Source organism: Cajanus cajan, chromosome 11 (genome assembly GCF_000230855.2).
Source record: "Cajanus cajan strain Asha chromosome 11, NIPB_CcT2T_4, whole genome shotgun sequence".
In the NCBI taxonomy this organism is placed as follows: Eukaryota; Viridiplantae; Streptophyta; class Magnoliopsida; order Fabales; family Fabaceae; genus Cajanus; species Cajanus cajan.
In genome coordinates this window covers 3,290,856-3,362,944 of record NC_138527.1, presented here as the reverse complement: position 1 = coordinate 3,362,944, position 72,089 = coordinate 3,290,856, and the positions used below count along the sequence as shown (strand labels likewise).

The window sequence follows — 72,089 nt, the reverse complement described above, 5'->3', positions numbered from 1 at the left end:
TTGAATTAGTTGATATTATTAGATAAGGTGAATTAGAAGATAATAATGGTCATTGACTGCCAGGTAGGTTCTTGAATTATTACGACAATTTCATAGCCTTAATTAATTTATTTAATTTTATTGAGATGGGAACGTGGCATGAGCAGAGCAACTAAAGGAGACAAGGGAATTTCAAAAAGAATCAAAAGATATGGTGTCTCGAGTTTCGACTTAGTAGGCCGGTGATATGCCTCTTCACTGAAAATGAAAATAAAGTAAATGAAATTTTCTTTTTCATCGATAATTTCCCATCTTTGATATTTAAAAGTTTAGATTAGTGTGAGAAATATCTCATATAAGATCAAATGGTTATTTAATTATTTTATTTTATATTTTATCATCTATTATGATATAAATAAGATCTCACGTTGATAAAATAAGAGAAATGATAATAGTTTATAAAACATATTGATAGAATCATGCTAAAGAGGACAAGAAGTAACATATTGAAAGATCCAAGAGGAATGAATTAGTCATGAAAATTTGGCTTGTTCAAAGTCCGGTGGGCTTGATGAGCCCAAGTTACTCTTCACATAAACTATACTCAAAGATCTTGATTATCCACCATGTAGTATGTATCATATTAGTATAGGTTACATACATTTGCTCTTGTATTTTGGGCCACATAGATTAGGGTTTTTAGGCCTTAAGTTTATTGGACCTATTTTTGGGTTTAATGGGCCTTAGGTATATTGGTACCAATATTGGACTCATTTTTGCTTCTTTTATTATTTCTTAATATTCAGGATAGTTTGGTCATTATATTTAGGCCATTAGAGTAGGTTTTGAGAGGAAAAATTTAATTAAGCAAAGTTAGCTAAATTAAGTCACATTCAAGTGTAATTTGAGATGCATTTGATGCACATGTGCTAGCATGAGGTTGGTTGTACATGATTAGCCCCAAGTAACCTCAAATTAACCCTAAATGCAACTTAAATTAAACTGGATCTGCACATGAGATAAGTATATGGCAGCCAAAGGAAATTTGAATTTCAAATTCCCTTGGAAATTCAAATTTTTGGTGCCAAAATGTTTGTATCATGTGTGGGGCTAATTTGAAGCTTCCTTGACCTATAATTGAGCTCTCCTCACTCACTTGTACACACTTTGAGTATATGATACAAAGCATTCTGCATTTGCAAAATTCTCTCTCACTTGAAGTCCATTTTAGACGCCTAGGATCTAGGGTTCTTACAAAAGCTTCTAGGTTTGGCACCTTGTGAACAATCATTTGTTCCATTAGTTTAGGTGCTTCCAATTTCAAAAATTCTAGCATCTTCAGCTCTTCTTCTTCTCCTTTCATGTCCAAGATTCGCTCAAGGAAGATCCAAGGAGCTTGGACTAAGTCAATTGGAGAAAATATTTATCATTCTCCAAGATTTGTCATCACACACATACTCTAATACTCTAATGATTAAGGGATTTTTTTGGATGATAATAAAAAATAAAACCATGAAGATTTAGATTTGAAACAGACAAGACTTAGGTTCAAAATGCTTATGGAGAGACTATTAGTAGACATATCCATAAGGTATTAAATGCTTGCCTTAAGTTATGTGTAGAATATATTAGGCCACAAGATCCTCTATTTCATGATAGTCAAGCCAAAATAGAAAATGATACACGAAACTGGCCATTTTTTAAGTATGCAATAGGGGCAATTGATGAAACTCATGATCCATGTGTGGTTACTCCTAGTGACCAAGCAAGATTTATTAGGAGAAAGGGTACTCCAACACAAAATATAATGGCAGTTTGTGATTGGAACATGTGTTTTACTTTTGTACTAGCTGGATGGGAAGGTATTGTGCATGATGCTCGAATCTTCGATCATACTCTCACAACTGCCGACTTGAGTTTTCCACATCCTCCTCAAGGTATTATTTATTTATATCAATACAATTGAATTCCAATTTTAATTAAATTATATTAACTTTTTTTACTTTTTTAATAGGTAAATATTATTTGGTAGATGTTGGTTATCCAACACCAGTGGGATATCTTGGTCCCTATAGATGTGAATGTTATCATTTACCGGATTTTAGACGTAAGAATGGGTTTGAAAATAATAATGAAGTTTTCAATTATTACCACTCAAGTTTAAGGTGTACAATTGAGAGAACCTTTGGGATATGGAAGAATAGATTTGCAATCTTGCGACACATGCCTCAGTATAAACTGGAAACCCAAGTGCAAATTGTATGTGCAACAATGGCTATACACAATTTTATTAGAAGGAATGTAGAAAGTGATGTTAATTTTAGTCATTATGAAGATGAGAACATAACCCTTGAATTAAATGATAATTATCATGGTACAGTCAACTTAGAGCAAAATCAAGTTCTAAATGTTATTTCTTCATCCAAAATGGATCAAGTTCGAGATTCAATACGAGATGAAATTGTACAATTGAAGAACAAACATTAGTATTGATGTTGTAGGTTATTTTATTGCATTAAAAAGTATTTTCCTTTTTTCCTATGTTGTAGTGTTGCTTCTTTATATATTGTTAATTTACTTTAACTTTTTTACTTGTTTTTATAGACATCCATTTATATAATAAGGTAATATATTAATTATTATTTTTAACATGTTATAAATTTAATAATATACATGTCAATATACAATTAAAAAATAATACATTACAATACAAAAAAAATCAACAATTAGCTAAGGTTCATTTTGGTAATTATACACTTAAAGATAACTATTTTTCAAACATCATTTAATATGAAAATTAATTTTCTAATAAATGTATTCAAACAAAAATCACGTTACTTTAAAATTACGTTTACTTAAAATTAATTATATAAAATCTCGTTAATCTCAAATCAATTCTCCAAACTCAAATTCAAACACGCACTAAAAAATACTGCAATCGATTAAACTACTTTTTATACGCGAAATTAATTATAAATATTTTCTTCATTTAATCGATCAAGCCATTTATTCAATCGATTGTTTGGGCTATTTTAGCTGAATATGTTTCAGCATATTCAACGCAATCGATTGAATATGTTTTCGTAAATAATTGCGACAACATTTTAAATCTTTTAATTTAATATTAGAATAAAATAATTAATTAAAATTAATTTTAAAATATTTTTTAATTTTTTTCTTTCTTTTTTACTTACTTTAAATTTATTTTTATTTTATCTATTTTTACATAATATTATTTTTTTTCTCTATTTCTTTTTCATTTCTCTAAAATCAAACAATTAAATTTTTACTTTATTTATTTCTTATTTTCATTTATCTATTTCTCAGTTATTTCTTTTCTCTCCATCAAACACACCATTTAATAGATTGTGAAAAATTGGAAAAAATATGCTATAGTTATTTGTCATGGAAGTTTGGTTGGTTATCACTGACATCCACATTTCTTATTCAGAAAGAAAAAAAAATCCACATTTCCCTTTTACTTCTTTCCTTTCTTTTTCATTTTATACTGGTATGGTATTTTACTATTTTTGTTTTTATTTGACATGACATTTTTTTCTCCAGCTATAAAAAATTGAGCTGACACAGCAATATATCTGGCATAGATTCACAATCAAGCGAAGATTACAAGCAGAAAACTAGACACAAAAAAAGAGAGAGAAAGTAAAAAAAAGCCACAAAGCCATGAGCTTGAATATTCAAAATAAATATGCACATAAAATTTTGCACTTGAGAAAGAGCACTTGCACATATGACTGAAAGCAATAATTTCTTTCCAATGATCAAGTTACCAGAAAGACAATGGATACTCTACAGCAGAGAAGAGTTACTGAGAGGGAAACTAGTCTTCTAACTTTTTCTTTAGTGAGCCCTTTTTAGACTTCTTTAACTCCCATGGGGGTAAGCAACCTTTATAGTGAGAGTGCATAAATAATGAAGACATTGATACTTCCTTCTGAGGCATTGAGATTGATGACAAGCAACTGAAGGCGGTTCTCAGTCTTCTTTTCTCACTCTCACACCCTTGAACGTTGGGATCATGCTGAACAGTGGAAGTTTTAAGAGCTTCAGGGAGTATGCAGTTGCAAAAGGAACCTACAAGGAGGACAAGAAATGATAAGTCAGAGAAGCATCACCAAGAATTTTGACTGCGAGAATGAATTCCACCCCAGATGGCTCTTTCTTGAAAAGGTGAAACTTGCTTCTTCTATGAAATGATTATAATAGTTTAAGCACAAATTGTTTTAAGTCAACTATGGTAAGGGTTTAGATAGACTTCTCCATAAGTATTATTAGGAGAAGAATATAAGAAAGAAAATGAAATTAGCTTTTCTATAAGCTAAAATGAGCTTATACAAAAATTAAAAATAAGTTTTTGAATAAACTAATATGAGAGAAATTTTACAAATTAACTTATGTATAAGCTAATTTTAACCGGAGAAATTTCATTTTTTCTTCTACTATAAGTATTCATATAGAAGTTCATTCAAACAGATCCTAAAATTATGCTCCCAACAAGTAGGTAGGGAGTAGGGTGAAGTGAAAAGTAAAATGGGATGGAAGGGTTTTGATTCATCCATTGTTATTTGGTAGAGAGGATGGGAAATCATGGTCAAAATTTTGTGGGGTGGTGTGCAAATGCATGTAAAGTAATTCTCACTCCAATATTTCCACCTAATCAAACAATCATGGCCTAAATAGTGAGCCTGCAAATGTCAGATATTGCCTTTTTAGCAGATGCCCCGCGTAACCCGAAAAGGGGGAGCAAAGGTTCCCTACGTTACATTTGCCATGAAAGACTATCTACAATGCATGAAATAATTTAACCAAAGCTTCCACCGAGATGTGGAACCAAAATTTAAAAGCATTTTTAGGTTTCAATTGTTCATTACTTGCCCATACATTCAAGGAAGAATGGTGTTCTGATGCAACTGCTTTACCAATATCAAAGTGATACAACTCAAAAGTTTAAAAGATGTCATTTACCTATTCTTGCAAGACGATTGACCCATTTTGGTATAGAATTGCCTGTTAGCTTGTAACAAATATCCTCACAGAAATGGTTGCAATTCTTCACAATCAAGTGATAGGTATCACCATTGAAATTTGCAGACTGGCGCTCCATGAACTCTCTAATCTGGAAAGGATCTAAGCTAGTAGTTCCCATGAATATTGACTTCCTAAACTTAAATCCAGGACACTGCCTAGGTTCAACCTCAAAGACACCACTTGTTGGATAGTCATGAGCTCCAAATGCATATTCTACTCCATAAACTATCAGCATAATAACCCAATTTTAGAAAATTTTCAGGGAATCCAGAACTATCTTTCTCCAAATAAAGCAAAAGTAATAAATATTCACAGATATAAGTGATATGTACATGCATTGATACATAGTCTTTCTCCAAAATATGAAATGTCAGTTTACTACTTTGCCTATGTATGCATGTGATCAAACATTCATCTAATCTAAATCTTTAAAGTGAGAGTTAAATGATCTTTCAGTAGGTATATTAGAGGTTTTTCTGTCTCCATGATAATTATAGAAATATTTTCATTCCCTTAGAACTGCGTACTCCCTCCATTCAAATCATAACACCTGGTAAAAAAAATTTTCCTTCTAATTTTATTTTCTTAAAATAAGAAACCATTGAAGTGATAACTAAACAAGGAGTAGCTAGGTAGTGCAGGAGTACTGAAATTTTGCTAAATAATTAGAGATACAGAAAAGATATTATAAATTTGACTACTTGGATATTAGCAGTACAAGAGCAACAGCATACAACAATAACTAAGCTTTATCCCACAGGTGGAGTGGACTACTTGGATCAAAAAATAGCATTAAATGGCCATATGATCAAACACTATCAAAAATCAAATCTTGTGAAATATAGGATGTAAGCTCCATGGAAAGGTGTCATAATGTTAAAATATTAAAAACCAGGTCCGATTCCCAAAGTGTTAAAAGTTAAAATAATGTTTGGTTAGCAAAAGTTATCCCATGTGAGTGCAAATTAGTCCTTAGTTATCAACTTACTATGTGTACTATGTCCATGGAGCAAAAAAAAAAGATAGAAATACCTTTGAATCAAAACTCTAGGCACATATTTTTTGCATAAAAAGAAGAAACATTTTTGGAGATATTTGAAAAGGTTTTAACTGTCAGCTGACCTTCAACCCCTGAGTGGAAAATACCAAGGCCTGCCCAAAACATATAGCCATTTACTGTTGTCAAGTCATAGACATTGAGATAGACAGGAGTATTCCCAGGTATGTTGCCAGCTGATTTCACTTTAGAGAATATGCAAAAGGGGGTGACTGATTTGTCTCTGAGTCGAAGACGCACGACAGAGGGCCAACCATTTTTAAAACTTGATTTCATTGTATGAGTGATCCCAGAAAGCAGTCAATATCTATTTCCTACCTGCATATACACAAGGACAAAAAAAATCATTTTAAGAATCACAAAATACCATGTATTTGACAAAACATCAAAATTGAAAGCACATGATTTTGCTTAGAGCATGTTTGGATACTTGCTTATAAAGGCTATTAAGAGTTTCTCAATTGGAAAAATACACTTTATTTCCTATAAAAAAAACTCTCAAAAGTCCTTATAGACCGTATCCATGTTGGGATAAGGTCTCACATTAATAAAACAAGAGAAGAAATAACAACATATAAAGTATACACATACTCCAATGATTGAGAGGCCTTTTGGGTGAGAACTTGTTCAAAACGGACAATAGCTCATCATTGTAGAGTTGTGTGTGAAATAACCTTATAAAACTAACAAAGTTATAACCCTTATAAAATATCTCCTTTCTGCCTTAAGAGGTTAGGTCCCTTGTTTGTAGGGAGGGGGGAGGATTGTTGGGATACAAACAAAGTCTCACATTGATTGAGAGACCATTTAGGTGATGATTATAAGCCAAATCATGAGGACTTACGTCAAAAAACGGATAATATCTCATCATTGTGCAGTTGTGTGTGGAATAACCTTAAAATAACAAAGTTATAACCCTTATAAAATATTCCTTTCTACTGTAAGAGGTTAGGTCCCTTGTTTATGGAGAGAAAGGAGGATTGTTGGGATGCAAATAAAATCCCACGTTGATAAAATAAGAGGAGAAATATAACTTATAAAACATACACGTACTCCAATAATTGAAAGGCCTTTTGGATAATGACCAAATGCAAAACCGTGAGGACTTAAGTCCAAAACAGACAATATCTCATCGTTGTGGAATTGTGTGTGAAATAGTCTTATAAATAACCCCATCAATCCAAACAAACTCTTAGATAGACTAACATAATCTAACATTGAGAGACCTACCTAGGTGACAGATAGTTATGTATTACAATACAAAAGAAAAAATAATGGATGAAACTTGTTTTTCTTGAACATGTTAACTGTGAAAGAAAATGAATCTCTTCAGCCATATAGTTTTCTCCAGATAACATCATTACCAATCTTTTGTATCCCAATATGAAACCACATGAAATGCATAGAAACCACACATTTGTTGCATTCCACATACAGCCTTCCATTCACGACTAGTATTCTCAACACTTTCAGGTATGTTTACGCATGACTATTACTTTTAAGCATATATCTTGTTTCAATTTTGGAAGGCAACATATGCAGTAGTGTCTTGAATCAATTGATGACAGACTAGACTCAATTTTCTTCCAGAACCAGACTGGGTTTTAAAGCTTTAAAAGAAAAGGCATAAGTAGGATCAATCATCAATGGTCTTTTATCCATGTTTTGTCATCATTTAATTAAACCAATCAGAGTGCATGTTCTATTTACTTACCATAAAAGAAACTACAACTCTGTTTTCATTCATTGAAGTCTGTATAAGACATAGATGAAGAAAATAATTGTTTTCTTTAGATTGCCTACTTTAATGTTTGTTGTGCTGTTCTGCATATATCACTTTTAAGCTATGATGTGAGGAGGAAATTACAGTGCAAGAGACCCAATACAGCTTTTAAACATTGAGACATGGATTACAATGGATAGAAAATGCAAATCACTTGTATCTGGAATTTGTGGTATATTCTAGGATCAAGTAACCATAAAATTTATATCTGTTTCTGTTTACAAATAATATATATATATATATATATATATATATATATATATATATATATATATATATATACTCACATACACACACATATCAGGTTACAGGTAACAATTTACAGGATATTTTCAACAATAACCAAGTGGGGTCAACTACATGAATTAAAACAACACCCTAATGTTCTATTATGAATCATGTCTACAAAAATGATTGACCTTCATAATATCCTTCTTAATGGTTTTTCACCTATACGTTTTCTTGGTCTCTCTACATCTAGAAATAGAACTACTTTTCCTCTAACTTTGCACCGGAGCTTTAATAGGTCATCTCCACGTGTGTCCAAACCATCTAAGAGGAGATTATATAATTTTTTATTTCTACAATAGGTGCTACCTCAACTTTTTCTCTGACTTTAATGCATTCATTCTTAATCCTATTTTGTCTAATATGTTCACTCATCCAACACAATTTTCTCATCTCTGCTACATTAGCTTATTCTCTTGGTGGCTTCCCTTTTGATCCTCAAGTTTTATTTGTCCCAAAAAGGTAGGCTTAAGGGAAAACTGGAGGTAGAAAATAGATAATCTTCCTGAATAAATAATTTGAGGCTTTCGTTGTCCACAAGGTGGTGAATCATCTCCTTATTTTCATTTAGGAAGTGGTATCTCTGGGCATGCTTTTAACAAATGGTAATATTGAGACTAATAACACCAGCAAGAAAGTTTATTTTAAGCTTAGTTGAATGGGAATAAAAGAGGATCTATGAAGTGATGATTTATTTTATTTTATTTTGTAAATAAATATTTTTCAAAAGAAGAGGAGCTATATTAATATATTATGCAGAGAAATTTATCAAACTTTTATTTTTTGGCTCTATACATAGAGCTAAACTGTAATTCAAAAATTCAAATATTAATAGCATCCAATTATTAAAAGAGAAAACAAATTCTAAAATAATCAAAAACGAATTGATAATATCTTTAAATCTAAATAACATCATAAAGATTTGAAACATAAATAACAAATTCCTAAAAAAATATAAATTAATTCTTTGTTTTTAAACTAAAGATATGTAGCATATTCTTCACATAAAGTATAAACTAAAATATGAGAACAAGTATGAGTCTGGTGACTCTGGTCAATATTGATGGAAAAGACACCCAAAGTGAGCAATTTCACCATTTTGGTTAATAAATTAAAATGAAGTTGAGGGATATGTAAAAGAAAATTCATTCTAGAAATTTAAAATAGAGCAAATTGAATTATGTGGGTTAACAATAACAAATGTGCCTGAATCTACAAGGTTTGTTTAATAGATCTGCTGTGTATTGTATGTTTTATGAATATTATAAGGACATTTAATGTACCTCTATGATGAACTGCATGGAATTCTGTTATATAACCAACACATTTAGTATTAATTCAGAAGAGTTATCAGCTCGAGAGATCTTACACTAGAATCACCATAGCAGCTCTTACTCATCTTTGAAATCCTCCACAAGAAATTTCTTAAAAAATATTAATAATAAAACACTGGCATATTCACTAGAGAAATATTTCTAACACCAGTATTTGTGCATTGCTCACAATACATCACATTTCACATTATTCAGGGCTCAAATCACTAGTTCATAAATTCACTTTTTAATGTAGCCCATAGTATACCACCTACACCTTAATTTGTTATCATCTTTTGACTCACTGCACTGTATGAACCCCAGTTTATCTAATAACAAACTTCACAATAGGCATTACAAGGGGAGACTCATAAAAGACTTTACAAGGGGGATATACAGAGAGGTTTTTAGGATGCTTCAACCAAAACCATAACATTTGAATTTACCTATGCTTTTTTGGATACCCTAATAACAACAACAATATCAATTATATATGTAGTAATTACTAAGAGCATGGATGCCACATCTAGAATCTTGAAATTATAGAATACAAACAATAAGCAAAATGTTCAACCTTGGAAGTTCCATAAGGTTCAAAATGAAATTGGAGCAAATACTATATGAAAAAAAAAAAAGAGTAGTAATTTTAAAATCCACTCCAATTTCACAACTCATGCAACAAATACCGACAAACAAACAATCTCATTAAACCATCCCAGATTCCACAGCAAAATGCCCCTGACCATTTTTTTCCTTTTAAATGAAGCCAAAATCTAATTAGTTAAGAGATGGATTCATAAATCATAACATGTTAACTTCCAAATTCCAAGCAGAAAAAGGAGTAAAACTGAGTAAAATTTACATCTGGGATATTAACATCATAACTGAAGATCTAACTGATATCTGAGGTAAACTTCAGTGACATGAAATTGATGGGAGTAAAATAAAAGAAAGGGAGAAGCAAACCATTATAGGCCATAGATCAAATTCCAAAGATAACAAGGCAAAAATAAAAATAAATAAAAAAAGCAAAAAAATGGAGTAGCTGATCTTTCACAAAGAAAAGCAAAAGATAAGAAAAATTAAGCTTACACAAGAAAGGAGTGAAGCAATGCAAGGAGCATGGAAAGAAGAGAGGCACAAACCTTTTATATTGCAACAAAGGGTAGCCGGAAGAAGAGAGGGTGAAGTGAAAGAGTCCTCCAAAGTTTGAAAGAGCCATTGCTTTTGTTTGTCTAAGACAGAGAAAGAGAATGGAACAATGTGTGTGCCTGAAACTCACACATTGTCTTAGCTCTGACAGAAGTGAAAGGTGTGTATGCAATGTAGTGTAGTAAGAGTGCACACAGAAACTGGTTTGTCTCTTTTTGGTGCCTAATAAGGAAAGATAATCATAAATAAGCTTAAGCCATTGGTTATGGAAAATGGAGAAAATAAATAAGTAAAGTGCAAAAAGTAACAAACACAAAAAATTTTGCAACTAAAAAGTGAAAATCGTGAAAGAAATTCTGTCCGGATTTGACACTTTGACATTGACTGACATCATGGCATTGCGTTGAACGATGGCTTACTCAGTTTCTCTCTCTCTCTCTCCCTTTATTGAACTCATTTTTTTATGTGTGCTTACCAAAAAACCACGCTGGAGTGTGTGTTTTTATTCATTATGCATTACTCAATGCTCATTGATAATACAAAATTATTTTATTTTTTATTTTTTTATATCAAATGGTCATAGTTTTTGTTATTTTTTTATTTATTTTTTAAAATTCATAATGGAAACAATTTGTTTCAATCAAAGATTGAGCAGCTTCTAGTCTTCAAAACCCGAGGATAAATCATTGCAACTTTCAAAAGCCCAGCATAGGCTTGTTGCGCTAATAAATGTTTAAAGAATATTAATTATGAAATATTTAGTGTAGTACTTTAAATAACTTTGTGTTTAAAAAGTTAATGTTAAATAACTTTTGAACATTTAATAAATAACTAATGAGTTCTTAAAATATTAGTTAAGAAATAAATATAAAAGATATTTGCATAGTAAGATATATAAAAAATTTATTTTTTATCTTTAAATTAATACCTTTTTTTATAAGAAACAAATTAGGGTATAAAATAAACTACCACTTATTTCTTATATAAAGAACCAATAGTATTAAATGAGATTGGACTTAATCATTTTAAATATAGTTTCAAGTTTGAGTAAAACATGATTGGAAGAGAGATCATGGTAAAATTGGCTGAGTGGATATTTTTAAAACATTCATTAATAGAATTTCTTTTCTTTCATTGAGTTAACTTATACTTCTGTTTCATTAACAAGTGCAATAAAAATAAATATTATTATTATTATTTATCTTATTGATAAAGGAGTTCAATTATAAAAAAATTAATGATAATCATATGTTTAAAATGATAATTGAATTACTATTTTATTTTATTTTATTTTACAAGGAATTACTAATCTATTAAAAAGTTAATAAAATATACATTTGTAAATAACAAAAACTAAATATTTTATTTAAAAATAGTATAAATATAATTCTACATCACTGAATTTTCAAGAATTTATAATAAAAATTAGTATTTACATTGATCATAATTTTATTAAATATAGTTTAAAAATTTACTAAATCAAAATAGAATATACTATGCATTACATTACATTTTAGAGTAAATACTCACTTTGGCTCCTAAATTTGGAAGACATTATTATATTAATCTTTGAAATTAAGAAAATATTAAACAAGTCCTTAAAAAATCAAATAAGTCTTTAAATTTAAATACCTATTATCATTTTGATTCATGAATATATATATATATATATATATATATATATATATATATATATATATATATCAGTATTATCACTTAGTCATACATTGTTTTTAATTTTAAATTAATATAATTGTGAATTTACACTTTCAAGAACACATTTAATATTTTTTTTAGTTTTATAAACTAATTTGATAGCGCCTTCCAAGGTTCATAACCAAATTGAATGTTTCCTTTATATTTTATGACAACAACACAAATTTACCGGTGCACTAAGTGTAACAAAAAATGAAAATATATGAAGAATAGTCTTAAGAAGAAAAAATAAACATTTAATGGTGTGACTAAAAACTCAAGTTATCAATCTCCTATATAGTACTCAAGTTATCAAATAAATATTAACTTTTAAAATAGCAATAAAAAATATAAAAGAAAAATTATTAAAAAATGTTATACTTGAATATTTTGTTTAAAAAAGAAAATATTGTAATTTTCACAATTAAAATTATAAAATAAATAAAAGTTTGTCCAAAAGTTAAAACAAAAATAACACTTAACTATCATTATATTTATAACCAGACATTCTAAATAAAAAATTCATAATATTAAAATACCATAAATTTTAAAATTAAAAAGGTTGGGGATTCGAGAACTCGATTCCTTATGTAAGTTCATATAAGTTATAATTAATAAATAAAAAATTCTGAAAGCAAACAACCCCTTAAAATATTAGTTTTTTTTTTAGCTTTGTGCTTCTTTATAACATTCCATCATAATTTGTCAATTATAAGTAAAACAAATTAAACAGCTAGTATCAAATTATTCAAATATCAATTGGTTGTGTTCATTTAAGAATTCAGTCCTCCAAATATCTCGTATTATGTCGTAGTTGAGAAATTTAAAATAATAATAATAATAATAATAATAATAATACTTTTGTGGTTCTTTGTTTGTATGCACAAGTTGTAACAAAAAGTAAGGATCCCACACGTTGAAGAAACAGCTGGAATATGATTAATGTATAATATATGCAATCGTCCTTTTAATAATATGTTATTCTTCTATCCTCCAGATGTTGCAGGGAATCCTATGATCATAAAACCCACTATTTCATAATGCTATCCACCTTCCCATTTTAAATAAATTTGTTATTCTATTATTTAGAGAAAATCATTTGGTCTTCAACAATGTAAGTAAACAATTTTTGCCAATAAGAAATTTATATATAATATACTTTAATAAAAAATTGTTTAAAATTTACACCCATTCATAAAAATAAATGTTTTGATATCAATGTAAAACAATTTTATATTATCATCCAATTATTATTCACTATAAATGATAAGTTTGATAACTTTTATAATATATCCTAAAAGTCATACAAATTGTAACTTTTTATCAGTTAATTTTGTAAAGTTTTTTTATATTCACTGTGCATGACTATTAAACTCTTAAAATAAAAAAGTTAAAAATTGAAATCAATGATAACAATAAAAAAAAATATTATTAGTGCATGCTCATTAAACACTATAAATAATACCTTATATAATTTTTAATTAATTAATTAATAGTATATTACATAGAAATTAATCCATTAAAGGTTGTTAACTTAAATAATTTGACACTTGTGTTCTTTAACTAAGAGTTAGGATTCTATCTTGACTTGGACATGGAGTTGCGACCAAATTTACTACTTTACTCTTATATAGGAGTGATAAAGAAATCTATTTATCCATCATTCACAAATAAATTCATCCAATTCATCCATACAGTAAAAATAAATAATGAATCGAATTCAATCCATCTATTTAATTTTATGAATGATTAGTGATCCATCCACCACTTTTTAAAGATCCATTGGAATAGAATATGTGATATCTATTATATTCAAATTTTAAAAGACTATTTTGACATAAAAAAAATCTTGTGAATTTTAAAAGATTATATAAAAATGTAATGACTTATAAAAAAAAAGAGATAAATAAAATATTTTAAAAAAATTATTTAATTTTAAATTACTTTTATGGATAGATTGAATATCCATTCATGAAGGAAACCAATATTTACAAAGAAATCTATTAGATTGCATATATATTTCTTCTTTAAGTTCTCCATGAAGGAAAGTAATATTTACATCAAGTTATTCAAGATGTAAATCAAATGCAACACACATAGCCAGAAAATATTCGATTGTGCTCAATCAGGCAACTGACAAGAATATCTTGTTGAAATTAATGCCCTTTTTTTTAGCATACCCTTTAACCACCAATCTTCCACAATAATGCTCCACTTGATCATTATCGTCTCATTTGATCTTGTAGACCCATTTACACCCAATGGTTTTTTGACCTTTTGGAAACTCAACGAGTTCTCATGTCTTGTTTCTATGTAAATCCTTGATTTCTTCTTACATTGTTGTCATCCATACAGAAGCATCTAAACTACTTAAAGCCTCTTGAAAGATTAATGGTTCTCCTTATTTAGTTTGAAGTTGCATCATGGCTTGCCATGACATAATATGAGTGTCAAGATGGTCTCTTTATCTCATGTCTTGTCTATTTAGCTTATCTATCGTTGGTTTCATTTAGTTCTTGTTCTTCGTGTTCTTGTTCTACTTTAAAAGTGTCATCTTCTTTAAACTTATTCTCTATTGCCACTATAGTAGTTTCTTTGGTAGTGTTGTCATTTTTATACTCCATTTGCAGTTCATTCTCTACAAGGACTACATCCCTTCTAACAAAAACCTTATAAGCAATGGGATCCCACAAGCGATACCCCTTAACATTGTCAGCATAACCCAAGAATATGCACTTTCTAAATTTTGGATCTAACTTTGTTCTTTCTTAGGTGTTGTACATCACGGACATAGGACATTCAAACACACATAAGGAAGAATAATCGATTGATTTTCCTTTCCACATCTCCAATGGTGTTTTCAAACCAATTGTTGTTCACGGTGATCGATTTATTACATAACATGTGGTTTTAACTGATTCTGCCTAGAATGATTTGGAAACTCTTGTTGTTCTCAACATAGCTCGTGTTCTATCTAGGAGGATTCTATTCATTTGCTCTACTACACAATTTTGTCGAGGCGTATGTGACATTGTGAATTGCCTTAAAATACCCTATTGCTTGCAAAATGCTAGAAAGTCACCATCTACATACTCTCTTCCATTGCTTTTTCCCCAAGCACTTAATTTTCTTCCCAATTTCAAGTTCCACTTGTGCTTTAAATCCTTTGAATACTGGAAACACATTTGACTTTTTCTTGACTGGGTACACCCACAATCTCTTAGAGTAATCATTAATGAATGATACAAAGTATTTAGTTCCTCCTAAAGATACTTTTAGTGATTCTCATACATTAGAATGGATCAAGTCAAGTATATGTTTGCTTCTTATAGTTACTTTGGCAAACTTCAATCTATGTTGCTTACTTGTCACACAATGCTCACAAAATGGTAAATTTATCATTTTGAGCCTTGATAAAAGATTTCGTTTTGCAAGAATTTTTAAGCCTCGTTCTAACATATGACCAAGTCTAAGATGCCACGTCGTCGTTGCTTTCTCTTGACTTGTTGCAACTTATGCATCTGCTTCTTGCAACATATCTCCCAAAAGCATGTATAGTTTGGTTGTGATCTTCTTTGTTTTCATCACTACCATATTTCCTTTAACTACCTTCAAGATTCCATTTTCAATGTGGATCTTACACTTGAGGTTATCCAATTATCCAATGGACAATAGCTTTTTCTTCAAGATCTTCACATGGCATACCCCTTGAATTGTTCAAACAATACCATCATACATTTTCAATTTGATAGTACTGGCTACAACAATTTCTAGGACATGATCATTTCTTACAAACACTAATCCTCCTAAGATAGCTTCATAAGTGCAAAACTAGTTTAATGTGGAGTCATGTGCTTGCACTTGAACCCATTATCCAAAATCATGGAGTTGTCTTCCATCTTTAGAACTCACTATTGCTTCACTATATAAGGCTTCTACATCATCTAAGGTACTTGCTACACAACCTTGAGAGATTGATGCTTTAGAGCTCTTCCCTCCATTCTTTTTGTGCCAACAATCTTTCTTCACATGCCTTCTCATGTCATAATTGTAGCATTTGAAATTCTTCCTTCTTCGAGATTTCAATCTACCATGATTTTGACTCCCACTAGGACAACACTCCATTGATTTCCTTCGCACCATTGTTAACGCTTCTACTTGTTTAGAATTTTCAGACCTAACTTCCTTATTCTTTTTCCTGGATTCTTCTCCAAGAATAACTCTAACAACATCATCAAAGGATAAACGATCAATGACATTGTTATTTGTTATGTTGATGATGAGTTGATCATATGAATCTAGTAAACTCTGAAGTAGAAGCTCCACACATTCATTTTTTGCTATGTTGAAATTTGACGCTGTGAGTGAATAACGTATTCAAATTGTTGATGCGGTCTACTACTATCGTGGACTCACTCATTCGAAGAGTGTAGAGTTTCCTCTTTAAGAATATTTTGGTATAAAGTGACTTGACCTTGTACAACTTGATTAAAGTGTCCCAAATCTCCTTCTCTACAACACTAGATAAAACTGAATCAACCATTATTAAATGCAAATTGACAATTATATTGTCATCCATTTCTCTCCACCTTTCATCAAATATCTATGGGTCTACCTTTGATTGCATCAAGACAATTGTCTTCCCTCAAAATTGCTCTTATTTTTTACTTCCATAGGGATAAATTACTCCCTTTACATTTCTCTATCTCATGTTTTGCTTCCATGATTTCTCTATGATTTTTTCTCTCAATTAAACTGATTTATGCAACTTCCATTATGAATAGTACTGTCTATTGGAACAATGACGATAGACTATAAACTAGTACTCACCAGGTAAGTTTCCAAGAAAGAGAGATGGGTCACTAATTGACACGCTTAAATTCCTGTTAGCTTTGATACCACTAATAGGTACTAGAGTAAATATATAATAACACAACTAAAATAAGAGATGACAAAATAAGAGCAAAAATAGACAATAGGCACAATAGAAAAAAATTTCTATAAGAGGAAATTATACCACTTCTCCCTCTAAAGTTCACTCTTTAAAATAGGAGAATACTACTATCAAGAGAAAGCTCTCAAAGTAAATAAAGACAGAAGATGAAGATTTGGAATACAAGATAGGGGATTACTAGACTTTATTTATAGCTTTAGTGGGCCCAAATTTGAAGTGCCCACAAATGTGGGAGTTCTACTTCTAACAAAAAGTTCATCATAGAAACGAATGATGGAAGAGGGTTTAAAACATCTGATGATGAAAGTGAAGAATATGAAATTTGGGATCAGGTTGTTTACAGGTGGATTCTTGCATCCATCTCTTCAAAACTTCATACCCGAATGGTGGGATGCCAACATGCGTTTCAAATTTGGAACAGAACAGGGGCTTTTTTTAGAACATGTCACTTGTTAGTTGAAGAATTTCACGAAAATTGGTTCTTTAAATCAGCACTCTCCTTTGATCAAGAAGATTGTGGGTATGCTTCATGACATTTTATTTTTTGGTCATATTGTAGCGTAGATATGTGACACATTGCTTGAACTGCATGTAATCTTTTTTTAACTCAAATTATACAAGACAATTGTATCCCGATTCTCTTGTCATACTACTCTGTGTTCATAGAATCAAAAGGACATACGAGACCTAAGTTGCCTTCTTTGATAATTAATCTCATAGGATATGCTTATACTTTTAACCATAGCAATGAAAAATTGTAGACTTTTGCAGGTCTAATTTTTCTGAAATGTCATTGGAGCAACAAATAACTGTTAGTTTGTTTTTGGCCTTTACATTGCTATTAAAGACTGTCTATTTATATGTCTTAGAATAGTGGATTAAGCTTAACTCAACCCTACAAAACCGACTTGTAAGGTGAAGGTTGTTTTCCACTTATATACTATTCAATTGCTTAATTTCTAGTCGATGTGGGACTTGGGTTTTTCCCAATACACCCCCTCACGTCCAACACTATTGGGCTTGGTACGTGGATAAATGGTGGGTAGCCCTTTTTAATGATCTAGGATAGGTGGGACTTGGGTTTTTCCCAATACACAATCTACTATTCTAAGATGGTATCAGAGCCATTTAAATCCACTTTAAAAATGGGCCACCCACCATTGATGCATGCCTCATAGACATGAGGGAGTGTATTGGGAAAAACCCAAGTCCCACCTATCCTAGATCATTAAAAAGGGCCACCCACCATTTATCCACGTACCAAGCCCAATAGTGCTTGACGTGAGGGGGTGTATTGGGAAAAACCCAAGTCCCACATCGACTAGAGATTAGGCAATTGAATAGTATATATGTGGAAAGCAACCCTCACCTTACAAGCCGATTTTGTAAGGCTGAGTTAGGCTTAATCCACTATTCTAAGAATATGAAAAAAAATGTGATTAGAAAGAGAAACTCCGTTAAAAATGATTAATAAGATTTTCTAATAGAGATTAATTATCAACTAAGCCAATAAATATTTCATTCCAACAAAATGATTACCAAAAAAATAAAAAGACTATATCTTGTAATTCATACACAATTATCATTCAATAATATTATGTATTTCAGTTTTACTAGCTTTCTCTGATAATATGGTCTTAGTTTGCTCAGCTTCCGTATTTTTTTTTCTTCATTGCCAACAATGGCTGATCTTGATCGTATCGGTCCTTACCTTCACAGAGAGAATCCAGGTGCTGTTTTTGACCTTTTGGTTCTACTGTGCAAGTTTGCTGTCACAGATTTATCTTCTCTACATATCAATTCATTTATCTTATTTCCATTTATTTGGCTAATAAATCCTTTTACTTAGAGGCTGTTTAATATAAACTTAAGAGTGTTTTTTTTTATAGTTTCTTTACTAAAAAAACATACTATTTATTTATGATAGAAAAACTCTTAAAAATGTTTCTAACTTATGTTCACATACACTCTGGATAGCATATTGGTTGGTCAAAAGAAAAACAAAATAGATTGACTGGCTAACCCACTAAAAAACTATAATGAAAAATAATAATTATAAAAATATAAATAATAAAAAAAAATAAAGTTGAGACACACAAATGTTATCTAAAGTATTTACGGAACTGGTATTTTTAAATAAATTAATAATTTATTTCTAAAAGGTTAGAGAAATATTAATAAAATCATAACAATGAGCCGATTTAACAAGTAATTTACAGCATAATTGAAAACATATCTAGAAGCAGTTGGATGTGATTTTTCACGTCTAGATTGAAGCACATAGTTCTTGGTTCCACATTTGGCATCCAAACACACACTTAGATGTGGTATATTCAAGAAAAGTGGATAACCCTTATTCCACCATTCACTAAAATTTTCATTCTTATATCCTAAAAAAATGAAACAATATATTGTGATGAGTTGTAAGATGTTTCCTTCCTTAGCTAGAAACAGAGTCAGGCAGGCCTCTCTGGCAATAGATCTGCTACTGATTCTGCTCCATACTTCTCAACCAGCTCTTTCTATAATCACACACTCAAATTACCATAATCTCGAAAACAAATAACAACAACAACAATAACAATAATAATAATAATAACAACAACAACAATAACAACAATAACAACAACAACAACAATAATAATAATAATAATAATAATAATAATAATAATTTCTACAACTTCCTTGTAAATCATCACTAAAGACTAGTGAATAAATAATTGTTATCTAAGAATTGTCACCTTCAATTGTTTATTCATCATACATCCTCTTAATAAATTACTATAATTGAAATTGTTTAAACTATCATCAAAACAAAAGTAGGTAAAATAGAATACAATTAATTAATTAAAACAAAGTACTTGAATTAATGAACATTAAATATAATACCTCTATGGCATCGTTTTCATAGCTGACCTCCAGACACTCCTCAGCAAGATTCTCAAGCCTCTGTGCGAGAATGGAGTTTTCACCTTTCAGAGTTTTCACTTTTTTACTTAGCTCTTCATATTGTTTCTGCCAATAAGAAAAATATGAAAACATCGTATGGAATACAAACTTTAAGGAGGAAACAACAATAAATCTTTTTGATTGAAAGAAAGTATTCATTTAAAAAACCAATTTTCTAGAAATTCTTCAACTAACAAGTGACTTACTTGTTCTAAGAAAGCCTCTATTTTCATCCAAATTTGAAAAGCATGTTCGCATCCTACCATTCCGGCACGAAGTTTTGGAGATATGGATACAAGAAGCCACGTATAAACAACCTGATCCTTCTGCTCCCAATTTTTGTATTCTTCACTGATATTTCCAAGAACTTCATCTTCAGGTGTTTTAAACTTGTGTGGCCTTCCTCCATCATTCGTTTTTGCGATGAACTTTTCAACTTTGCCTGCCTTGATTGCTTCTAAGGCTTCCTTCTTCCAGGTTGAGAAATTGGCATCGTCCAGTTTGATCGACATTGGATTCATTGCAGCAGACTGAGAAGGTGTGGTAGAAAGAATTGAAGAACAGACGATAATAAAGAGATTCAATAACACTAATTGATCATTACTCACAGTAATACTGATGGATAGTTGTATATTTATATGCAACAAAATTTGTAACTAACTAAGACTTTATAACAGAATATAATTACTCCCAACAGATAACTAACTTAACCCTTTACAGGTTTTAATTATTTAATTGTGCTTAGATGATTACAAAGTTTATTAATATGTGTGTTCTACTGTGTCTTTCTGGTGTCGTTTTGCTGTCTGAGCCAGCTTTTTGGTCTCTAGTGTTGCTTCTATTGTTTGGAGCAAGCGTACATCAAACACGGATGCTGCACAGCTTGCAGAAACACTTGCTGTAGCAGAATGCCCCACAAAGGTGTTTTTACTAGCTGATCTGGATTTTGTAATTTTTGACCTCGTATGCCAAAGAGGGGCTGTTTTTAAGGCCTTATATTTGGGGTTACTTTTATGTATTCATAATTAGTTTGTTTAAAATTTATCAAGTTTGATTCCCGTTTACAATTTATTGATTATGATAGTTGGATTCTGCAGGTGGTTGGTATTCCTGTTACACTGAATGGAGATCTTAAAAATCAGTTTGTTGGAAACTAATGTTGGTGTTGATACAATTCGTAAGGTATTTGTCTTGTGATGATTAAAGTTTATAATTTATATATCATTCTTTGCATCAGAATGTAGTGAAGCTCAACATAGATCTCATATAACATTCCTCTATTTTATCAGACAAATACCATGGAGTAATCCTCCTTCCAGAAGGGCTGATAGAGAGTATTCCTGAAGTATATACACTCTTAAAGGTAAAACCCCCATTCGTCAATAGTCAATCCTTACTCGAGCACAGAGCATAATGAAATTTGTCAATCAAGTATACTTGCATCTGTATGTCTTCAATCAAGCCATTGTGGGCTGTTTAAGCTTCAGAAAAGAACAGGTTTCTTTTTGGTCATTCATGTTAGATATTAGCATTATAGTTTTACTCTCCTATAATAGAGGATACAACCTTAATATGTCCCTTCCAATACCTTTCTGTACCTCAGGAAATTCACGGTTTACTCAGACAAGGTGTTGCTGTTGACAATATATCATCTCAGCTTTCACCATGGGCATCTGCTCTATTTGAATTTATGCCATCATTTATTAGGAGACAGGTAAACTAATTTATCATGTCGTTGAACACTGGCTGGCCTTGTGTCAATTTAGTGTGTGACAAAGAAAATCTGACCATGATCATGATATTTAATGCTTCAGCTGCTCCTTTACCCTGAGTCAGATGACTCAGCACAGCTATCACAGGTTAGAATCACGATATCCTTTGCTGTTCATATGAATTGCTAGAGAATTTCAAGGATGTGCCAGTTATGAATGAAAATCTTGAATCACACTTTATAATTAGAATCAAGATTGATTTCTTTTTGTTGTTGATCTGAAAAGCATACTTGAGCTGGCTTTAATCGCTTCTAGTGACTTTAAGGTACATTATCCACTGATGTCTGATCTTGAAAATATCTTCATGTTTCCTTTGACAGAAAGAAGGAACATACTAGGAAAAGAAATTCAATGCCATTTGCCACTTTTTTGGTTATTAAGCTCGTCGTTCCCTGCCATCAAAATTTGACTGTGATTATCAACAATGGTCAAAAAATATTGGTAACCTTGAAAAGAAGTAACATTGGGGGGACCCCAAATATCTACGTGAACCATATCAAAAGGTCTCTGGGATTTACTAATCCTAGTGAGGAAAGGGAGTCTAGTTTGCTTAGCCATATGACAAGAATCACATACAAGACTTTTATAAATTTGATATATGGAAATTGATTACAAAGTTGATTAAGAACAGTAAAAGATGGATGTCCTAGCTTATAGTGCCATATATCAAAGTTTTTATCATTGGCAAAACGTACAGAAGCAGTATTAATAGCAGATATAGAATCTAAAAAAGATCTGTAAGGTTGAATTGATTGAGAATGTATTATCTATTGAAAACTTCAGTTACTCCAATCATCCCAAGTGAAGAGAGCTACTGTATGATACAGTGATCAGGTAGAAAAATGAGTTGACATTGTAAAGAATTAGAAAGACATTGAACAGATATCAAATTAAATCGAAACTCGGGTATGTGCATCACATTATATAATGTGAGGTGATGAGAAATTATTACACTCCCAGAATAATTAGCAATTATTGTGTTACCATTTTCAACGCATTTTTTAAGTGAGTGAATCCGTCCCCCTCTAATTTTTTTAATATAAGGGTCATATCGATGCAAATTGATATGTACTGTTACCCTGATGCAAAATAGACTAGTGTCACAACCACACACCTAGTTGTGTAATATAAGAATTTTGTATTAAATGTTACAATTTAAACTTTTTGAAAATAAATTTTATTTGGTTTATTGAAGTGTTAAGTTTCATTGAATAATTTAAATTCACTCTTTATTTAATAAATTTCACAAAATTTTTCTAATAATAAAATTAAAGGGTGTTTTTCTAACCTTTTTTTTTCTTCTATATAGTGTTCATTTAATAGAAAGGATGAATCACTCCATAGTTTGACTTTGACCTCTTTTGAATTATGTAAGAATGATGTTTTTTGTTTTTTGTTTTTATTTTGCAGTTCACATGGTACACAAATGGGTAAATGTCCTACAGGCATACCAGTAGCACACCAACTCTGCTGTAGAAAGGGGATACCCTTGGAAGGAGAATCTTCTCCTTAGGCTCTTTATCAATAATTTAATAAATGCTGCCAAAACATTCTTTTTCCTTTCCTTTCTCTGTTCTTGTCTCTCTCCCTGAAAAGTCAGAACCGGTTTGTGATCCTAACAAATGATTTCTCACCGTGTGTTATTTCCTACCACATTCATTCCACTCCACCCACTTGCTCCTGCGCCAAACTTGGTGTTCACTGTATCGCAACATGGTCATCTGTTGCATATTGTTGAAAATAGCTATATTTGGAGGCCATTAGTGTACCTCAGAATAAGCTGAAAAATCCCATACTGTTATCCATTTCCCAAGATATCATCCAAGATGCGGATTGGTCCCATATGACCCAATTTGTTAAATAAGCCTCGTACTAACACATTCCAAGTGGCAACATTGGGAAAGATTCCATTATTTAACATTTTATTCAGATACACAACTGCCTCTTCAATGTCTAACCAATTACAGATACCCCACAAAAGGCTAGTATGTGCTATAATGTCTGGACAGAATTCCTTTCTTTCCGTAATTTTATCCAAAAGCTGGATGGCAGTTCTAACCTTACCCAACTTGGAGTACGCATAAATAACTATATTAACCGTAATGTCATCTGGCTTTACTCCATTCACAAACATTCTCCCCAAAACCTGCAAAACCCATTCCTGCATTCCATGGCTAGAAAACCCATACATAACAGTGTTGTAAGTGACAGAATTCATCTCCACCTTCCTCTCTTCCAACTCCCTCATAAGCTCGCAAGCTTCTCTAACCTCATCCACACTAAACAAGCCATCCAGCAGCTCATTATACGTTCTGATATCCGGCAAACACCCAGACTTCTGCATCTGATCAACCACGCGCTTGGCCCACCGCACTCTCCCACCGTGACACAAGCCCTTCACAAAAGTGTTAAACGTAACAACAGTAGGGGGACAACCATCAGCAGCCATACTCTCAATAAGCCTACAAGCCCGATCGAACATAGAATTCCGACAGAGCACATCCACCATGGAGGTGTACGCCACGACATTCGGCCGAACCCCACAATCCACCATCCTGTTCCACACCCCAGAAGCACCCTGCAAGTCCCCAGACCTCGCAAACCCATGAACGAGAGTGCTATACGAGGTCACATTCGGCCGGCAAAAACCATCCCTCTCCATGGAATCACAAAATTCCAGAGCCTCAGCCACATTCCCGCTACAGCACAGCCCATACAAGAGCGTGTTACACGCCACAACATTGGGCCTAACCCCTTCCCTAACCATAACCCTCCACAACCCAACCCCCTCCCTGACCCTCCCTCCCAAGAAACACCCTTTCATCAAGGAACTAAACGTGTGAACATTCGGCCTACACCCTCTCCTAACCATTAAGCCAAAAACCGCAAGCCCCAACTCAACCTCCCCAACATCAGCAAGCGAGTTAATGACACTAGAGTAACTAACAACATTAGGATCAACCCCCTTCCCCACCATCTCCCCCATCAAAGCAAACACCTCCCCAACCCTCCCCTCCCTACACAACCCACAAATCAAAGCATTGTAAACCGACACCACATTCTCCACCCGGAATCTCCCCACCACCTCCTTAGCCTCCTCCACGGAGCCAAACCTACAAACAGCGTTCACCACCGTGGTGTAACTGACCTCATCGGGGACACAGCCTCTCTTGGACATTTCCACAAGCAGCTTGCAGGCAGCATCGACCTTGCCATTCAAACACAGGCCCTTGAGAAGGACGTTGTAAGTAAACACATTGGGCTGCAACCCCTCCCCCTTCATGTTCTCATAGACAGCTCCGAGCATTCGAAACCCTTTCCCCGTTGGGGCGTCGTGGCAGAGCAAAGCGTCGAGCAGGTGGTTGTAAATCTTAACCGTGGGGTGGCAGCCGAACTCTCTGATTCTGTAGAAGGTCTTGAGCGCACGGTCGGGCAGGCCGGCGAGCTTGTGGGAGGCGAGGACGCAGATGAAGGTGTCCTCGGAGCAGGGGATGCGGTGGAGCTTCATGTGGTGGAGGAGGTAGTGGACGGCGTCGTTTTGGGAGGCTCGGGAGAGCTTGTGGATGATAATGGCGTAGGTCAAGGGGGTGTGGGTGAAGTTGAGGGCGTTGGCGACGTGGTGGAAGTGGTGGAGCGCGCGCGTGGCGTCGGGCTCCCGGCGCAGCGCGTGGGCGACGTGGGACTCGCGGAGGGGGGAAGGGTGGTGGGGAGAGGGGGTTGGGCGCGTGGGGAGCAGCAAGGGGGGTGAGGATTTGCGGTGCTTTAACAAGAGGGAGTAACCGTCTTTCAGATACATTTTGTTTTGCAATGGGTGAACTGAAGTGGATTCAAACAGACTGAGGAGTGAGAATCCAGCGCAGGGAACAAAACAGAGACTAGTTTCAGTTTGTTTGACGATAACAAACAACTCACAAGGATCGATCATGGGTGACGACGATAATAATGGGTTGGGTCAAAGGATTCATTAGGAATCGCAATTCGCAAGTTAATGTTTTAATTTAATTTGTAAAGATTTGTGATTCGCATTTGCCAAGTTGAATAAAATAGTTTTTTTTTTTTTTTTTTTTTTTTTACTTTATATTAGAGAAAAGAGGCATTATACCTCTATGTTTTAAAAGAAAAAAAAAAGATAAAATATAAAATTAATATAGATTAGAAAGAAAAAAAAGATACTTCATATTATTTTGAAAAAAATAAAATAAAAATAAAATTATAAAAATTATGTATTAGTGACTAGTTAATCGAAGAGCGTGGATAATTTTTAAAGTGATTTGAAGAATGATTAAAATGGTAAAATTGGAAAGAAAATGTGTACACAAAAAAAAGTCCATTACAATAATTATTGTTATAGAATGGATTGTAGATTAATTTAAGAAAAATGCTAATCAAAGATTTATCTTCCACTTCAAATCCTTGATGTTGCTTTATGTAAATAGTTTCAAATAGAAGATCATCCAAGAATGCATTATTTACATCTAACTGTTGCAGGGTCCACTTGTGTGATAAAGTCAAAGTGAGAATAATTTGTATTGTGATTGGCTTAATAATCAGAGAGAATCTTAGTGAAATCAAACTTGAGTAGTTGATGAAAACCCTTGGCAACAAGACAACCTTTATACTAGTCCACGGAACCATTTAGATTTTTCGTAATGCGAAAAACCCACTTGCAACCAATAGCTTGTCTGTTAAAGGCATGCATGACACTCTTAGGTTCAACATGTGGTAATAAGAGTGAATGATGTATCCAACATTGGATAATGCCATATTTGGATCTAGTTTGCGTAAGCTATATGTGGTGTATAGTAGAGGATACATTTGGTAGAGATGATTTAGATGAGGAGATGTGATTAGACAAACTATTTAGGCTTGTGTTTTAGGAGGATAAAGGGAAATTCAAACTAGGTACATTGATAGTAGGAGGATTAACCAAATGAAAAAATGCTCGAGGTAAGATAAAAGTGGAAGTAGGAGATTCACAAGTTTTTTAGGAAAATAGATCAACATAGGAAAATCTCTGTTCATTATGGACAACATCTTTGGATATGAAAAGCTTACCCGTGGGAGACAAACATTTATAACCCTTGTGAAAAGTTGAGTATCCTAAGAAAAGACACTAATAGGAGCAAAAATCCAATTTATAAGAGTTATACGATCTTAGGAAAGGAAAACATGCACACCCAAAATTTTTAAGAAACTTATAATTAAAAAGAACAATATATGGAATAGAGAAATTGAGTGAAGTTGTGGGCAAGCCATAATTAAAATATATAATAGTAGTAAATGCATAATCCCAATATTGAAAAGGAATAGAGGCATGACTCAACAAAACTAAGCCCAATTCAACAATATGATGATGTTTCCTTTCCACTACACCATTTTGCTGATGAATATAAGGACACATAACGATGAATAACCCCAAGATCAACAAGGTATTTGGATAGGGATCTAAATTCACCACCTCAATCTGCTTGTAGAGCCTTAAGGTTGGTACCAAACTACGATTCAACCATGGATTTCAAATGCTTAAAAGCAATAAGAGCATCAAATTTTTGTTTAAGTAAATAGATCCATGTAAAATGAGAATATACACCCACAAAACTAATGAAATATGAGAAATCATTAATGGATTGCATAGGTGAAGTGCCCCACAAATAAATGTACACTAGTTCTAAAGGAGTATGATATACAATTTGTGAGATAGGAGCATATATGCAATGAGATTTAGCCACACAACACATAAAACATAATGAATTACCACTTTTATTAGAATGAGGTATATTACATTGATTAAGTATAAGTTTGAGTGTATAATCATTAGGATGTCCTAGCCTAGTATGCCACGACATACTAAAACTACATGATACAGTGGTAAAATGAATAGAATTTGAAACTAAATAGTTTGTATCACTAGAGGAAGATTGCAACAACATTCTTGGAAATTGATATAGGCCATAAGAACCAACTTGACCATGAAGCAGGACCTCATTAGTTGCTTGAGAGTTGACAAGACAAAAGTCATCATGAAACTCAAAAAAGACAAAATTATCTCTTGCAAATTTACTAACACTTATTGAATTCTTTTTTATAAAAGGAACGTGAAGTAATTGATTAAGATGAAGATAGATATGAGGATTAAAAGGTGAAGGAAATTTAGATAAACTCGGAGAGTGTATAGTCAAACCTTGGTTGTTTCCAACAAAAATATGATCAGGTCCTTCAAATGGACCAAGCTGCTATATATTCTATGAATCACTTGTTACATGGAATGAATCTCTAGAGCCTAGGTGCCACATGATACAAGAATTTGGATTAGTATTCATGACCATAGCACTAGGTTGTTGTTGGACTTGAGGTGTCAAGTAAGTTTGAGATCTATTCCAAGTGTTCAAAGCAAAGTTGTTTTAATTATGTGAGTTGTTGAAGTTTGGATTGAATGATTGAGAAGTAGTAAATCCTCGATATCCTTGGGGAACATTGAAATTCTGAAATCCTTGAAAATACTAAGACATAGGTTGATACATTTAATCATATATATGGAAACAATAAGCATCAATGAGACCAAATTTAAAAGCAAACTTAGCATTAAGTATCGAAAAAGTGGCCACCGCAACCTCAACCACAACCACGACTATAGCCAAAACCTAAACCACAAGGACTTTAACCTTGATTTTCAACTTCAAAATTTTGTGTAATATGAACTTGTACAGAGGTTGAGTTCAATTGATTTTGTGCTATTGTACTTCTAGGTGATGTTTCAATGAGATTAATAGTCGCAAAATCAGAAAAGAGTTTCTTGAGAAACTTCTTGAGACACATCTTGTGTGTAAGAAGAAGTGTTTCAACTTCTTTGATCGAAAGTGGATCAAGCTTACTTTTAATCACTAAGATTACCGAGCTGTAATCTTTAGGTAATCCTTCAAGAATTACATCAATATGCTCTTGAAGAGAAACTGAATCTCCAATGGATGTTAGCAAGTAAACAAGAGCTTTCATCCACAGAAGAAACTCTAACATTGATTTATTATCTAAGGTTGTGGATCACAATTTCGTGCATAATTGATGAGACTTCGCATGAGTCTGTTTCTAGAAGTAATCATGAATCTTCTCCCATAGTTGATAAAAAAATGGACGCTTCCAAGAACTCATGATAAGATTAAACTTGAAAGAGGTGATTAAAGCCACAATAGGAGCATTTGATATTGTTGTTCCCAAGCGGAATATGCATGATTCACAGTACCTACATCGCGATTTGATTTACTAGCAAATTGCAACGGAATATTCAGACAAACAAAAAATTGTTGAAGTTTATGCGCCTTAATTACTAGTTCTACTTGTTGGTGCCATAAGAGGAAGTTCTTATCATCAAGTTTCTCAAAGATTGTATGAGAAAACATAATTGGGGTAGAGGAAGGGGATGGAGGAGGTTCATCAGCCTTACTTGGATCGGTCAAGCTCTGGATACCATGTTAGAGTAGAGAGAGAACAAGAGAATTGCAAACAAAATTTTGAGAAAATGATCCTTATTTATTCACTTAATATTCATGTGACACCCTATGTATATATAGGAATATTATTTCAACTAACAAACTATTCTAATAGAATGCTAACCCAACTAATTAAAAATAACAGTAAACTAAACCATTTGGTTACAAGTAACAAAAAAATAATCCAAGAAATCAATTGTTTTAATTGATATATTCATAATTACTTATTAAAATTCATCAAAATTTGCAAAATTATATAGTTGCTCTTACTTTTATAATTTTGAATAAATTTCAACTAATAATATAAACTTTGTGTCCAAGAGTATTTTGTTAGCATAAACCACAAGGGTCGTCTCAGTGATGAGAAAATTAGATTAATCTACACAAAGTCCTAAGTTTAAACATTGTAGCAGTTATTATAAATCATACTGATCAAAACAGAATGTTCTGTTAGCATGCCTCAGCAGACTGATTCTTAAATCATGTAGAAGTTATCATTTGGTATATCTTTTCATTGGCATCACTTTATGTGCCAAGTAGGTCAGATGAAAAGCAATCAATCATCATGTTAAGTTATATTAAGACTCAGATAATAGTTCTACCAACAAACTAGATGCTAAACAAAAGTATATCTAACAAAATATAAAAAAAATACATCGGTACTCTATTATCTTAGCTTCCTACACATACCGAATGTTTATAAGTCAGTAGTTTCCCGTTATTTACAACATAAACCCAAGTTTTCACGAATAATTAATAACTGAAAAACATAAAATTTCATAAGAAATAGGGACAGGTGAATTCTCCATGAAGCAAAAATTAATGGAAATACCGGTCACATTCAATAAAGACTTAATCTCAACTTCCAGCCGATCAATAAGAACCTGGATGTTGTCCAAGTCCTTTATAGTAACATAGGTGCCAACTTGCACAGACATGGTTACATCCTTATGTCCTTTCATGTCATTTTCATATTTATTCAACAAGGGGTCAATTCACTTTTCTATTGAACCAATTGGGATTGCAGTAACAGACACAACTGAGCATATTAACACAGCAGCAACTGTAGCTCACTACTATTTAGTAACATTTATTTGCCAACATGTAACAAAATGTTACTAATTTCTCTTAATCATATATTTTTGTAACATTTTTAACAATAAATGTGACCAATTAATTTGAATTATACTCTTTAGTAACATTTTTAATCATAAATGTTATTGTTTTATTTAAATTATATATTTCTTTTTGACTTTCTAACATTAAATATTACTAATTTATCCAACATTTTAAAAAAATTTAATAATAGATTTTACTATTATATGCTTAATTACTAATTTTAAATAATAATTAGTTTTTATTTAAAATCTATTTTCTTATTCTAAAAAAAACTTGCTTAATTACATCAGCTTTGGCAGACAGTGCAAGAGCATTTAAAACTCATGATTGAGCCTTTCCACACCAAAAGAGGAAAAAAAAAAGTACAAAGATCCATTTCTCTGAGTCAATATTGGCAATGTTCCATTTCTTTTTCATCTCTCATTCTACTCTCTTATTCTTCACATTCAGAAGACACAAACACTCGTATTGACCAAGTTCTTTTCATCTCTCATTCTACTCTTTTATTCTTCAAAATCGGAAGCCACATACTCATATTGACCTAGTTATCGAAACGTTAAAGTAAGTTTTACGATTTTTAATTTTGAGTAACCAGGATCTTTTGATTCCCTCGTATTGTTCATTGAATTTAGGACGTGAGTGAGATATCTTACTAGTTCAGCTTCCTTTTCCCTATTGTTTGTATTTTCTTTACAGCTTGCAGAAGGCGAGGGTGAAACTGCTACAATTGAAGCAGGTTGTCACTATGTGCTAGAATGGATAATTTTTTGCCTGTGAATTTCGGTACTATTTCTTTTGGATGATATTTTCTTAGTTTACAACTAGTAACTAGAGTTCATCGTACTTTTCATTTGGGTTGGAGAGGAAAGAGTTTTGAAATATATTTTATCCTTACGTTTTTGGATTTTTATTGTGTTATTTTGTGTATTATATTTTTTATTCAAAGCTATGTACGATTCATTACTTTCAATTTTTATAGAAATTAATAATATTGATAGATGGCATCCTAGACTTTTCAAAAGAAGAAAAATTGGGGAATTTTGTATTTTATGTAGATGAAAGAAATTAGGCTTGTGCTTGAGAGTAAAACCTCCGATTGTGATCTCCAATAAAAAATCATAACACTTTAGATTCTCTGTTTCCCTAAACTAGTATGTGTGTCTAAAGACGGCCAAGAGATAAGGTAGAGAGGAGATAGAGGCAAGGTTATAAGTTTCATCTTTTCCCACCATTTCTTCTAATCATTTTTTTAGTTTAAGGTAGAGAGGAGATGAGACTACAATTTTGGATTTGAACGATAAGGAAGGTAGCTAGCAAAATCCCTTTCTAGTTTTACTTCATCAATCATTTTTAATCAAACAGTTGGCATGAATGTTCAGAGTTTCATTCTTAATAAACCGATTTGGAAATCAAAAACACCTAGTTAAGCCTGTGACACTCTACAGACAATTTGTTGTAAGTTAGGTCCCACACTACTCTTTCCCATGATATGTGTGGTTAACAAACAATTGACATATTTTCTTCATTATAAGACAGCTACCATGCTATGCTATGGAATAACTTGTTTGAAGTATTCCATGTTTAGTGAGACAAGAACACACCAAGTCATGAAAAACACATAACAATTGACAACTTGATTCCATAAAGAACAATAGCAGACTATAATGGATTATTTAAGGAATGATATTGGTTTCAAGAGATTAAAAAAAATTATTTGGCTCATCTTTTGAATGTCCATTCCCCTGGTGCTTACAGTAATACAAAATGGGGAACCACCAATATATGTTGGGGGACATCATGGACTTGCCTACCGGCCATGCTGCAGAGTTGAAACACAAAATTATATAAATATCAAAGAGATTTTTGTTTGTAAAAAATAAATTATTCCCAAAACGCTACAACAAAAAAACTTAATTGTACTTTTGATCCTTTAGTTTATAATTTAGACTGTGCAGTTTTTGTCCTGCAAGTTTTTTTTAGCCAATTAAGTTCATCAATTTTTTAAGTTAGGCAAATTTGGTGCCTTTGTTGGTCTTCTTTTACCTGCACACCTCATTCTCATTTCTCTCCAAATATTTTGGCCTTGTGATGGAATTGGGAGATTAAATAGTTATAAACATTTATAATTAAAAGTAGTGACAATTTGATACAATTTCAAGGATTTCATATGATATGTGATTAGGGTTTGAAAAGAGAAAAACTATAGTTTTTTTTGTTGTAAAATTAAAAGCTTTAGTTGTTGAGTTTTGGGCATAAGAAAGTTGAAACCACTTTAGTTGTTTTGATTTGTGAAGATTTAGTTCAAAGTGTGAGAATTTAGGGGATTTAGGTAGAATAAAATTGTTAAAATTGATTTTGGGACCAAATTTGCTTAAATTTAAATTGGCTCAAAAAAAATTTGTGATCAAACATCAAACATAATCCAAAGCACTAAAAGGATTAACCATGCAATTAAGCCAACAACAAAATCATACTAAAAATTGAAGTGAATAAAATAAGGGGATTTACAATCAGCCAAGAAGGGGGGTGAACTTTGGTCTATACAAGAAAGAATATTGCTTGAATGACCAAGTCATTATATTGGTGAAAAGTAAAATATAATTTACTTTGGCAAAGTATAATCAAGAGCTCATTAGAGTTCATTAGGATCCTCTTATGTTACAGATATGAGATAGACATATTATAAGAGAAAAGGACAAAAATAGTAAAATTATTAGACCCTACATAAAAATTAGTTGGTCCTTCAATGAATATTGTCTTCATCTGTCATAATATGATCCTCTCCTCAATGTAATTAATATTAGGGGATCTAGATTTGCCAAGCATGTTCGTGGAGTGGATATACAAAGTGCACTCAAAGATAGCAACAAATGTACTTGTTTTATACTTGTTAATGTTAATTCATTTTTCACATATTGCAATTGAGTATAAATTCAAAATTGATACAATTAAGGAAGTAAAATAACACAAGAGAAAGTTAAGAAGAAATTTTAGAGAGACAAAGAGAGTTAAATGAGTTTTTTTTTTCAGTGTTGATTTTCAATATTAAAAAATGGTTCATTGATTTAATTTGATCCTTTTAATGGAAAACTACTTATTATGTAATGAATTGTAATATATTTGAATTTGGATTTGATGTTTTCAGTAGCTGTAAATAGTTATTGACTAGTGACCTTTTGTTCCAAAATGCTCTCCATGATGTTCTGAGTTCTAGAAAAGAAATAGGTGGAATCATAGTTGATATAGCTTTTCAATGGTAAGTCCTCCGACTCCAATTTATATAGAAGAGTTAGCTAGATACATTTCATCTAACCTGTTAGGATTCATTTGTTTGTATTTGGCACTTGACTCCTTATGAATAAGAATTAAGTTGCGAAGTTAAGGGTTAGCCTTTTGTTAGAGTAAATATTAAGCTCAAAATGAACAATGAAATTAAAAATGATAGTCAAAAAGGTTAAACAACCAAACGAGGGGAGGGGAGTCATTAAGAAATGAGATTCTGGAGCAGTTACAACCTCTTTAAAATGATATGCTAGATAAAAGTACCTTGGTAGAAGCAATGTGTAACAAAATGAAAAAGTAAAGAGTAAAGACACATACAAACATGGCCCCAACCACTCCTCTTTTATTTCTAGCTTTTGAACCAAATGCTTATGATTGTGTTGACTTTAAAATATGGACAGAAAACAAAAGAGATAAGTTGTAAATAAAGTTGTAATCAATTCCAACACCACTTAAGCTCCTTCCTTAACTGAAAGGAAGAGAATTTTAAAATGGAAGCACTTTTATACTAAATAACTATAACTCTAAAATCAATCCTTTAAGTTAGACAGGCTTAATTATTAAAATAATTGACTACAAATCAATCCAATGAATCATTAAACTTTTCACTGTGCTTTTTGGAAATAAAGGGCATTTTAACTAGGAGAAAACTTCTTCTTCAACTTGGAAAGCTCTTTAGAACCCAATCCAAAAGCCTTTTCCAAAAGCTCCTCCTTTATGTCAAAACCAAAAACTACATTTGGAATTCTCATTAGGCCAGAATTTTGGCTGTTAAAATTTCCCAATATAGTAGCAGACTCATCCCCAACATTCATCTGAAAGTGCACAAGGCCTTTCGGGAACACCATGACTTCTCCTTTCTCCAACACTTTGGCAAAAACCTTGTTCTTGGTGTCAAACATGTAGAAGAAGATTTACTAAAACCTTACTATATAGAATAAAGATGAGAGAAATTTAAAACATGGCATGGGAAGGAGAGTGAAAATGTAAAATTGGTCATGGCTACACTGTCTTATTTTCAGGCTTGTAATTTGACACATATGTTTACTTTTAAAACTATATATTGGTCTTGAATATAAGTTGGGGCACTGATACTTGTTGTCTTTAATTTTTATTTGGTCATGTGTAGGTACATTTCAGAAAATGACAGACTTTTGAATATTGGACTCTCACATAGTACATTTCTCTTAAAGGGTAAGTTCATTGTGATTTTGATAAGAGAAATAATCAATTTCTTATTGCTTTTCCTGTGCATTTATAACATGTAATAAGTTAAATGAATCTTATTCATATGATGAATTTTACACCATTTTATTAGATTCACGCATCTTCAATTTTTTAAGAATTTCCTTTGTTCTAATAATTGTTGTATTGTACTATATTGAATTTTCTTATTTCTTTTAGGTATATTGATTTTTTCATGAGAGAATAATTATGGATAAGAGTTGGACACAACAACCTAGATCATCTAGTAGGTATTGGATGGATTGAAAAATTTTCTAGACTTTGCATTTCAAAATGTTGCCCAAGGAGATCAAATTTTATGTCCTTGCAAGAATTGCAACAATTGTTCTTGGGGTAATGAGAGGAAGTGCATGAGCATTTATGTCATCGAAAACTGCTAAATTAATGACATGGCATGATGAGGGTCAAACCAAGGATGGAAAACTAAGGCATCTAACAGATTCACTTGCTTGGAAAATCTTTGATTCTTTACATCCTAATTTTGCATCAGATCCTCGAAATGTTAGGCTTAGGTTAGCAAGTGATAGATTTAATGCATATAAGAATATTGGCAATCAACATAGTGTTTGGTCGGTAGTTCTAATGACATATAATTTAGCTTCGTGGGATTGTATGAAGCAACCTTACTTGATGTTGTCTTTACTTATTCCTGGTCCTTCTTCCCCTAAGAGTAGTATTGATGTCTATTTGGAACCTCTTATTGATGAGTTAAAAGAGTTGTGGAAAAATGGGTTTGAAACTTATGATGCTTATAGTAAGCAATTATTTCAAGCACATATTGCACTACTTTGGACAGTTAGTGACTTTCCTGCATATGCTATGTTATCAAGTTGGAGTACAAGTGGAAAATTTGCATGTCCTATATGTAACTACCACACATGCTCTAGGTACTTGAAGAATAGTAAAAAGATGTGTTATATGGGTCATCCAAGATTTTTAAAGTGTGTTTTACTTGTTTCTATTTAAAAAAAATTTCATTTTTTCTATGTCTAATTCATATTGTTCACAAAATCCCTAAGGTGAACATATGTTAATTTAAATATATTTATATTGACAAAATCTCACCTAATTCCCACCATTTGAATGATGCCAAATCCTTTTGCAAATGCCACAATATTGTTTTGATTTTTGTAACTGTAAGGACATAAAAAAATGAAAATCAAATATCTGCTACAAAATTATTTAGTGAAGATTTTGATAGAATTTTAAATGAACCATTCTAAAATCTGTGTAACCTTATCACAATGTTTGCAATAAAATTGGGGTGTACAATTTGAATCCTTAATCATCTTCATGGTTTTGCATGGCAACAACATACCACAGCCAGCACAATACCTTATATCTTGCACAGTATATCCACTAGATTAAATATACATATAACATAATATAAAAATACATTTTTTTATACAATTAACTCTTATCCAAATCTACTTTTCAGAGTAACTATCACTACAGGACAAAACATCAAGTAACATATTAACAATAGCAACTAACAACATGACTACATCAACAATTCACCACAAGATTATTTTCATCTCTCACACAGATGTATAGAAAGGCATTCCCAGAAAAAAAATTGTAAAATATTTATCCAGAGTATGAATTGAGAACACAAGTGAAATCAAACACATAATATAACTAACAAAGTTGATATAAGTAAACCTACAGATAAAAAATAATGATAGACAAATTACTGTTATTGCAATAATGATGTCCACAGAAACCTTTGTTGTTAAATGGCAGTGCCATGGCTACCATGGTAGAATGACATCGACAAATTTCTTGTCAACCACTATAGGAAATTTGTGAAAAGAGGTCTGTAACGGCAGCACCATAGGCTGCAATGGAAAATTCACATGGTAGAATTTTGCCTTCTGCCATTGATAACACATGTAGAATACCAGTATATTTCAAATTATCTATGAGATCATAAAATGAATTCTAAAGTTATATATATCATTGAATATGATACACTAAGGATAAGCTAATGCAAAAAATAAATAAATAAATAAACCAGGAGACCCGATAGAAACAACATCAAGAATTAGAAAAGGAAGAAATACAGAGGCTAGAGCAAGAAGAAAACCCTCAAGCTTTCTTTAAAGGCTTGCAGTTATTGTTTTGCATTTTCTCCTTGAGAGCATAGTTAGAAACTTACATTTGATTATCTACTGTTATGTGATATTTAAAAGTAAATTACATATTCTTTAGTCACAAAATATAAAATTGATTTATTTTACTTTTTTTATTTTGCTTAATTTAGAAATTCAAATTGTGAAAAATCTAGCTGAAGTTGAGAAGTTAGTTAAAAGGTGAATTCACCTCACTTGCTTAAGTCTTTAAATTGTTTATATTTTATATATATTTTTTGTCTATTTTTTTTTTTTATATTATGGTTCATATGTTGTTATTTCTATACAACAAATCAAATGAAGAAAAGGCTAAAGAAATTGCTGTTGAAAAAGATCCTAATATGCATGAGTGTCTACTTAATGCCTTTTCCATTTTCTTGTAATCTTCTTTCTCTAAAGTATTTTTCTATTTTTTTATTGTTTTATATAGTAATAATGTTTATTACAAGAAAAAATTTTAAAAACTTTTCAATGAAGCAAATCTTGATTCGGAAAATGTTGAAAGGGTAAATGAAAGTTATTAAATTGATATAATTAATTTTGATTTTATTTAGCCATAAACCAATTAATATTTATTTTGAAAAATATAGGTTAATAAAATGGTTGTTAAAACATGGAAGTCCATGACTAATGAGGTAAGTCTAAGCCTTATTTTCATTTTAAAGTAATTTGTTGTTGATTGAATCTCTTTTTATGACAATTGAATCAGGAAAAAAAGACTCATTTTGATATAGCAGCTAAACTCAATGCAGAGTCTAAGAAATTGCAGCATATTTCATTAAATGAAAGGTTATTTTTATAATTTATTGTTTTATGATAATTTTTATTCACATAAATTATGATTTATGACATTTTCATTTTGATTTTGTTAATTCTAAATAGGTTGGCTCAGTCTTATCAAATAGGTATGTTGCTAATTTTTAATTTGTATCAAGTTTTTAACAATGAAGTGAGCTAGAATAAGAAATTGCATTAGTATACGTTATAAGAATTAACTACATTTGTTTCTCTTTTTTACCTTATTTATATGGATATATGGTCTAAATAGGTAAATGCACTCCACTTGGCACAAGTAGAACAATCAATGATTTTCAAGTAAAACAAATGGGGAAAAGAGAACATAAGCCCAAAGTTCATTTTGATATGACTAACTTGGGCAAGTCGAAAAAGGGAAAAACTCACAAGAAAAAACACAAGAAGAATACGTTGAAAGAGTTTCATCTTGGTAGTTTCAATTTGTTATATTATTTTGACTTATGAAGAAACTTATTCTCTTTTATTTCATTCTTGTCTTTTTCTTTAAACATTCAGAATAAGAAAAATCTTGCTAAAACCATTCAGGTTAGTATCTTGTACTAATTTTATTTCCTGTTTTGGAATGGAATGTCCTAGGATCTGGTGAGGAAAGAAATGAGATATGAGATTAGTTTAAGGTGTGGGGGAATATGTTTAGCTATATCGCCATATTTAAAGTATCTATAATTTTGTTTTTAATTTTTTATACCTTTATTTTGTTTATGTTTGCAGGTTTTAGAGTGAATCTGGTGATGGTTGTGGCAATTCAGATTGTGTGTATATTGAAGACATCTTACTATTTGATATGCAAGTTACACAACTCAAAATGAGAATTCATAGAAAAATGCAATAGTGACACTTAAATGATTTTGGTTTTATCTTTGACAAAGAAGAAATTATATGTTATTGCAAACTTGACAAATTAGTGTTGCCTTTTGAATGATACCATGATGGACAAAAAGGATTTAAATAATAAATTTATCTTTATTTTAATTCATTAAATGCATAATTTCATGCTTGCAAGTGTTACAATATAGTAAGTTTTCAATTTACTGTTTGAAGTTAATAAGGAAGCAATAGATCCAAAGTTATTATGATTTAGATGTTTAAAAAAATTTTGTAACATTTGATAAATGTGGCAAAAGTTGTCAATTGATAACATTTATAAAATGTTACAAGTGATATGCTAAAATGTTACAAACGATGTCAATTTGTAACATTTATAAAATATTACAATTGGTACGTTAAAATGTTGCTAAAACCTTTTAGCAATATGGATTTTATACTACATTTGTAAAAGTGTTGCTAATTATGATTGGTAACATTTTTCTTAATTTGATAATATTTTTTAAATGTTGTTAAATGTGAAAGATGTTGTAGTGACTACTTTGCTACAAATATCATTCAGGAGATCTTCCTCCAGATATATACTTATTTCAATTTCCTATCACATTGATACCATTGGAGGTACAGTTCACATTGCAAAATTGCCATGTACAAGAGGCCACAGTTTGTTCATTTGGGTTGGGTCCAAGGTTTCATTTGGAATTGCAAGTTAATGTTTTAATTTAATTTGTAAAGATGAATGGGTACGGAAAATAAATTAAGACTGTGATTGTCAAGTTGGATAAAATAGTATTTTTCATTTTAATTAATTTAAGAAAAAAGCTAACTAGTTAAAGAATTAAAATGACACATTGTTTGACATGTGTGATTTTGGCATTTATGTAAAAAAAAATAGTTTTTTTTTAACATTTGTGTTGTTTATCTAATTATAGAAATTCAATCTCTATTTTAAATATTGAGTCGTAATTAAAAATATTATTTTATTTTAAAAAAATATATCTTTTTACTTTTAATATAAGAAAATTCGATAAAAGAGGGTTATCCCTCTTAATTATTAAAAATTACATTTATATATTTTTCTGTATGATTTAATTGTCGTTTTCAATCAAACTACGTGTTGATTCTTTAACCAAATATTATGATGACAGTAACCGACATATAGAAACTTTTGTGGAATGATATGTTTCGGTAAATGATTTTAAATCAATACATTGAATCTAATGTTAAAGTAAAGGAAAAGTTTTGGGTATCAAACTTTATCATGCATCTCTTGTATTGAATAAAGTCAAAATGAAAAATATTTTAGATTAGTTTCTCAATTTCTTATTCTTTGTTTGGTGGGATGACTTAAGAGCAAGGAAATGATGTAGAATAGATTTTAAAAAAATATTTGTGTTTGGGAGGATATTTAAAGAGATATGTAAGGAATTAGAAGTGAATCTCATATTATTTTTTATACTCTCTTTATTGAAGGGATTTTTATGAAATTTAGAAGATATATAAAGTCACAACATGTAAAAAAAAAAAAAAAAAATCAAACTATATTATAAAGAGAAGGTAAAATAATAATTATAAATATCAATTTCACTTTATTTCTCACCTAATTTTACTCTATAAAATAATTACAAATTTCACTCTATTCCACTTTATTTTCTACTTACTTCCTATCAAATCAATTTTCACATATTCTCTCTCATTCTCACATATTTCCCCCCTCCCCAAATAAAGCATTAAGAGTGAATACTTTAGTTATATTTGTAACTTAGATAATTTAGTTATATTTGTGGGACTACCTTACCTTTAAATGTTTAAATACTTTAATTTCATGTTTCTTGCATTAATTTTTTATTTATGCTTAAATATTATTTATACTATTTTAATAATAAATTTTTATTTAAATTTTAAAATAAAATATTTTTCATGTTTAAAAAAAATATCTTTTTTTTTTCTTTCTAAAAGAAATCGATTTATCTAAATCAAACCAATTTATTATTTATTGACTTGGTTTGATTCAGATCATAAAATATTTTTTGATAAATCAATTCAAATCAAATCAATCAAAATTGAGTTTAGAATCAAATTAGTTCATAAACATACCAATATTTGATTGGTTTCCCTTTTTTAGTCCGACCAGTTGATTCATGCTAGTTTTCAAAATAGTATTGGATGAATTTTGAATACAATCTGATCCTTTTTTTTTATATACAATCAATCAAATATAATAATTTAATACGTAACATCTAGATATTTAATTAAATAATAAATATGAAATAAGTTAGCGAAATGACATTCACTTCATTGCCTGTGATAGTCATGTGGCTCAGTATGACCCCTACCAAAAGCAAACAATAGAAAACTTTAGTGATGGAACAATTTCGCCAAAAAAAAACTGCAAGAGCATCTTCGAGAGCGACTCAAGTCAGTCACGTGAGAGTGACAATTGTTATTTCCATACAAAGAGCAAGATTTATTTAGTTTCAAATAGTCAAATACCACTTTTAAAAATCTTTTATTAAATATAAATTTAACTACACTTAATAATATTACATTCATGATTATACATATCAAATTTTAAATAATCTAGATTTTTCTAAATGTTAAGATATATACGTATATTTTGAATATTATTTTATACATTAAAATAAAATAATATGATGTGCCAAATTTTTTAAAATTGTATATAACTTTATATGCTTAATCTAATTCATAATATCTTCAAATACAACTATCATTAATTATTTTTTTGGTTAAAATCCTTATTTAGTCCCTTATCATATTTTTTATTTTAATTTAGTCCCACTTTAATTTTTTGTTTCAATTTGGTCCCTAATAATTTAAATTATTGTAAGTTGAGACTTCCGTCCAAATAATTTAAACGAAGTTAACTATTGGCCAGGTGGATGCCACGTAGATACATAGATGGATGCCAAATTTCATGAATATACCTGGAACCAGAACGGTCCATTCTGCTTGCACATGTTATGTATTAATTTTGCAACTGGAACAAACCGTTCCAAATGCAAATTTAACACACAATGAGTGCAGCAGAACGAGCCATTCTAAAACCAGAACGGGTCGTTCCAGGTACAAAATTAACACACCTAGAGTGCAATCAGAAATTTGACATCCACCTACGCATCTACATGACATCCACCTGACATTCACGTAACCAACAGTTAACTCCGTTTAAATCATTTGAACAGAAGTCCCAAATTGTAATAATTTAAATTATTAAGGACCAAATTGAAACCAAAAATTAAAGTGAAACTAAATTTAAAAAAAAATCATAAAGGACCAAATAAGCCTATTTTTTTCTATAAAAAAAAAGTATTGAAATCATTTTACATTCACCACCACCTGATAAAAGCTGTCAAACAGTGAAAAAGAGGTCACCACTATTATTTAAACGTGTAGGATATACTATAAAGCTCATAAAAGAATTCTTTCAGTTATTGAATTGGAATATAAAATTAACCATACTTTCAAGTAATAAAAATGATGGGACAAGTCATAAAGGTTGCTTTATTAGAATTGTCAAAAGTCCAATTTCTTTTTTGTAACAACATTTTATATCCATTCAAATTTTATTATTGTGATTGAGAAGTATATCACGTGATTGAATAGTACAAACCATTTTCCATGATGTTTGAATGCACATGCAAATATAGGTTATATCACGTGCTACTGAATTTTTTAAGGGTTGGAATTTCATTCTAGAATACCAAATAAAGTAACCCTCGGTATAGCTATAAAAAAATTCTAACACAAGTTTGGAATATAAAAGGAGTTGTCCTAAGAAAAAAAATAATAATCTCAAGCACCAAGCTAAAATATCAAACAATGCCACATGGAACATGTCTGAAAAAAAATAATAATAAAGGGACAATAAACAAAAAAGTACCCAGTTGGGAACACAGAACCAAAACTTTGATTGCAGTAATCTCACGTTGACATGCACCATGTCAAATCTAACTCTTATTTCCAATCAACAACTACTTCCATGGCTATAAAATGTAGAAACTAAAACCTTATGCCAGAAAATTTTGAAAAGAATACAACTTCCAACCGTTACCCTTCAAAGGGCTGAGAGGGAATGGGTAGAAGATGATGACATTGCAGCTAGAACTTCGGTAACTGATGCCATGACGCTTAGTGCAGCTTTCAAAACTTCCTGAGGGCATCCTGGCTTTACAATGGTTCGAACCTGAAACAATAAGGAGAAATTCCATGATAAGCCAAATATTGATTGAAGATATGAAACAGATTAAGTGTATGTTCGGATTCAAGTTGGATAATCCAAAATCACATTGAACGTGATTTTAGATAAATGTTCATATATTTGGTCACGTTGAAGAATCAATTCTAGGTCCAGAATTGATTGGGTTGAAGCAATTGTAGATAGCTTATGCATTGGATAGAAACATAAATCATATCAGTTCAGAATCAATTATGCAAAGGACAAAACATGTACAGTACCCTATATCCTGCTAGTGTTATTTACCAATCAGAATTGAAATGGAATTGTTTATTACACATGTTACCGAAGAGAAACTCTAACTCTAATTAAAGACCAACACCACCAATACTGTACATAAGTTTTGTCCTTTTGCAAATATTCACTCAAATACACACTAAACAATGTTATGCCTCCTTCCAACTTTAGATGCAACAAAACATGTGGATCAAGAGCTAACTTAGTTCTCAAGAACTAGGCCTCAACACCATCAAGCCGAAAAAGGAAGAAATGATCAATAAGAAAATGTAAATAACAACTCATTTAGCACACAATGAGGATGAGCAGTCATTAGATTAGTGGTCAAGCACAATACACATTCAATTAAACTTGATTTTTTTCAACTCAACAATGAATGAGAAAATTGTCTTAAAATCTAGTGCTGTTAAAGTAATTGCCAAGACCTGTTCAAGGTACTCCTGAAGTTTCTTAATACGGCCCATGTAGTCCTGATCTTCAACAGAAAGAGTAATAACCTTGGCATCTGCACCAGGACCATCAAACTGAAGTGGACCTGGATTTCTGTAGATATCATCCATAAGAAAACTTGCTGCATTTTGTCTCAACAGCCTGCAACCAACATCATGCATCAGAGAATGCCCTTAATAGACTCGCTCCCAAGAAATGAAACCAAGCAAGCATAGAGAATAATAAAATCAAGCATGTAACATAACTGAACAAGATGAGTTGTAATTAGTAAATAAAATTCTCCGGTTAAATTTTCTTTTTTCCATATACAGGCATATGCACACATGCATCATGCAGTACACATGACAAAATCTTACTCATATGCTTTGCCTCTCAAGTCCACGGTAGCAGGATGAATAGCAGGTTTTCCAATTGATGTGGCTCCTGGATTTGGTGACCAGCGCTTCACAGTCATCATACTCTAATGTTCATCACAGACATGAAAAATACATGAGACAGTCTGTACCATGCAAAGCATTGGCATATGATACAAAACCACCATGAATAGCCATTAATTAAGTAGGTAATACAATAAAAATAATGAAAAGAACAAAGACATACTGAGATTGGAGCAGCCCCACATTTCCACTTATTAACAGGATTCTTAAGGTTAGTTACAGTTGCCATATATCCATTTAGACCAGCAGCTAGTATATGGTAGCAGATGTGTCCAAGGACCTGCAATAATATTAAAGGGTTATTAACAGAAGACATAAACACTTACAGCTGATACTGACCAGAAGAGCTAATAATCAAAGGCAACTGAATCAACTTACATATGCATAATCACAGTCAAATTTTGATGGCAGAGAACCACGAGCTTGATAACCAAAGAAGTGGCAAATGGCATTGAACTTCTTCCCCTTGTATGTTCCTTCTTTCTGTCAAATGGCAAATGGCATTGAACATCAGGCATCAGTGGATAATGTACTTTCAAGTCACCAAAAGCAATTAAAGCCAGCTCAACTATGCTTTTCATATCAACACCAAAAAGAAATCAATCTTTATTCTGATTATAAAGGGGGATTCAAGGTTATCATTCATAACTGACATATCCTTGGCCCATCATGATGATTTCAAAACAAAATTAATATATTGCAAAAAGGGCTCATTGACGTAGAAAATATTTTGTTTTCACAAATCACAAGGAACAGAAAAAGAATTAAAATAAAAAAATAAAAAAATCAGTGGTAGCTTGCGGAGGAACACACAAATAACAAGCATTACCTATCTAAATCATACTAAGGTGCAAAGGGAAACAAATAAACTCATGATAATAATCAGTAGAAGCAGAAAGATAATAGGAGACAGGAGAATAGAGATCCAGTATATATACCAGACGCTTGTTTATCTCTACTTCAACAAGGTAAGCTAGTAGTTTCTCAGTTTCAATCTGCAAGTCATTATAAAGAGGGAAGAACAAAGACATGAATAAAGGAACTGAAATTCTCTGGCAATTCATATGACAGCAAAGTATATCATGATTATTACCTGTGATAGCTGTGCTGAGTCATCTGATTCAGGGTAAAGGAGAAGCTGAAGCATTAAAGATCATGATCATGGTCAGATTTTCTTTGACACACTAAATTGACACAAGGCCAGCCAGTGTTCAACATGATAAATGAGTTTACCTGTCTCCTAATAAATGGTGGCAGAAATTCAAATAGAGCAGATGCCCATGGTGAAAGCTGAGATGATATATTGTCAACAGCAACACCTTGTCTGAGTAAACCATGAATTTCCTGAGGTACAAAAGGGTATTGGAAGGGACATATTAATGTTGTATCCTCTATTATAGGAGAGAGAAATCTAACATCATTGACAAAAAGGAAATTGTTCTTTTCTGAAGCTTAAACACTCTACAATGACTTGAAGACAGATACAACTCTACAATGACTTGAAGACACGTAGATGCATGTATACTTGATTGACAAATTTCATTATGCTTAGTGCTCAAGTAGGGGTTGACTATTGAGGAAGTGGGGTTTTACCTTTAAGAGTGCATATACTTCAGGAATACTCTCAATCAGACCTTCTGGAAGGAGGATTACTCCATGGTATTTGTCTGATCAAAACAAAGGAATGTTATACAAGATCTCAAGATATATATAAATATAAATATATATATATATATATATATATATATATAGAGAGAGAGAGAGAGAGAGACATGCACACACACACACACACACACACATATATATATATGAAGGCCAGAGATAGGCAATTCAGATAGTTCAAACCTTGCTCTGCTCTAGCTTGAACTGCATCAGTAATCTGTTTTGTAATTTCAAAAAGGGTAAGCTTTGATGCAGCAACCTCTTCACCAAGAACTACCTGTAAAAAGCATGCAAAGAACAGTTTGTCAGCATGGAACTTCAAGATATTAAGCTATAAATGATGCAAAGAAAATAATACCCACCATGTTTGGATGGGACTGGAGAGTGCATTCCAGAGCAACATGTGACGCCTTCCGTCCCATAAGACGAATGAAATAATAATACTGGAAAAGAAACTCATTCAGAAAGGTACTTGAAAAGAAAATTAATATAAAAAAATGCTTACATATATATATATATATATATACCCACAAGGATATCAGAGAAAAGCAAGATGCATTAGACTCATTACCTTCTCTGCAGAGAGAGCATCAGTGCAGACATTGCTGATGAGCTGAGAATTCACCTGAAAAAACAAAAGGCAAAATTTTACTGGTACTTCAATTGCTCATTATTTTATAGCACAATCTTGCAAGATGACAAGGCCCCAATTATCCCAAACTGTATTTCTTTTTGGACAGGAGAAAGGCAGGCACTCTCCATCGACTCATCAAGAATATGCAATCATTTTAAGTTTTAACAAACACATACACACTGCCCTATCTATCGAAAATAAATTGGCCAATATTGGTATTTATTATTTATAATAGGTGATACAATGTCAAATTTACCATCTTCACAACATCATATTCTCTGTATAGAGCATAAAGAAGAGCAACTATATTGAGCTTCACTACATTCTAATGCAAAGAACATTATTTAAATTATAAAATTTAATCATCACATGACAAATACCTTACAAATTGTGTCGAAACCAACATTAGTTTCCACAAACTGATTTTTAAGATCTCCATTCAGAGTCACAGGAACACCAACCACCTGCAGAATCCAACTACCACAATCAAAAAATTGTAAACTGGAATCAAACTAAATAAATTTTAAACAAACTAATCATGAATATAAAATAAAAATAAAAAATAAAAAAAAACAAAAGTAAAGCCTTAACAACTGCCCATCTTTTACATTAGAGAACAAAAATTACAAAATCCAGATCAGCTTAGTAAAAAACACCTTTGTGGGGCATTTTGCTACAGCAAATGTTTCTGCAAGCTGTGCAGCATCCGTGTTGGATGTCACCCCTGAAAGATAATGTATTTCAACATTTAGAAACCTCTTCTGACAATGTAAAGATAATCGTACATAAAGGTCCGTGAAGTTTAAGCATACCTCCAATGATGACAAGGCCATCAAGTTTCAAATTGTTGCATGCAGCAAGGGCAGCATTAACTTGCTCTGTGGTCCTAATTTGATCTTTTGTCCGCCCAAGCAAATCATAACCACCTAAAATAGAACCATGGTATGATGACAAGGAGTTACTAACGCAATTGACTGGCTAATGACTAATATCAACAACACCCCTAGCCACAACCAACCTTGATTTTTGTATGTGGAAAGAATACTGTCAGTTATCTCCAATGTTTTCTGGGCAAACAGACCTTCTGAACCACCTGGAGATAGGAATAAGCAAATGACCTAGTTATTCAGTTGTCTAACAAACATCTATACTTCTCAAGGTGAAGGTAAATACTTGTGCGTAATGCATTGCATGGTAAATGGGAATATTCAAAGCAATCAAAAGCATATTCAAATACAACTTTTTCTTTATAACATAGAAAAAATAAAACTAAGATCCATCATGCAAATTCAATTCAATTACCAAGAAATCCAAGCAGGACACTATTGGAATTGTGAATTTTAAGAGCATTATGGAGACCCCAGATAACGTTGTGCCCTCCAGGAGATTGTCTCCCACAAAAGACAACTCCCACCCTACAACAACAACATGAGAATCAGTATTGCAAGATTCAAAACATGAACAAATTCACAACAATGCAATAAAAAACACAGATTCATACCTAATAGGAGGGAACTCAGTGATGATCTGAGCATCAGGGACTTTGGCAGTGGCCCTGAGAAAGTGAGCCAAAGGGTGTCCGTAGGTATTAGGAAAAGCCCTGCTGATGGTGAGGGCATCAGTGGGGTCAGCAGTGGTGGTTGCATCACCAAACTCAACCCTCACAGTGGTTCCCTGCACCAAAACCCCAAAAGGGTCATTACCCAGATCAAAAAAATCAAAACTTGCCAACCCTTATTGCTCCCACAACCACTGAAAAACACAAGATCTGACAACAGTGAGCACCTGGAGACAAGGAGGGAGCTCTGGCTGGTACAAAGACCGAAGTTTTTGAAGATCTGAGAGTTCCCTGGGAATACCATAATCAGAATCCATGGATTCACCCTCTTTGAGAGAATACCAATAAAAAAAATAATAATAAAAAGTGCACTAAGAAACAACAACACACTACAACGTTGTTGTTGGTGTTGTCGATGCTGTTTCGAGAGCTACTGTGGGAGTGTAACTATTGTTGTTGGTGTTGTGGTGTTGTTGAATGTTGGGTGAAGGGTAGGGTACCCTTTTTTATGTCGCACCTACCACCAAAAATTTTTTTTCTTTGCTTCTTCAAAACAAATGACTCATCTATCCAACAATAACTGACCTACCAAGCCCACAGGATTCGGGTCTCTTTACCCTATAGTTATTCGAATATTCTTCACTTAATGTTTATTTTTTTTTCTTATTTTTTTCACAACCTATGAGTATCATTTACCATGCCTTCGTTGACGAACGCCACTACTCTATATTTCGAGATTTTTATTCTTATCTTTACTTCTCCATGGCTTATGCTTTTGTCATTTTCCGAGGTATAAGAAAAAGTAGGGAGAATTAAAGAAATCAAATTTACTTTTTTAGCTTTGATCACTATAAAGTGGATGTACCAAAAATAAATAAAAACTATAAAGTGTGATGAGTTTTGAGCGGATCATAGGCATTTTGGGTCTAAAAGGTTATTATGCTTGGATTGAGATTCCTCACCTAAGGAATAATAATGGGTGTGCCCAAAATTTGGTGTTGAATTATATTTGACCTCCAAATTTGTTGAGCCCCGGTGTCACATGCCAGACCGATAAATACAATGCTTGATGATAAGTTTTTATTTTCAAATTGAAATTATAAATAAGATTCTTGTTGATATTAACGTAAGATAGATTTTTTTTTTAAGAGATTGATTTTTGTATAGTAAAAAAATTACATTATCAACTGTTAAGTGAAATTTGTTTAGCGAATTTTTTCTTTTAGGGAAATTCTATGGTACCCTTGAAATTTTAAATAGTTTTGAAGTTATTTTTATTTTTTTAAGAAAAAAATATGCTAACATTTGATGTTTTAGAATAATTTAATTATATTTATTACTTTTTTAAAATTCTAAATATATATATATATATATTACATGAAACATTTGAATTTATTAAAGATATTTTTATATATTATGAGTTATGATAAATTGGGATTTTTTATATTTGTATGTAAATTTTGAGAGACAAATTAAATAAAAAATTTACAAAATTTTTCTCTACTTCAAAAAATAAAACATTATTTTTTTAAGTTATTTTAATTTTTACTAAATGATTTAAAATATTTAGATTAATATTTAGTAAGAAAAAAAAAAGCATAAGTTAATTACTTAAATAATTTGTTTGTTAATAACACATCACTACTTAATGTAGAAGAAATAAAAGTGAAAATGAAAAAAACAAATTTTAAATCATTTTTATTGATTTTAAAAACTAATTACACCTTTAATTTAGGAAGATATCATAACAACTCTTTTTATTTTTTATTCGAATTAGCAACTACAGAAGATTTTAACTTAAATATGCTTTCCTCTCAAAGAAAAAACTTAAATATGCTTTGTTTATGCAATGAATTCAACATCAACCATTTCATCACCACTTCTTACACATTTTCGTATATAGTTGCTTCAATAGTTATGTCAGATTTTATAATGGTATGAATCAAGTATGAAACATTCATTAAATAAAACATTCAAAGAACTACTAAAGAAAAGGGAAAATAAATATATAAAAATACTACTTTATTGATATAAAAGTGGTGTAGAATACATATACAGAATTATCGAATTCAGAAGCTTTTATCAGAAATCAACAATTTCGTAATTAAAAGTTTGTGAAATGTTTTTAACCCTGACAAATGACTAAGAGTACTTGGGGGTGCTTATTGTGTATCTTAAAAATAAGCAACAGTGCTTACAAGAAAATTTCATTGGAAGGATTCTACGTTCTTATTTTTTCAACTTGGTTGCTTGGAGAAGGAACAATGCTTAGCACTATGAAATTTGAAATGGAGAGGTTTGATTGGTTGATGTTGATCTAAGGTGGAACGTGGACAGAAATTTTGCAAACCAAAAAAACAGATAAAACTTCCACCTAGTTCTCCCTCTCGATTGACTCCCTTCGGTGGCCATGTCGTTAGTCGCGCGCGCACCTCTGGCTGTGGTCGATCTTCTCAGTCGCGCGTGGTCCTCTAAGCAAGCGTGGATCTCGAAGCTGCCCACGCACACGACGGTGGCTGCGTGGATATCGTCTGCGGCGCGCGCAAATCTCTAGGCCAGGTCGATCTTGTCAATCGCGCGATCCTTCTACCAGACTTACATATTCTTAGGCGCGCGGGCGAACGTCTGGGGCAGTGTCAAAAAGTGTAATATGAGTTGTAAAAAAGTAGGGTGCTTATAAGCAATTTTCATTAGAGCAAAAATTGTAAAAATGTAGTTTGAATTGCTTATGAATGACGTGGCACAATGGGACCCATCTAAAGTGGTTGGGAGTTTCTTATAAGCAACTCCCATTGTAGATGTACTAAGAGCACCTCCAGCGGGGGTGCTTATGCTATATCTTAAAAATAAGCAACAATGCTTATAAGCATTTGTCGTTGGAGTGATCCTACGTGGCAAGAGAAGTTCCAATTTTTTAGCTTCGAAGCTTCAGCAAGGAATGTGCTTAACACTATGAAATTTGAAATGGAGAGTTTTGATTGGTTCGTCCGGATCTTTGCCGGAAAGTGTACAATGGTTTTGCAAACAAAAGAAACCAACACCGCCTCCGTCTTTGTCTCCATCACACCAACACTAGCAACTTCGACGCCATCGCGGACCTCCACCGCCATGTGTCGTATCAACTCCGACGCCACCGCCTTGGCAAGAAGAGGCCCTCAAAGGACCCGTGGAGCCCTCCACCACCCCCGCCACCTTCTCCATCGTCTCCGAATCCGAATGTGCCCAAGCTCACAAAGCCCGGCCGTGATCTTTCGTTTATAAATAGAGATCGTCATTTATTCTCAAAATCACACTTCTAGCTACTTTAGAAACCTTCTAAGCATTCTTTCTATGCTCATTTCTTTTCACTCCTATGGAAAAATTTCTCCAACCCAAAAGCTACCATATCTTCCTTTAATCAAATTCATGCCTCTACTTCATCAAGTCAAATTCTTATATTTGTTGAGAAAATCAAGCTAATTATGGTGGATGAAAACACTATTTAGAGAACTAATCGAACAACTCAAAAGTAAGAAAAAAAAAACTTGAAGAGGCTCATGCTTCTCAACTACTAGCTTTCAAATAGGAAATAAACTCTCATCAAAACTTAAAGGAAAAATATTTTAAATGATGCAAAAAATTTCTTTGCATCAATGCCACACTCGTTATTTATATTAATGGAATTTGAAGTTGCATCTTTGCTAAGCAACATTATTTTAAATATTTTTCATTTATACTTTACTTGTATTATTATTATTTGAATTTACTTCTTTGATCAAATAAGAATTATTAATTTGAATATACTTTTACAATAACATATGGATCATCCCAATTATACGACCATTTTTCCTAACACTCATTTTTTTGTCCATGGGTAGAATAACTTTCCAAACTAAGTCACCAACCAGAAAATTCTATAACTTAACCTTTATATTATATATTCAAGAAAATATTTCTTTTTGTTACATTATATTTTTTAATGTTGTTAATCTCTCTTCATCCAATTCAACTAAGTCATCGTACATTAAATCCCAATAATTTGACTGGTAACTTATATTGTCTTTGTAACCGAATGGATTGTAAACTAATTTCAGCTGGCAATACTCATTCATGACCAAAAACCAATTTGTACAATGTTGTCTTAGTAGCTCCTTTTGGAGAGTTTTTATATGCCCATAAAACTTGAAACAAAGTTTCATGTCGATTTTGGGGTATTGAATCAATGTGTTTTGAAATCAATATTTTATTTGTAGCTTATATTTTTTTTTGGTTCGTCCCTGGAGTATCCACCGCCGACAGCAGTGACTAATTTCCTCGCTACGTTGGAGGCACCTCAAAGGGTGGGATAGCTTATATTTATCTATTTGCTTGAGCAGTATAAAAGTCACTAAATTTAAACCTTGATATTTAACGTACTAAACCATTTTTTGACCAATAAAAATAATACTTTGATTAGTAGAAATTGTTTCAAGAATGCCAGTAGAAGTTGTTTTAAGAATGCCAAATCGAGATACAATATTTTCTTCTATAAGATTAGTACATTACAAAAAAATTGATATTATAGAGGGGCAAAATCCATTTGTAATCCAGTAAATCCGTTGGTAACATCAAGTTTTCCACGGATTACCGATAGATAAAATTTCATCGATAAAACACTTGTATGAAATGTTTATCAACGAATATTAGATCGTGGGTAATATTTTGATGTAATTATCAATGAAAAAATCTATATATACTCTCATGGCCTTATTAATAGATAAAATTGTGGGTAATTTTCCACGAACTTTCTCACGAATATATCTGTGGGTACTTGGGAACTTTGGGTACGTATAGTTTTATTTTTTGATGGATATATCCATCTGCCACGGATAATTCTTTTGTAATTATCCATATATATATATATATATACATATATATATATATATGTATATATATATCCGTTTGTAATTACTCACAGATATATCCTTCTATAATTACTTATGGATATATTTGTCTGCAATTTCCCACGGATATATCTATAGGTAATGTCCATATTGTTTGAAAAAGTCTTTTTAAAAAAAAATTATTAAATTTTTAATAAACTTGTTATCAATATAAGAAGATAAATCTAATCATTTATAAATTGTGACAAGTTTAACCACTCATAATATTTCATTTGAATAGTTTGGTTTTAATAAACCAAAACCTAACAAGTAAAGTCTGGTTTTTTAAATAAAACAATAAATTGTAATTAACAACAATACGATTTTTAAAATTAAGCAATAAATATATTATAAAATGAGCTGTCTAAAAATCTATTAATCAGAATATCTTGGAGAATGTTGTTTTTGGTGACTTGGCTCATCATGTGTTGGTTGTTGGTTGCCATCATCCTGATGTTGCTCCTATGGGTAACTATTTGGTTGTTGTTGTTGAGTGTTCAATTGTTATTGCTGAAATACATTTTCCATGGTAGGTGGTAAAAAAGGAATTACAACATTAACAAAGGTCTGAGCTTGATATTGAGAATGCAAGGTCTGAAATCGAGTTTGATACTGAGAGTGCATTTGACACATTTCCTTCTCATTAGCTAATACTCGTTGTTTCAAATGAGTAATCTCTTGTGAATTTTCAGATTGATTAGAAGATGCCCCCTCATAACTCTGAGCAAGATCTCCTATACCATAACGACACCCCTTATATTTCTCACCAATAGTTACATCCTAACACTGACTCCTAAGTGTCTCCTCTTCAATAGGGTTTATAGTGGTGCAATTTGAGGTACCAACAATGGATCCAACTTCAGACCTGGCTTGAGAAAGTCTAATTTCAAAATCTTCCTATTATCATTTTAAACATTGTGTAAAAATCAAGTAAATATTAATAAAGTTGAAAATAAATAGAACAAGCAACTTAAGGGACTCAAATGTGTTCATCTAGACCTATCATTGACAAATTGACCAGTATCTTTCTTATCAACATCTTTTAAGGAAATTGCTTCTACCCATTTAGTAAAACAATCTATGGTAATAAAATATATTTGTGATGTTTCGAACGTCGATTTATTTGACTAACCAAATCTAAGCTTGTCCTAAAAACGCTAAGATTTAATTATTGAATGAAGATTAAAAGCCTAAACTTGTTGAATTGGACCATGTTTTTGGCAATCTTCACAAGTTTTTGCATATTTGATGCAATCCTTTAAAATACTTGACCAACAATACCCTTTCTGAGATAGAATCCATTTTATTTTTTTACCTGCTTGATGTGCATTACAAGTTCCTTCATGTACCTCTCTACTAAAGCGACATATGTTTCATTTTCTCCTAAACATTTGAATAACACTCCATCAAACTCTTTTTTATACAACTCATCTCCTAATCTTGCATAATTAGTTGTCATGTACTTAATCTTTAATTCAACCTTTATATTAGGATTTTGCAAATAATCAATTAATGATTTTTGTCAATCTTTTAATGTATAAGCATTAATATAGAGGCTTTCAAAACATCTGAAAATTTATTTCAAGTTTCTATTAATGACTTGAATTTTTGTTTTGTTAACTTATATTCAAATGTAATTTGGGACAAGTCATTAACCTCTTAATTTTTAATTTGAGGAACATATTCAAACTCTACTTCATCGAATATGTTCAACAATAATAACTATCAATATTATCATCACTCATCACCGACGATATCAATGGTGAACGATTGTGGTAATAATGATGATGATAATAGTGGTGACATAGTTACGACCACTTTTATCGTCATTGTCATAGTTGTTGTCGTTGTCATCACCATCATTGTTGTCACTAACAATAATAGTGGTGACGATGGCGACAACGACAATAGTGACAATAATGGTGGTGACGACTAGGCATGACAACAGGGCGGGGCAAGGGCAGGTTTTACATTTCCCGCTCCCGCCCCCGATACTCGCTAGGGGTAAAATATGGGTAACCATCCCCGTTCCCGGTGGGGTTTAGGTTCCCCGCCCTCGCTCCTCCCTTTTTTTTATTTTCTTTCTTTTTTCTTTTAAATAAATATGAACAAATTTATAAAAAAAAATAAAAGAAAAGTAAAATAATACTAATTTTTACATATAAAATATTTCTAATTTTGGTTTATATATATATAAAAATAATTTTTTAATTATATTATTAAGAGGGGCGGGAGCGGGGGCGGGGCGGGTATTAACATCCTCGTCCCTGCCCCCACCCCCGATTTTATCAATCGGGAAAAATCCGAACCCAATAAACACGGGTTTTCCTCGTCCAAATCGGGACGACAAAGATGAGTGATGATAATATTGATAGTTGTGCAAGAGATAATAGTAATAATCATGGTTGTCAAACTCGTGAGTTAACTCGTAAACTCGTACGAGTCTAGGTTAGCAAAACTGGTTAACTCGCGAGCATAATCATTTTTTGGTGGACTCGGGTAGACTCGCTCAGAATCGCGAGTTTGAGGGCGAGTTAGTGAGTCAATTTTTTGCCCCCTAAATGCCCCAAAACAACGTCGTTTTAGCTAGGGTTCCTAAGTACCTCTCTTTTCTTTGATCTTTCTCCCTCCGTGCATACGAAAAGAACACTGCCTACTCTTTGTTCTTCAATCTCTCTCCTTCGCGCATACCTCTTTGTTCTTCAATCTCTATCCCTCCGCTGCATACGAAAAGAACACTTTACCTCCTCTCTGTTCTTCGATCTCTCTCCCTCTGTCGACTTCGTCCGAATTCGTTCAATTCGCCCGGCACCGTCGTTGCAGCTTCCAGCGCCGTCCCTGCACTTTTCCGACGAGCTATTGGTTTTACTTATTACTCCTAACATTTTGATTTTTTGGTCTGTTAGACTGTTAGTGTTACTTACTCTTACTCCTAACATTTTTTATTTTTTGGTCTGTTAGAGCTACTTACTCTTACTCCTAACATTTTTTATTTTTTGGTCTGTTAGAGCTGTTAGTGTTACTTCTTACTCCTAACATGTATTGTTAAGATTTGTATTATGATATTTTATTGTTGTTATTTGACTTATTTCAGACTTAGAATGTTGAATTAGTGATATCGTATTGTGTGTGTTCATGTTTTTTAATATCTTTTAATATTAGGTAGACTCTTATGAGTCTACAAGTTGAGTCTATGAGAGCTCCACGAGTTTGTGTAGACTCTCGAGTTTGACAACCTTGGTAATAGTTTTATATAACAATATTTATAATTGAGTTTTAATGTTAACCATTAGTTATTTTTATTTATAATCTAAAGACTATGATACACTCCTATCATCTATCATAATAAGATATGCTCTCATTGGATACTTTCTCTCTCTCTCTCTCTCTCTCTCTCTCTCTCTTTCTCTCTTTCTCTCTCTCTTTCTCTCTCTCTCTCTCTCTCTATATATATATATATATAATTATTAAAATCAATTTTTATATATTAAATACGAACAACTATCTTGATCGAGAGTATTATTAGCGACTTTTCTTTAACAAAAGTTTTTCAGGATTCCTTTAACTTTTTTATCTAATTCAATTTTTATTTATCATAATTATTTATAAATTAAATTTTAAAATAAATTATCAATAAATAAAAATAATCTTGTGTTACAATATATATTATTTATCATAAAGTTTAAATATAATTTAAATGTTTGAAAATATCTATTTATGCATCTTGGTATTTGTTTTTATATATAATTTATTATAAATTTTTATCACTCCCTATATATTAAACATGAATCTTTATCTTGCATGAAAGTGTTTTTAGGAGGCTTTTTTTTTCCCAATGAGAGAGTTTGTAGGAATTTTTTAATTTTTTTTAATATATTTTTTATTTTTATTTATTATAATTATTTATGATTTAAATACTAATACTTTAAAATAAATTATCAATAAATAATTTTTTTATGATATAAATTATTTATCATAAATAATTTATATGTTTAAAAATACTTATATATACTTGTTTTAAATATAATTTATATATTTAAATATCATATTTTATACATAGTTTATTATAAATTTTAATTATATTACATTTAATAAATATATATGTACATTACACATGCTAACATTTTAGTTGTAGAATAATTATCATTATTTTGAGAAATTTAATTATTCAATAATATTAATATCCATTAAATTTGATTAGGTTTTTTTTTATTTTTAGGTTCGTCCCTGGAGTATCCATCGCCGATAACAGTGATTAATCTCCTCACTACATTGGAGGCACCTCAAAGGGTGGGATAGCTGGCCCCAAGATTAGATTTAATGCATGAATGCAATTTTAAAAATATATTGCTAACTTAATTACGATTATCGAAATTGTGTAATAAATTCCGCCCAAAAAGATGTGTACCAAATAGGATTAATACAAGTAATTTAGTTCTTCATTAAATGATTTTCTTTTGTTAAATTTGTAAATAAATATGATTTTAAAAATTATTTTATTAACTTAAATAAAGTTATTAAAAAAGCATAATAAGTATCATTAATATTAGCAATTCATTTTCTTCAGTCAACTTCTATATATTTATAAACTTGATTTAATTTTTATTTATAATAATTATTTATGAATTAAATTTTAATATTTTTAAAATAAATTATCAATAAATAAAAATAATGTTATATTATAATATAAATTATTTATTATAAACTTAAAAGATAATTTATATTTTTAAAAATAATTAACTTTATAAATTTTAAATATAATTTATATATTTAAATATAATATTTATCTATATATAATTTATTATAAATTTTACTTATATGTAATAAATATCTAACATCTACATCGCACATGTTAAAATATTAGTGTTAAATATGATTAAATCCTATCATCGATTGTAAAGTTAAAATTTTTGACTAACGATTCTAATAATTTTAGGTTAAAATATCCTTTCAATTCTTATAGTTTTATTTATTTTACTTTTTAGTTTCTATAGTTTAAATTAAATATACTTTTTTTAATTCTTATACTTACACTTTCTATATTTTTTTAGTTTATATCATTAATTTACTTAAAGTATTGTTTTTATGTGAGTGATGTTAACTTATTAAATTCACGCGACAATAATGTATTTTTTTTAGTGATGATGTGTCACTTAATAGTTTACTAAGCAATCATCAACAATTTAATTACTCATCTTGATCACATTCAATCATAATAAATATTGTCTACTTACAAAATTATCTAAACTTTTCATTTTTTATCCTCCAAAACCATTAAATGACACATGAAGCTAAATATATTACTGTCACATAGATTTAATAAGCTCACATTACTTACATAAAAATGACATTACAAAAAATAAATAACAAGAACTAAAAGATTAGAATTAAAAAATGTTGGTATAAAAACTAAAAATATTTATTTTAAATTATATAAAGTAAAATATAAAGTTAGTGAAATTATCATGATTAAACAAATATTTTAACTATTATTGCAATTATCCTTTACTCGAAAGGTTGATAGATCTTTATATATTTTAAATGAATATCTAAATCTTAATTAAAAAATCTAGAATACTTTAGTAAAATATATTATTATTGTTTTGTTTTATCCTAGGGTATCCATATATTTCTTATATTTTTTAAAAGAAATTTTTGTTTTGTTAGATATATTTGTTATCCACTTGGTTAATTATATGGTTGTAATTTAGTTTCATCTCAATGTAAATTTTAGTTAATATATTTTTTTTAATTTCTAAAAGTAATTTTATCTCAACGAAATTGCATTACATTGTTGAAGGCTCACCCCCCTTTTATTAGACTATTATACTCAACTCCTGCTGATACAAATTGTATTAAATATTAATGATTTTTATATAAATGATAACATTATAGAGTTATTTTATCTATATCCACTGTACACAATTTTTATTTTATAATTTTATTTTAATAATTTTATATAGTATTTTATTTTACTCTTTTATAATTACACAGAAATCACTTAAACTCTCTAATTATTAACCATCAACTATTATTCAATCTTAATCGATACTCGTGGTAATAATAAAAGAAATATTTCCTTTTAGTGTATATAATCTTTTTTTTACAACTTTATCTTTATAACTTTTATATTATATCTTATTTTACTCTTTTATAACTACTCAAAAATTCACTAAGAAAAACTACTAGTGTCAGAAAAGAAAACTAGTAAAAAAATCACTCAAACTACCATTAATATCAATTATTGTTCAATTTTAATTATTTTTTTTAAATACACCGAGGTACATAGTATTTTTTTTTACATTAGTTTTTTCTAAATATTATTGTATAGGATAATAAAATTATTTTTTTATTAACATTCATAATCAAAATTATTCCCTTTTTTAAATAGTGTTCAAAATTTTCTGTCTAAATTCATTTATGAATATCTAAAAATATTATCTACAGTTAATATTTACTATGAGTACGTAATAAAGTACGTAATAAAGTATTCTAAACAAAACAAGTCGCTAAAAAATTCATATTAGTTCAGAATTCTACTTTACTATAATCATTAATCAATGAATATTCACTAGTTGTCCATAAAAATAAATTATTACCCTTTAACAATAAAAAAAGGTAAAAGATATAAAATAATTAATCCAATTTAAACGACAACAGGTTAAATTGATTTAGAATTCAAAGTTAATAGCTTTATTTTCAAATTAATCTAAACTAAACTACGAGTTTTTGAAACAATCAAATTAAGTGATTTATTTCTCTTTGAAACAATTGAAATCGAACCGCGAATACCTCCATAGAAAAAGCCTCAAGTGAAATTTGTTTCTATGAGCCTACGACTTTGCTTTGGTCTTGTATAATGATTCAAGACTGGCACCATCAGAAAGGGAGCGAGAAATAAATGTAACTTTCACGTTAACGTATGATGTTGACTTAATGATGGATTAGGTATGTTCCTTATTTTAACAATTTTAGATTGGACTTTACCATCTTTTTTTTTTTTTTTTTTTTTTTTCTGTATGAACGTATACCGTGTTAATAACGCAATATAACGTCCTAAAATTGATTCAATACAATCATTGAAAAAAAAAATTCAATGAAGGATTTAATCTTGGATGGCTTATAGATTCTTTAAATTGACCTAACATAACTTAGCACGCCTTGTAGAGCCGCGTCTGTCATATGATAACTCATGGTTTTTGAAACACTGTTGTGTTTTTTTAATGTGATTAAAGTTTGATTATGGGTCTATAGGAAAAAAAAAACTTAAATTAAATTTCTTCAAAAGTTAAAACCAACTAGTTTATGCATAATTTAAAAATAAGATTTTGAAAAAATTAATAAAAGAAAGTCTTTGCACAATAACTTATGTATAAGTTAATTTTAACTTATGAAAAAATTTATTTCATTTTTTTTTATATTTTATTCTCTTAAAAGTGTTTTTAGAGAAGTTTATCTAAACAGATCTTATATTTTTTATGTTACGATGTTAGTTGTATAAGGGAAATTTAGAGATGAGAGAGTCCTAGAGTAAAGTTGTTGTAACACCCAAATTTTTATTATTATTATTTTAATGGCATTTTCATAATTTTAATAAAGTTATAGGGGTATTTTGGGTTCCGGAACGGGCCGTTCCAAAAGTGGAACGGGCCGTTCCAAATGTTGAAAATGTGAGGTTTTTGTAGTCCCAGAACGGGCCTGGAACGGGTCGTTCTGGTATGGAGAACGGGCCGTTCCGGAGGGAGAACGAGCCGTTCTGCTGAGATTAAGAACGGGCCGTTCTGGTTTTAGAACGGGCCGTTCTGCTTTTTGGGAACGGGCCGTTCCGATTTTGGAACGGGCCGTTCCGATTTTGGAACGGGCCGTTCCAGTTGAGAAATTTGCACAAATTCGAAGGATCCGGAACGGGCCGTTCCGAATTCAATACGGGCCGTTCCGGGTACACCAGTTTGCCTATAAATAGGGCCTGGGGGGTGAAAATTTTTATACAGAGGAAGAAAGTGATAATCTTAGAGAGAGAAAGAGGAGAGAGAGAGAGAGAGAGAGAGAGAGAGAGAAAGAAAGAGAGAAAGAGAGGGAAGAAAGAGAGAATCCAGAGGAGGCCCTGCCCAAGTTCCAGCTCCTGCTTATCCAGGTAAGGGGGGGAGTGAGAACCTCGCTCAGGGGTGTGGGGATAATTGTTGGATAGTTGTTTGTCGGATTGGCCCCCAATCCCTTGCTGTTGTTCTGTCTAAATTTCTATTTACTCTACTTTGCTTTTTGTTGAAGGTGCCGTTGTTCTGTATAAATTTCTATTTACTCTACTTTGCTTTTTGTTGAAGGTGCCGTTGTTCTGTCCGATTTTCTATTTATTCTACTTTGTTTTTGTTGAAAGTGCCGTTGTTCTGTCTGATTTTCTATTTACTCTACCTTGTTCTTTGTTGAAAGTAATAAATGAATATGAAATTAATGTTAATAATAAATAAGTTTTAATATGAACAAGAATGCTCTCTGAATCTCTGTGAATACCTATGCGGACCTTATGAGGAGTATTGATGACATGACCATGTGAAATATGGACAAATGACATGAGACCTAAGAATGGACTATTGAGACAAACTATGATTATGATACTATGACAAATAATGATATGATGTACTAAATGAAATTATGTAATAAGTTAAATGTTGAGTCCATGAGATTATGAATGTATGACATGCATCATATGCATATATTACTCCAGGTGTGCCGCTGAGGCCGCATACCCACGACTAACAAGGTGTACTTTATGGTCACCCACGATGTAACATGCTAACAAGGTGTACCTTATGGTCACCCACGACTAACAAGGTGTACCTTAGGGTCACCCACGATGTAACATGCTAACAAGGTGTACCTTAGGGTCACCAGTGATGTAAACCAGGTGTACCTTAGGGTCACCAACGATGAATTGTGAATCTTCCGTATGGCGCCACATGCATGCATTTATGAGTTGAGTCCATGACATCATAAGCATGATAAATGAGTATATATATGTGATATTGACTATTTATGTATTGTTTACATGTGACTTATATATGTTGTGTGTGTGTGTGTGCTATCTAGCAGTTATTTCTGCACCTGAAACTGAGTGAGATGTTTCTCACTCCCTTGTTGTTTTTGTATATGTTTTAAATTGTGTTGCAGATGATCAGCATCATGAGGATGTTGGTGATGAGGCTTAAAGGCTTCAATTGGGCATGCTCTGATAGGATGTGACATCGGGGCATAGTTATTTTTAGTTTAATATGTTATTGTTTTAATAACTTTAGTTTCTCTTCTTTGTAATTTCTAACGAAGAGATAACGTAGATAAAGTTTATAATTCAAGGAAAATGTATGTTAAGAATTGTAATTTGAACGTTCTTGATAAAAGACCAGAATGAATATCCTTGTTATATTTTATTACATGATTTGGAAAATATAAATTGATTCCTAACTAGGAGGCACTGCCACCTTTACTGGAGTTAATTTATATTTCCTTTATTATTATTTGTATATATATGATTTCTTGTTTTACACTAAATTGTATTGAAAATCTTAACTTCTTTTCTTTTATAATTTCTACACTGGAGTTATGATTTATGAGTTACGAATGTGAATCTTCTACCTTGTGATATTTGAAATATTTGTCAACTATGAAAGATTTTATTTACCCAAAAAGAAGAAAAGAAATATTTTATTGTTACATTTGTTGTATATTAATAATGGGGTAGAGGGTGTCACAGTTGTAAAGGTGTAGATTAAGAAAATGATGAAGCTAATCATGAGATGATGAGAGGAAGCATTTTGGAAGATGTGAGATTGAAGTAGAGTTGTAGTTGCAAACCTGGTGTTGAGGGTTTTGGGAAATTTTCCTTTTTTTTTTGGATTCTAGCTTTTAGGAAGTTGACTAAGGTAAGGGACACTTGATTGTTGTTCTTCTTGAGTGTATGTTTGTTCTTCTTGTTGTTTATCTTTATGTGGTTACCACACTCACTATGGCCTTTTAGGCGCCCAACGTGAAAAACTTCACTCATCACACTTGGGGTGCTAAACGTGTGTCTAGCATTGTTGTAGATCATGCACTTTGCAAAATCGTGAATCTCATGATTTACGGTTATCTAACCCTTCAAAAACCATATTAATGCTTAAATCTACAATCCAATCGGTCGATTACTCATAGTATTCATAGAGAATATTTATTAAACATCAAAATACACCAAATCATCCAATTGAATAAAAAACATTCAATCATTCAAATTTCAAGAGACAACATATAACATATCATAATCTGCATCTTAGACCATAAATTTCACCATGATTATCCACTAAAATTACAACCATAGTAATCATACAAAAATATCAATCTCGGATCATCCACATAGGTATCAAACCAAATCCAACCAATAACTTAAGAAGCTTAGGAATTACCTCATTACCTATACCTTTCATATGTGCTCATGAATGAGACATTTCCACTTCTCTTTACCTTAGGTGAAGATTGTTGAATGGAAAGCCTCCAAAAGAAGAGAAAAGGTCGCCTTTAACTTCATTGGCATTGGTTACTTCATTGAAGTCACAACATACTAGCCAAGGTAAGGAGATATTTTGGCATAAATTGGTGAGGTGGTCTCATGCCACATGATGAAGATGGCGATGTGGATTAGCATAAATTGTTGAATAAACCCAACAAAGTAAGTTCTTAGCAACCTTAAAGGTAATGACTTGTGGAAAAAGTTGATAAGGTAGAGAAGTCTCTATTCTTAGGGGCAAGAACCGAGATGCCTCTGCATGGCCAATAGCCTTGACTAGATGGATGGTTTCATAGTTTAAGGTTTTTTAGAAATTTATTGTTGAAGTAAATAAATAGTGAGTCTCAAGGATGATGAACAAGGAAGGGTGAAATTGTTTTACTGACTCCCAAATTCTATGATATCCTTTTGGCATTTGCTACACCTCTAATGTTCCATATGATGATGTTCATGCCTTTGGACTTGTTCATCAAAATTAAAAAACAAGAAAGGATTAACCCATAATAAGGTCATATCAATATCTATCTCTTTAGATGGGTTATCATTGTATTGATTAATAAAGGATACTTCCATAAGCATCTTTTCTTGTCCCTTCTCAAGGGGGTCATGTGCAAGAGATACATTTTTCACTCCATCTAGTAAGGATAAAATTTGATTCATGTCATCATATTGTAGAAGAAAGCATGGTTTGGTGGGTACTTGATGGTGTTAACTATTGGGGTTTTATTGTTCCTTCAAGTATCATAACCTTTGGGTTTGATAGATCCTTGTTGAGTATGCTACTATTTGTTCTTATATTTTTCTTTCTTGTTTGTATGAGTTTTTGAGGTTTTTTTCTAGTGCTTTACCTTCTTCTTGAATTATATCCTCCTTGAAATGGAAGACATTCTCTTCTGCCCCTGTCTTAGGTTTAGTATCACAAGTCTTGGTCAATGTTTCATAAGAAGGGTAATAATATGTTAACTAGGTATTCCTTAATGTATTTCCCTAATGCTTTTTCTTTGTATCAACGCGATGTCTTCGTTTCTTCTTGGTTACAATAAGCCATTCCCCATGCATGCTTTCTAAAGTTGTGTAATCCTAGGTGCTACTTTATGAGTTAGTCATGCTTTGTGAAGTCTCATGTTGGGTTTTAGGGTTTAGGGTTTAGGGTTTAGGAGAGAAAGTGAAAACCTTCATATTCTACCTTATGCCAATGATCATTACGGTAGAATTTTCCTGCCACGGGCGTATAGAGATCAATCTCCATGCAGACTTAAGCAAACTTACATTTGTTCATGTTAAAGGTGTTTAAGTCCACCTTGATAGGTTTCCTTATTGTGGAAGCAATTGTGAGGACACTTTCATTGTACTATACCATCCTTAAACCAGGGAAGCAAACCCAAACAAGTGTTTTCTCTACCTTTGAGTCAAGATGTGACATTCTTTACCCAACATACATGTAAAATTAATATTTACAAAAACAAAAAATATAAAAATACTCATAATCCATGCATTATTAACCAAATATAAACTCCAATATAAGGTAAAGAGTACCACATAGCAAACTCCATACTAAGGCAAAAAATATAAAACTAAATATAAATCATGTCCTAAGAATTAATAAAGAATATCCCTAATCTAAGTCTCAATGTCACATATCCTATCAGAGCATATCCAAGATCTTGATGAACATTACCTACAACAACATACATATAACCAAGACATGGAAACAAAGGGAGTGGGAAAACTTCTCACTCGATAGCTCATGGCATGAAATAAGAAATGAATAGCTAAACACACTCAAGAGAATATTTACAACAATAACATCGATATTAAATATACATTTAACACTACCAGAAACAATGACTCATTCGCAATACATCAAACATTAATCTCCATATATAATTCAACCACATGTGAATATGAGATGCAATGGACACATACTTTCAATTTGCATGCACATGGTACCAATTACAAGATATGCATAATGCATATTAAACGCTTTCTTGATTTACATGCATATGATGCATGTTATGTAGAATCTATCATATCATGAAATCAATATATACACACGTAGACACACATATATATAACAGTTTGCCACACATATTATTTGTCATACATACGATTTACTATACATATTATTTACTAAACACACGTCAAGTATCTCATTTCAATTAGTACATCCATAACATTCATGTTTGTTTAACACTCATCAAGCTTTAGAAGTCAATCTATGCCCGGTGCAACTCATCTAGAAAACACTGATCATAGCTCTCAGGATGATTCTCACCTGATGTAACTCGTGTCACTTCTGACGAGATAGCAACAGAAGCCCCCACTCTCGATGAACCTTAACCCTTACACCCGATGTGAGTGTCATAGAGACTCATGGATTCAATAGCACCCGGTGAGATGTATCCCACGCTTGGCATAAATCAAATAGAGAGCATACTTGCTCTTGACCACAATAACGCCCAATGCGATGCACATGGTGCCTGATGCCATTGTAGAAAACCCAATTCTATAGAAGTGTGAAACATGCAATTTATGAGTCCAACATTTACATATTATAATTCAATTAGTAAACACTCTAATTTACCCATACAATACATTCATAAGACACGAATTTTATACAATTACATATTTTTATTAATTACTCATACTTTAACCATTCAACGCATACCCGTAGGGTTCCCACAAGAACCCACATGCAACTCTGGACATACCAAGAGGGTTATAACACGAAATTAACTATCAATAATTACAATTAACATCAATAGAGGAGTTAAAGAGTCATGGAACAAACAACAAATCACCAACATATAACAATAGGGTTTATCCCTTTATATAATGCATGTAACATATAGGGGTCGGGGACCAACCTCACTACCCATCAATTATCCCATGTTATAGAGTGAGAATTTTCACTCCTCCTTATCTCAATCAACAAAAAGTGAAGAACATGGGTCTCAGGGATGATCTTCTATTGACTCCTCTCCTCTTGGTTCTTTAAAGTGTAAAAAGAAAATAAAAGAATGAGCAAAAAATTGATGTGTCTCTCCTTTTAATATTAAACCTAACTCAACCTCCCTCTAATCTATCCATGATTATCCAGCCTTAACTCTGGTTACATATTCATTTCCCTTACTTAATAATAATATAAAACAATATATTATATCATGATTCTCAAATAATTTAAATTAAACAAATATAATAATATAATTTTAATAGTAAAATGCTCTATAAAATCATCCCTTTATTTTTATAATTAAAAAGTATAATTAATTTAATTACAAAAACATAAAATGTTACACAAAAGGTCAAGAATTCTTGATCCCTCTAATAATGAGTGAGATAATGATCAAAGATCATCTAAAGGCCTCCGTTCATGGCTCTTTCTGTCTACTTTAATGTTAAATTTAACTAAGAAATAAATAATTAAAGACATTAATGAGGTTAAAGCCTCCTTCGAGCTTCCATTGCTGGTATAATCTTGTACTCCGTTGCCTCCTTCCAACTCCATTTGCATGACATCGTTATTGATACGGTTACCAGATTGGGAGGGTTGAAGCTCCATTCACAAAACTTGGTTGAAGCTCCATTCCCAAAACTTTCTCTCTAAACATCACACGATGGGTTGTTAAGGGACTACTATAGTTCGACAGTTTTGACTTTGGAGTGTCAAAAAAAAAAAGTATCCCTCCTCTCTAGCTTCATCGCTATCTTGTTCCAACTTTGACTAATATTTTCTATACATATTAATTACATGCATTATTTCACTTATATATTTTATATTTTACTTAATTATCCTTATTTTTATATAAATTTGAATAGCTATCATGTACGTTCAAGAATTATTATTTGACAAAAATAGTTTTAGCTGATTTTTTTAATAAAAGTATTTTTAAAGATTTTTCTCAGCTTTTCATTAATTATATATATATATAATTATTTTTTGTTTTATTTTGAATTTCATTTTTTAAAATATCAATGATTAAAAATATCTTTGTATTAGAATATAATTTATTTATTATAAATCTAAAATATAACTTATATCTTTAATTTTTTTTATTCATTTGAATTTTAATAATATAATTTACATATTTAAAAATTATTTATTATAAATTAAAACTACATAAAACAAGCATTTATTCAAACCTTATACATGTTAAAGCACTTTTATTAAGCTCACTATCTTTAATAAGTTAAAATTTATTAAAAAAATATAAAATTAATTGGTGGGTCTCAAACATTATTTAATCTCTCTTCTAATTTTATAATTTTTAATAAATTCTAAGCAATAAAAATAAATATATTAAGGGGAGTATGTTAAAAGTATAGAAAATGTTACTAGCCCTCTTGACATTTTAAAATAGCAATTACTTTACAACTTGCGGTATATGTTTGTTTGATTTGGATAGTTAATGGCAAACCATGCATAAACGTGCTTTTCTTTTTGACCACTGTGGACATGGGTCTTCCTTCCGCAAGAGATGCACAAATTCACCTTCTCCTTTCCCAAACCAGAGAACGGAGAAATATTTCTGTGTCTAACAGCAAAATGTATTCCATCTCCTTTTCTCTAGAATGCATAATTTCAATGGTCAAAGCATCTAGAACTAAAAAAGACAATACATTTTGTCACCAACATCAAAGTTTCCTCATACCCCCCTTTTATATTTCCAACGTTTTCACTTTGTCAAACTCCATTTTCATTTTATTTTAATATTTCCAAGCAAACTCTCATTCTAGATACTGTATAGTGCTGATTGATCTTCTCACGTAAGTACTTGGAAATGCAAAAGAAAGAATATTGAAGCGAATTTTCTATGCAAGGATTGGTATTTCCATGAAAGCGGGGATAAAAATATAAAATTCACGCTATTGGCGAATGCCGAAGATTGAGTTCACGAATTACTGGTAAATCCGTAAATGTATGTTTTTCGCTTTATTTGATCAGGGTTGGACTAAATGGTTTTCATCTAGAAGATAATAAATTTAATTTATTTCCCTTATATCATGATTAAAAAAAAAAGTTTAAGGGCTTGTTTAGTGTTAGCCAACACACACAAATAAATATATATATATATATATATATATATATATAATCATAAAATAGTAATTAAAAAAGTTAAATAAAATTTTGCTAGTAACTAGTAAGCATTTTAAAACATTCTTGTAAAATTTTGTTTTACAAGAATGAAGTATCAAATCATATTGAATTAATATAAAATTTTGTATATATGATCTAAGAATAAAAATTTTTAATCTAACGGTTGAATTTATAAAATTCACATTTAATATAATTTTATTGAGCAGTGTAATACTTAGTAAAAGTTACACCGGTGTTATTATAACCCTTCTCTTTTAAAATATTATTTTTTATAAATTAAATTTTAACATTTTAAATAAATTATTAATTAACTTAATATATTTATTCATCTTAAATCTAAGATATAAAATTAAAAAAATATATTTATCCTTGTTTTATTTTCTAATTATCAACCATTAATAAAATACTAATTTAAAATCTTATCTAATTATATCATAATATTTTCATATCAACTTTAAAACCAGATATTAGTTATACAAAAATATCAAGATCATATAGTAAATTGTCAATAAGATTTTAGTTAAATAATTTAAAATAATTAATTTTTCAACTATATTGTTTGCAAATAATTTATTCCAAAGCTAATCAATTTTTTTATATATTAATTATTAGTAAAATTTAATAACTTCTAATTTAATAATTGAATCGATGAAATTCAACATATACCATGAGTTATTAAGCAGAATAACTTTACTAAGAGTTACTTTGTGAGTCATTTGATTTCTCCTCTTCCTCCTTTCTCTCTCTCTCTCTCTCTATATATATATATATATATATAGATATTTAAAAAAATTTTGATGATCTTTTTTAATATATGATTGCAATTTTCGTAAAAAGTTCTTACATTTTTGACAAATATAAATTTGTAAAAAATATTTCACCAGTAATATAACTTTTCCTACGAATTTTTTTTATCGAAAATATAAATTTTTCGATAGAGTTATATCTGTCAAAAATTACTGACAGATAAATCTGTTGAAAATTACCGATGAATATATCCGTCGAAAATTACCGACGGATACATCCATCGAAAATATAAATTTTTCGATGGATTTGTATCCGTAAAAAATTATTCGTCGGAAATATAAATTTTCTGACAGATTTGTAGTTTTAACTATAAAGATTATCTTCTCATTAATGTAGTTTTAACACTTTCTCATACTATAGGAAGAGACTAAAAATTTAAAATTAATTTATTGTTAATAGAACTAACAAGTGACTTATTTTTTTTCCTTGAACCTTCTTCGTGGGATCTTCAATCACAAAGATAGAGTTACCATTATTGTTTGTTTCAAGTAGCTTTAATAAAATCTCATTTCCCTTTATGTTTCATAAATAATATCTTCCTTAGGTATTTAAAGTCAAATGATTAGTCAAATCCATTATTGGCACATAATCAATAAACTTTTATACTTTAAGCAATTGCTTTACCATACAAATTCTCAAATTATGTTCCTAAGGGAATATTTTTTTTAGAGTTTTCAACCACTAAGCCTCATAATCGGTTATCTCCAAAACAAAAAACTCTGACTCAATAATTATATTTAACTGATAATACAACTATTGACGAGTCATCTCATTTGGATCCAAGACCCAATTAATAATCATTGTATTTTTTAATAGAATGAAAAATTCATAATGTTAAATATCATAATTTATGGTACATTTCTAATATTTCATGGTATATAAATTTCTCATGGAGAATACTACATTTGATACTATAGCCAACTAAAATTTAACAATTCACATGGATGTCATAAATGACAATAACTTTTAAGTGTTAAACATAAAAGACTCACATGAGTAATACCACCATACCTCAAAGGTATCAATATATTTTATCTGTATTGGGTTTAGTGTGAGTCTCATCTCATTCATGAGAACTAATATCATACTAATAATTAGTCCTTTTCACTATGGAGAAATTCCCAAATAATAATTGCTTACATCATTTTTCAAATGATGCCTCGCAAAATTCTCTTAACCTTTTCACATACATTATATTTATACCTCACTATGAAGAAACAAATAATTTCTCTTATTTATTCATGAAAAATAGTATTCTCAAAATCATATTATTATTAATTTATACAACACCTCAAACACAACACATTAATCCTCTCATATTACCTCAAACTCACACCATAACTTATTCACAATTATTCTCTCCCATAATTTTTTTCCTAAATATTGATATAAAATTCTTACAATATTTTCTATTAGAAATTCTCACAATCATTCTATTAGAAATTTTTTGCAAATTTATTTTTGCAAGAAAATCTGCAAGAAACAAAATAAAATTCTTACAATATTTTCTACAATTTTTATCATGGAAAAAAATTTCTATGATCATTAAAATTGTAGCAAAATTTGTAAGAAATATCTGTAAATTATTTTACACAAATAAATTCCCAAATAATTTCTGCGAATATTTTTTTGCAGGAAAATTCGTAAAAACTTTCTGCAAATATTTTTTTTGTAGGAAAATGACACTTTTCTAGTAGTGTGACATGTCAATGGACTTGGTCTGTCATGACTCAATAGTGATGCAAAGTTGTGGTATTTAAATTAAATGTTTTATTATTTATTCTTTTTAATCTTTTAATTCAAAAACTGGTTGCAATAATTTTTTAGAGTGCTTTGACCATATTGAATTTTTACACCGGTGGTTGTTAATAACAAAATCTGTTAGAACTATGATGTTCTTATGATCATATTCAACCATAGCTAAGTGACAAAAATGGTGTCATGGAGAGTGGAATTATTTTCTTAAAGGAAATTTTGTAGATCGACCTATAAAGAGATAAACATATTAAATCGACGAGGGAAATAGGATTAAAGTCCATTAATTAGTCACAACAACGGATACCTAACTCTATGTGAATGGCGGTCCCATGAACGGAGTTCAACAAACAACAGTGAAGTTGTTTTTTTTTTTTTGACTAAAATACACCATAATTATTTATTATATGCAGTGTTTTAATAATCGAATCGAATCGGCCGGTCGGACCGGTTGGATCGGGAACCAGTGGTCCAGCCGGTCTGAATCTTAAGTTAGATCGGTTATGCAGTCGACCTGTTTCAAACCGGATTGAACTGGTTAATTTTTCGGTTCAACCGGTAAACCGGTGGGTCAAACCGGTTCAACCACAATTTTTTTTAAAAATTTTTTTAAATTTTTTTAAGGAGCCATAAACCACAAAAATAATAATGAGAATTGAATCTCTTAATGGAAGAGCAAAGATTCTTATTAAATATAACAATGACTACTTATTCTAATGTATTTGTTTGTAATATATACAACTTAAATAACTTTTATAGTATATTATTAATTTTAAATTATATATTTAATAATATAATATCTATGTAGATATTACATATATTATTTTGTGATATCAATTGCAAGCATATTATATATGTACATATTATTTA

The 72,089-nt window shown here is 31.1% G+C and overlaps 3 protein-coding genes and 1 long non-coding RNA gene across 6 annotated transcripts; 1 reads left to right on the top strand and 3 right to left on the bottom strand.

Moving 5' to 3' along the window:
* Window positions 1-3,559: 3,559 nt before the first annotated feature.
* Window positions 3,560-11,002, bottom strand: LOC109800784 (deSI-like protein At4g17486). The gene is made up of 4 exons (XM_020361659.3): window positions 10,615-11,002; window positions 6,151-6,403; window positions 4,966-5,253; window positions 3,560-4,074 (listed from the first exon to the last, which is right to left on the bottom strand). Exons 2-4 carry the CDS (start codon window positions 6,359-6,361, stop codon window positions 3,821-3,823), a joined length of 753 nt encoding a protein of 250 aa, XP_020217248.1. The 5' UTR covers window positions 6,362-6,403; window positions 10,615-11,002; the 3' UTR covers window positions 3,560-3,820.
* Window positions 11,003-20,425: 9,423 nt separating this feature from the next.
* LOC109799919 (Pentatricopeptide repeat (PPR) superfamily protein) lies at window positions 20,426-26,065 on the bottom strand. 3 transcript variants are annotated; one of them, XM_029271541.2, is made up of 3 exons: window positions 23,443-26,065; window positions 21,517-22,383; window positions 20,426-20,749 (listed from the first exon to the last, which is right to left on the bottom strand). In XM_029271541.2, exon 1 carries the CDS (start codon window positions 25,914-25,916, stop codon window positions 23,790-23,792), a length of 2,127 nt encoding a protein of 708 aa, XP_029127374.1. In that variant the 5' UTR covers window positions 25,917-26,065; the 3' UTR covers window positions 20,426-20,749; window positions 21,517-22,383; window positions 23,443-23,789. The 3 variants fall into 3 exon arrangements, with proteins under 3 accessions (XP_029127374.1, XP_020216164.1, XP_082923281.1); XM_020360575.2 differs by having other exon boundaries at window positions 21,808-22,383; XM_083067155.1 differs by lacking the exon at window positions 20,426-20,749 and having other exon boundaries at window positions 21,343-22,383.
* On the top strand, window positions 20,748-21,622 carry LOC109800305 (uncharacterized). The gene is made up of 3 exons (XR_003804250.2): window positions 20,748-21,140; window positions 21,317-21,401; window positions 21,509-21,622. It is a non-coding gene; the product is annotated as an uncharacterized LOC109800305 (long non-coding RNA).
* Window positions 26,066-42,687: 16,622 nt separating the features above from the next.
* LOC109800261 (pyrophosphate--fructose 6-phosphate 1-phosphotransferase subunit alpha) lies at window positions 42,688-48,668 on the bottom strand. Its single transcript, XM_020361034.3, has 19 exons — window positions 48,355-48,668; window positions 48,071-48,243; window positions 47,872-47,984; window positions 47,588-47,662; window positions 47,382-47,495; window positions 47,226-47,293; window positions 46,950-47,033; window positions 46,507-46,560; window positions 46,298-46,378; window positions 46,119-46,212; window positions 45,867-45,940; window positions 45,507-45,617; window positions 45,367-45,411; window positions 45,212-45,268; window positions 44,652-44,756; window positions 44,437-44,553; window positions 44,193-44,296; window positions 43,812-43,977; window positions 42,688-43,098 (listed from the first exon to the last, which is right to left on the bottom strand). The coding sequence occupies exons 1-19, from the start codon at window positions 48,442-48,444 to the stop codon at window positions 42,970-42,972; spliced, it is 1,854 nt and encodes a 617-aa protein (XP_020216623.1). The 5' UTR covers window positions 48,445-48,668; the 3' UTR covers window positions 42,688-42,969.
* Window positions 48,669-72,089: the final 23,421 nt, after the last annotated feature.

Excerpts from the sequence above, each read along its gene's own strand:
- LOC109800784 (XM_020361659.3), bottom strand. The coding sequence starts at position 6,361 with ATGAAATCAAGTTTTAAAAATGGTTGGCCCTCTGTCGTGCGTCTTCGA. Across the intron at positions 5,254-6,150 it reads TTTCCACTCAGGGGTTGAAG|TTTATGGAGTAGAATATGCA; the intron begins GTCAGCTGACAG and ends TTATGCTGATAG. Across the intron at positions 4,075-4,965 it reads CAATCGTCTTGCAAGAATAG|GTTCCTTTTGCAACTGCATA; the intron begins GTAAATGACATC and ends TCCTCCTTGTAG.
- LOC109799919 (XM_029271541.2), bottom strand. The coding sequence starts at position 25,916 with ATGATCGATCCTTGTGAGTTGTTTGTTATCGTCAAACAAACTGAAACT.
- LOC109800261 (XM_020361034.3), bottom strand. The coding sequence starts at position 48,444 with ATGGATTCTGATTATGGTATTCCCAGGGAACTCTCAGATCTTCAAAAA. Across the intron at positions 48,244-48,354 it reads AGCTCCCTCCTTGTCTCCAG|GGAACCACTGTGAGGGTTGA; the intron begins GTGCTCACTGTT and ends GTTTTGGTGCAG. Across the intron at positions 43,978-44,192 it reads TTGAGAGGCAAAGCATATGA|GCTGTTGAGACAAAATGCAG; the intron begins GTAAGATTTTGT and ends TGTTGGTTGCAG.